Consider the following 57,593-nt stretch of genomic DNA (forward strand, 5'->3'; position numbering starts at 1 on the left):
CCCCCCCAATAGCTAGTAATCCAAAACAGTCCAGTGGAGCCTGAATGGTGGGTTCCAGTGATGTCAGGGGGTGTGGCATATGCAAATGTTATGCTAATGAGTTATGCTAATGAGCTCATGCACCTCTTTTTCTATGAAATACCCCCCCCCCAATAGCTAGTAATCCAAAACAGTCCAGTGGAGCCTGAATGGTGGGTTCCAGTGATGTCAGGGGGTGTGGCATATGCAAATGTTATGCTAATGAGTTATGCTAATGAGCTCATGCACCTCTTTTTCTATGAAATCACCCCTGGTTATAAGTGTGCATGCACATGAAAACTTATACCCAGAACTAAACTTTGCTGGTCTTAAAGGTGCCGCTGGACTCAAACTTTGTTCTGTTGCTTCAGACCAACATGGCTACCCACCTGAATCACCCTCAGAGAGTTATAGCAGTTTCCACAGCTGTCCCACACACACACAGTTTCCAATGTGGGGCTGTACCGGGATAAACCTAAGGCCTCAGAAGTAGCACTAACTAGAAAGTTTGTCACCCCATAATAAAAGCACCATAAAACAAGAGATGAAGCACATACGTGACACAGTGAAACAACTTCACAGTGGCAAAGTCGGACAAATTAAAGCTTAATCAGGGCCTCCCACCTTATGTACTCTCACATGGAACACAGATTAATTATAGATGAAAACAGGAATAAACTTTTCAGCCACCTGTACATCAGCTTTTAAAATGTGTCTTCTTTGTTAGACAATTCTCCCACAAAGACAAAAAGTATGAAATACGTTAGAGGAGAGTGCCCCAACATCCCTGGCCAATCCCTAAACCATGCCAGAAGCTTCAAAGCCTGTTGGAGTTGGTTATGGTGACAAGACAGACATGGTCACAACTGCACACAGATTCAGCACAGAGCTCTCCCAACTAGTCATAGGACTACTGTTTGCTGGCCTGGAAGTTGAATGCAAAGTCTTGGAAGGACGGGGAGGAAGGAAGAGAGGCTAAGGAGGGCAAATAAAGAAAGGTGAGGAGACTAGATAGACTCATAAAAATCAAGTGTCCAGGTTTCCAAAGCAAACAGGACTTTACCAGCACAAAGCATGCCATGCGGCATTCATTTTCCCTACCTTCTGTTCATAACAGTAGCTCAGCGGGTGTACAAGAGCACCCTGTTACAATCTGGTTCATGTATGTATTCCTGTGTCTGACTGTAAGGCCTTGAGGCATTTAAACAGTATTTTGCCCCTGTCATGAGTCTGAAGGTGTATTTTCCATAATCATGCAAGTTAACACTATAAATGTTACACGGACCAGGAACACACAGTCTTTTATTGGTGGGAGTGTGGGGTGGGAGACCACTCACATAAATGTAGTGGTAAATTTAAAAATACTGCATAAGAATCAGACCAGTGGGACATCTAATCTAGCCACCTGTTTCACACAGCAACCAACCAGTTGCCCTGCAGGGCCAATAAACAGGACAGAGAGGCTAACACACACACACACACACCCATATTGCCTCCTAGCCCTAGTAATTCAGAGGTTTGCAGTCTCTGTATACAGAGGTTCCCTTTAGCCACCATGCCTAGTAGCCACTGATGGACCCCTCCTCTACGAATCAGTTTCAGCTCCTTTTAAAGCCACTTATACTTATGGTCATGAGCAATGTTCCCTCTAAGCTATGGAGTCTTGTGAGCAAATATTCTACTTTGTGAGCTACTGGCATTAAAGTTGTGAGCAAGCCATTCGGCTACTGCATAAATTAGTTTGCTCTGGAGCCATCCTTCCTGAGCTAAGAGAAAAATCTGTGAGCCAGTGGCTAAAAAACTGTGAGCTAGCTCACACTAACTCAGCTTAGAAGGAACACTGGTCATGAGCAGTGAATCACACCATTCAAATACACATTGAGTAAAGACGTATTTCCTTTTCCCTGTCCTGAATGTACTGCCCAACAACCTCATTAGGTGTCCCCAAGTGAGAGGAAAGAGAAAAAAAAGTTCTCTCTATCCACTTTCTTTACCCCATGCATAATTACATAAACTTCTAACATGTCCGCTACCAGCTATCTTTTTTTCTAAACTGAAAGTTCCAGCCTTTGTTCATAGGAAAGGTGCTCCGACCCCTTAATTAGATCAGCTAATTCCATCCCAACTTCCTTTCTAGTGATAAACTCTAAGTTTTACACAAGTTATCATGTGATAAAAAGGCTCAAAAACTTTGCCAAGTTTCAGAGTTTTACCAGACTAAAATCTCACATTATTGGCACCCATTCACTCCATTTTCCTGTTTGACCACTCAGAGATCTTTTTAATTACCATCTTACAAACTGTGCCCTTTTATTTCTGTTACCTAAGCAGGCTTAACCTGTTCCCTTCTCTGACATCATCCCCCATAGAAAACAGGATCCTCTCTCAAAATCCAGATCCTCTTAAAGATCAGTCGAAGCGTGCAGAAGGAGTTTTTAAAGAAATGCAGCCCCCCCCTTGCTTCTCCTAGCTTTATCCCCAACCTCTCATGCAAGTCAGCTGAAAGCTCTCTCTCTCTCTCTCTGGCATCATGCTGCCAACTCTAAGCGAACAGAATTAAAATGGAGACAAACATTTAAAGTGATATAGCTGAACATCAGGAGCTGCGGTGGCTCAAGTGGTTAAGGCGCTGAACTGCAGGCTGTGGAAGGCCAGCAGTTCAGCAGTTCGAGACCCGGGTGCCGCATGATGGAGTGAGCTCCCATCTCTAGTTCCAGCTCCTGCCAACCTAGCAGTTCGAAAGCAAGAAATTGCAAGGAGATAAATAGGGACCACTTCGGTGGGAAGGTAACAGCGTTCCGTGCGCCTTGGCGTTTAGTCATGCCGGCCACATGACCATGGAAACGTCTTCGGACAGCGCTGGCTCTTTGGCTTTGAAACAGAGATGAGCACCGCAACCCAAGAGTCAGATTCGACTGGCTTTCGAGCAAGGGAACCTTTACCTTTACTTTAGCTGAACATTTAAAGCTTGGGCACATGCCTAGTCCCCTCAGGGATTGCAGACTTCACATTTTACTACAAATGCAGCACACTGGGGTCACCAGTGACAGCATGGCACCTTTTAAACCCAATAATTCACCTCCACTTTGTTGTTCGGTCGCACAGTCCAGTCCGACTCTTTGCAACCCCATGGGCCACATCACGCCAGGCCACACCACCTCCACTAGGCATAGACCAAAACCTCGAAAATGCCAGAAGAGAGCCTCCTCACTCCTACAGTACAGTTAGGTGACAAATCCAAGTCTTCGGAATTGACAATCTACATTCATTCCATTTCACTGTTGGAAAGGGTATGCTACTAATGTCCCCCCCCCCCATGGCCAAACATTCAAGTTCAGTTCTGCTTCAGAAGGGTGTGAAACACACAGGATTTGATGCTGTCTTTGGTAATACCGTGGTAATAAAACACTATGTACTGTATAAACACTTTTCATTGACATTCTCTCCAGTGGCATAGCTGCTTTTGCTCATATAACTATTCTCACTGTGTACCGCCACAGCTACAATAAATGAAATGTTTGCCTCGGAGCGGTGACTGGATATATAAGCATTCCAGACAGAACCAGAATGGTTATGCCAAGCAGTTCTGACCAGCTTTGCTGCTTCTTTAGCAACAGGCACCACGGTGGGGCTTGCACTCCTGTTTAATTTCAAGACTGTTTCCTTTTCACTGATATTCAGTGCTGGTGGGATGGCTGTTTGAAGTGGCTGTGTGACTGCATATGGGTGGGGAGACTGCACTGGAATGCGGTGTCCATAACAAATGCTCACCGAAGATTTCTCTGCGCAGAGTCTAGGATTCCATTTCTTAGACAGTCCGCAGAAAGAGCTAGATAAACAGTTCAAATGTATCTGTCCTACGCATGTGCATGTAGATCACTTCAAAGATCCACGCCATGAACTCCAAACACTGAACTGTCTTATGAATTCTATACTATTACTACTGTTACTACTAATAATAACAATAATGATGATGATGCCTTCTGCAATCAAGCATATATTCAAAAAGAGAGCAATTGTAACTTTTTTCGAGCATTCTAGTTGTAGAGGTTCTTTGACCCTGAACAGCCACACCAGAATGCAATGTTGTGTCCACTCATGCTGAGCAGTACAATAGAGCCCTTCATCCCCTGCAATCCTCGGAATTTCATTCACGTCATCTAATATCTCACAGGATAAAGTAATCCTGAAAGGGGGGGGGGGGAATATGGTGGCATTCATAATACCGCAGAATAAACTTTCAAGAGTCCAGACATTTAGATTCTCTCGTATACCACACTGAAGTGAATCACCGCCGCTGCATACAGGATTGGGTCCCGCAGGTCTCTTTCACTGACAGCAGCACTCGTCTCTGCAAGGAATCTTCAGCTGACACAAAAGAGCTTTGTGAGAGCCTCCTGCATCAGGTGAAGGCTCCTTGAACCAAGAAAGCACTGCCGGTAGTGCAGTAGCCATCTGTGGGATCCACGACCCAATTTCTAGAACTATGCGGAATATTATTATGCCCTGGAAAGGACGGATAAATAGAACATTTAAAATGAAACTGATTTACAGATGCTCGGGAATTGCTTGGAGCCACAGAATACCCTTCTCAGTGTCAAGTTGGAACGGATTGTGAGGAGAGCAATGGGCCGTTATTCGACGGCAGGCTAGAAATACATCCAGCCAACGAACATGTAAAAATACGAAGGCAAGCCACTTGAGGGGGTAGATTTTTGTGATGATCATTAAAGGCCACCAACATGTCAACTACTGAGTTGTGTGTTGTAATTGTAACTTGCAGAGAGGTGTTATTTCTGGTGGAATGAGCTCCCGGAGGAGATCAGGGCTCTGCGGGACTTTTTACAGTTCTGCAGGGCCTGCAAGACAGAGCTCTTCCGCCAGGCTTTTGAGTAGGAGCCGCCGCCACTACCACCACTGTACGACTGCAGAGCAGTTCCGCTGGCCAGCTGAAATATCATGGCCCATGGCATCCCCCCCTTTTTTTGACCCCATTGGGATATGCAATAGGGAGTAAGTATTGTAAGTATTGTAAAGGGAGCGGTGGCGCAGGGAGTAAAACACCTGCCTTAACATCTAGCGAACAGCCTGTAAGGCTGTTCGAGACCCACCGTGGCCGGGGTGAGCACCCGGCCCTAGTCCTAGCTCCCGCCCACCCAGCGGATCGAAAGCTGTAATAACTAGCGAGTAGAAGGCAGGGAGCACCCCCCTCCATAGGGAGGTAAAGTGGGAACCCCAGCAGCGGTGAGTCGGCGAGCGGCGGAGCGGCATGGAATGGCGGCGGTCAAGGTGGCGAGCGGAAGTAAGGAGACGTAACATCAAGCGGTGGACCAGCGACGGAGGCGGAGCCAGGAGGTGCGAAGACGCAGCGGCGCAGGCAGGGCGGAGCCTGAGGGACGGAGCCAGAGCCGTGCCAATGCCATCTACATGTCGATGGGCCCGCCGACTCCCAAAAGACCACTGAGGAGCCTGAAGAAAGCAGATGGGAGAGGCAGAGCCGAGCTGACGCCGAGAGCCGAGACAAGCTGACGAAACATCAAGCCGAATCCCACTGGGTGCTGGTAGGCAGTCCCCCCCCTAATAATATATGTGCCCATAGATAGGGATGATCTACTATGTAAGCCGTTCAGAGACCCCGTGGGAGGGGTTCGAGTGGGGTAAAAGTCGAATGTTAAATAAATAAAAAAATAAATAGTCATTATGTATCCTGTGAGATGTGCATTTTTGCCTAAACTGTTTTAATTGTTGACTTTTACTGCACTTGTGCCTTAATTGTTTTAACTTCTTGTATTTGTATCGCACTTTTGTGCCTGTGTAAGCCGCCCTGAGCCCGTGTGCGGGGAGGGCCGGGTATAAATGAAATAAAATAAATAAATAAATAAACTCAATCAAGGCTTTGGGGTGAATGAGGGATGCTGTAAAAAGCTTTTTTAAAAAGGCAAGTTGAGCTGCAGAATGAACCGCTATGACAGCCAAACAGAAGCTGGGGGTGAAATGGGCAAACATGACTGACTGAAAAACACAGTTGTGCTATCACATGTCTATCAACATTTTAATTACAAGGAAGAAGAGTTCCAGTAACCCCACCCTCCCGTCATCCATGCCCAACCATGCGGAAAACAAAACCATTTCTTATTGGACTATGGAAGTTGTTTTACTTAACTGTCCTATGCTTATTTATTCCTGTGTCATCAATATATCACTTTCTACCGCATCTTAGTATCAGCTTCTTAAGAGCCAGTTATCGTATCACAAGAGAACTGACAATGGATGCTGGGAGAAAAGGGGGAGTGGGTGGGAGGTATTTTAGGAAAGAAGGAGAAAGAAGCTAGGGAAAAGTTTTTTTATATAGTAGATACCAATATATATTTGTATTTAGTATTTCTGATATATCACCCTGCATGTATGCCCCCAATCACACCACTGGGGGGATGCGCCTTCAATAGCTTCCTGCTAAATTACCCTGAGTTTGACACTTTCAAGGAGGTGTAAGCAGGAAGGCTGAACTATGCAAGTGTACCCTCCTGTAATACATTTACCCAAGAGCCTCAGGTTCACTAGACTCCTGATACTATTTAAAGGACAAGTTAAAGTGGGTAACCTCTGTAGCAGTTAGAAAGCAGAGAGAATCCTGAATGCTCACAACTTCAAAAGAAAACTGAGGAAGTTTCTAAGCTAGTGCCAGAACAAAGATGCTGGAACTCTGCCATGAAAATGCATGTGTGGAGGGGTGTCAATTGGAAGCCTCAACTGGAAAGCAGGGATTTATCCAACTTTCTAAAATACCAGAATGTCATATTGACTGGAGTAGGGCAAGAATTGAGAAATTTAACTCATGTTGTCAAGGGTACATCTAGGATCAGAAACCACTATCACCTGCTTGAATTTGAGCCACAGTTTCAGATACAGGTAGCTGGCCTGCAATGCTCACAGACTGAAGAAGAGTTGTTACCAGATCACTATTTGGCTTTTATATATTCACATTCACCAAAATGGAAAGACTGACGACACGTCTACATAGGCAGCACAATGAAGTGGTAGAATCTTGAAGCAGTTGAGTGGACTATACCACCTCACCAAAAAAACCTCCCTAGCATGGGGGAGAATTGTTGTAACCCACACTGCTTCTTGTCATGCTTTAGTGCTGTGAAGCAAAACTGGTATCCACCTCTTGTAGTATGATGCAGTCCACTCTTCCACTTCAGAAGTCTACTGCCTCTTCTTGCTGCATACGTAGACCAAGCCTGCATGTATTTTTCAGAGCAATGAATATCGGCAAAAACGTAGACATCTCAAACTGTGCCTCAAGAACCAACAGTCCTTATTTCAAACCAGGAACACAAGACAAACACAAGTCAGTCATCAAATGCTTGACTGCATCCTCTACTTGCAAGCTGCATGCAAAAAATATTTATAACTGCATTAACCAAATGGTTAAATTATCTGCAAGCCTCAAGTTTGTATTATTAAATGGAGCCAATATTAATTTAGTTATTACCTACTGCTCTGTAAGACTCTTGGCTCTCTACACATACCTGCAAGGCGGTGCTCTCAGAAAAGTCCCGTTATCGAGCCTTATCAAGTGCACGCACACAAAGCAAATAAAAATTCTGTGGCACAAGGAAACAGCTGAACATTTTAAAAGTCTCTGTTTGCATCCAGCCGATCACTTGAAATCAATCCCAGATTACTGGACTCAAGAAGTATTACAGCAACTGCTTAATGCTCACCACTGTATCTATGGTACTATATCCACTTACCATATCTAACATAGCCAGTAATTTCAAGCATCATTTATTGTGCAGCAGGAATCCCTTGTTGCAGGCTCTGATTTACTTTAATTTTTACTACAGCCAGTCAAGCCATCCACAATGTCTCTTGTACAGTATTATGTATTCTTCCTTCTATTTAGACCTTTCAGTACTAATATGATTCCCCTCTATTCAGACCCTTCTTTCAGTGCTAACAGGACCTTTGGTCTCCAAGGAAGCCGTCTAATGGCAAAGTGGAATACTAAACAGACTCTGAGAGGGCAACCTATTCACTTCTCCCTCCCTCCCCCCAAGTGCTACTTACAAGTAAACCCCTATTAAGCCAGAGGCAGAGTGCCCCTCCTCCTCCTCGACACCACTTCTGTAAAGATCCTACTCCTGTTCAGGCTACTATAGGTCCCCCTGACTTGAGAGGGATTTAGAAGCCACATTACCTGTTGGAAATGTTCTGCAGGTCCAACCACAAGTAGAATGGTGGGTCTCCTTTCAGAGGGGTCAGCCTCTTTGGGTGACTTCCCCAACACCTTTGGCCCCTGTTCCCCAGAGCTGGGAACGGGAGAGTCTTTTGCCTCATTCTCTTTTGCTTCAGGAGGGCCTTGGCATACAGCCCTTGAAAAAAGACAGGAAAGAAAATGCCAAAGGGACTGCAGCATCACTTTCTGCTCAGGTCCTGGAAAGGAAACCCCTGAAAGTCAGTGGTTCAGCGAGATGCGGCTGCAGCAAGAGTTTCAGAGGCAGCAGCGTCAGAATCTCATAATGCTGCAGATGTTTCCTGCCTTTGGAATTGCTGCTAGTGCTGTCGTGTCTGGCCTCACAAGCAGTTCACTCTAATAGCCAATGGCAAAAGCACAAAAGAGTCTCCTAGCATGAAGCCAAGGTGCTGGCGATTTACAGGAACCCTGAAGGGGCGAGGGAGAGGGGAGGCAAAAGGCGCAGCTCTGAGAGAGCTAAGAAGATGGATCCTTTCGGTCTAGGCAGCGGCACTGATTAACCTGTGCTTCCGAGCTCACCCGATGCACATCAAAAGGAATACAAGCCCTGAGCATCCAGCCTGCATTCTCACTGCAGCAGTGCCCAACCAATCACCGCTGCCAACACTAACAGGTTCATTATTCAAACCAGCAATCTTAAGCCAATCAGGAACGTGTGTGACTGGACAATTTCTAGCATGCAGCCAGACGGTGCTGCTGAGGAGTGCCGACTGTAACCTTTATGATGAGGTTGAATCACCTGGCCGTCAATGGAGGAGAGCAGCTTTTAAAGGGCAGGCAGGGAGGGAGGCTGGACCGGACAGCACCAAAAAGATGCTCCAGCAGTCAGAATCTAAGCCATGACCCAGATATGGCTCCACAAAATAAATCGAGGAATACCCTTTCTTTCTTAAGCTGTTACCATGCCGTACAACTTCAGCTGAATCATCATTCTTTATTAATGAAACAGATGGCTTTTGGTGGGCTGAAACACTTGCTTTTCTCAGGCTTAGAGAAGAAATGAGGTGATCTCTAATCACAAGCTGCTAAACATCTGCTTAGTCTACAAGCAAAGCCTCAACTTTGCCACCTGCTGAAAACTGAACACGTAACCTTGTGACAAACTGATTCCCAGACTTTGTGGCTAACCTGCAACATCATCTTGACACGTCAACGACTGAAAAGAAATACTGATAACAAGACTAACTCAGAAGGGTGCAGCATGACCTGTGGGTGTATCTGTTGGGGGGAGGGTTAACCCCAACATGCCCCAGCCTTCCAGGGAAGAAACTGCAATGAGATAAGCTCTTCAAATTAGGCTACCCACCCACTTTCTACGTGCTTTGGGAGAGATCCAGGTATAAACATATGGTTCCAGGGTAGGAGAAACAAGACTTAGTCATCTCTGCATCTTTAGTCACAATTACAGAAGGCAAAAATTACCTCCCTGGACTGCCTTCTAAAAGTCTAAACTCAAGAATGCAATGTTCATAATTGCTTCACATTTCACAGCCATAATACAAGATAAATATTTGGAATTAGTCCCCAGCTGTATTGTCTGGAGTCTGGAACCGGTAAAATAACTTTTTGTTTGGGACTTTTGTTGAGAGTTGCTGGATTAACAACAAACACATACCAGACCTACCCACAAAATCGTCATGCTTAATTTAAGACAATGGTATCTGACACTGAACTGGAAATCTGAGCTGAGATCTTCTTAGGTAATCTATTCATGGATTGGGGCTGGGTGGGGGGGAGACTACTGGCTTTCATTTCAAACCTATGGGTGCAGATGTGTCACATGAAAGTAAACCTTACATAGTGCATGAAAAAGCCAGAACTTTCTGAAGTGACAAATTTTACATGGCAGATTCGGGGGGGGGGGGGGGTGTACACAGCAACAGAAGGGAGCATACAAGGTACTCTGCACTGAATCCCATCAATTGCCCTGAGTCTTTGAAACGGAGACAGGACAAAATCCAAATAAATATATGAGCAAGTTACAAAAGGGGGAAATCACAAAGGACTGAGAAACCAAAACGAAGCTCGATCCTGAGTAGCAAACGCAACACGTTTGTCAATAAGGAAAAGGAGATTTACTGTATCCCCTTATTACTGTCAAAACAGGTTGCCCAATTATAGAAACAAATCGGGAGTATGCTGCCCAAAAAATCCAAACTGACTGTGTCATAATAACTTTAAAAGTTCTGCCTGTTGAACAGTTATTCAGTCAGTCAACAACCATCCTGAGAATTTTCCATTCTTTAATACCATGTGATGCTTACATTTCATTTTACAGAAAAGCAATGAAATTGCATTATAAGATTTTGAACTCATTGCTGGTACTTCACAACAACAAAAATGAAACTCTAAACACTTATAAAGCCTCTATGGTATAATGACAAATGAAGGGACTTTGGGATCACATTTTAACATTTTATGAGATTTTGTTTGAGACACTGTTGAACTGCTAATCCCATGCATACAGACCGAATGTATATGTGCTTCAGGTAAAAAGGAAACCGCAATTATGACTGAAAGCTCTCAACAGGACTGTGCCTTAACACAACACTGAATGCATTAATTGGGCTCACTTAAGATTAAAGTAATCCTCCCTCATGGATCACTGCCTTGATGTGGTGAGGGGGCTTGCGTGGTTTGATGAGGCTGTGGGCTATGCCATGGAGGGCCACCCAAGATGGAAAGGCCACAGTAGAGGACTCAGACAAAATGTGATTCACTGGAGAAGGAAATGGCAACCCACTCCCGTATCTTTGCCAAGAAAACTCCATGGACAGTAACAAAAGGTTAAAAGATATGACACTAGAAGATGAGCCCCTCAGGTCGGAAGGTGTCCAATTTGCTACTGGGAAAGAGCAGAGGGCAAGTACAAGTAATACCGACCGCCTAACGCACCGGCAGATACCCTGTCCGACCTGTTAGATGCTGTATGAGGCTGGGCACTGGAATATCCCAGGCTTCTGATCCTGGGTGACTTCAATGTCCATGTCGATGATGCAGCATCTGTCCGGGCCAGGGACCTAGAGATGTTTTGGATCTAGAAAGTGTGGCTAGGGTTATTCAGGGAACATATGTTCCTGTATAGTGTGTTAGGTGGTATGTTAGTTACTGGAATGGTTAGTTAAATGTTAGTTGTTGTCAGCTAGACAGCAACAAGTTGTGTATATGTTTGGGTGTGGGTACAATTTCAGTATGTTGGACCCCAAAGTGCCTTGTCTTTCTCCCTGTGCTCCAAGTTCTAATTTGAGTGTACACTAAAGTGAGCCAAGGGTGGCTATGGAGAGAAATCTGCCACTGCCACATAATGTACCACTTGCTGCCCCTCTAATATTCTCTTCTTTCAGCTGGTCTAGTGTAGACTATATGCTCCTGAACAGGAATGACGATACTACTGAGTTCAGTTCATTACAGTGTTTTGTGCCAATGATACAACACTCAAGCGGAGGGAACAGTCTCTACCCCTGGACTTCCCCCCTCCCAGTTTCTTATGAGAAAAATTGGGGGAAGCACTGGGGGGAAAACTCCTGTGATTTTTTTTTAAAGTTTAAAATGAGTTAAATGCTTTTACAGACAAAATGTACAGCATGAAAAACTCTGAACATTTTAAAAATAATTTTTCCATCAAAAAAAAGGGGGGATTTGGGGAAGGACAGAAAAATCTCATGGTTTTTTTCTTGTGAAATACACTGAAAGCATAGAGTGCCAGTTTGCAGCTGTTTCACTCAAGTAGTAGGTGCATTTGCTATTGTGCTTACAGAAATCCTAGGTTTTTATACTTTCAAAATCCATAAATATGTCAATACAATTTCATGTGCTAAATTATTATAAATGATGCTTTTTATGTCGTTAAAGCAGCAAAATTCATTTAGGTTTGATAGGAAAATAAGTACTGTGTATATTTTACTTTTCCTGGAAATTCCTGGCAATTTTGCATCTCTGCTTTGCGCACTGTCAATGTTATTAGATAGCTGCAAACAAAAATAGAGACAGATGACTCGTTGAATGCGCTTAGTTAAAAAAAGACATATTTGAAGAAAGCTGAAATTCTTAAGAGCCCATAGCAAAGAAGTGTCAAGGAACTGAGAGACAGTTGCTTATTAGATAGGTCACGTTCATTCTGAATCATCCAAGAGGAGAGCGAGCAAGACTGTTTCCTCAAATGACTTCTGCAGTGACTCATCACGTCTCAGAGCTCTCTTAGAATACTGAGCCAAGAAGAAGAGGAGTTGTCGGCGGCAGATTAAGGCACCACCCAATGCCACGCTATTGCTTCCTGACTCCTTCTGCATAAAGCTGTATCACTTTGGTCACACCAGAGTGCTTGCAAGATTACATGCTAAAGTTTCACATTTCACCAAAAAAAACAACAACAACGGAATTTGCTTGTGGCCGGCATGACTAAACAAAAAAAAAGGCAAGGAAGGGTGGCTCCAGTCCATTTGACATGACTACGGGGGTTACACACACACAAAAAAACCCAACGAAATTTGCTCCTTGCTATGCCTCTAGGAATGCAGGCAAACTAATCATTGCAGCTTAAAAAAAAAAAGTACACAAAGCCTTTCTACCAGTACAGGGAATTCAGTGTAAGACACTCAGTAAGAAATGCTTAAAGGTAAAGGTTTCCCTTGCTCTCTACCAGTACAGGGAATTCAGTGTAAGACACTCAGTACAAAATGCTTAAAGATAAAGGTTTCCCTTGCTCAAAAGCCAGTTGAATCGTACTCTAGGGTTGCAGTGCTCATCTCTGTTTCCAAGCCGAAGAGCCAACGCTGTCCGAAGATGTTTCCGTCTTGTGGCCGGCATGACTAAACAAAAAAAAAGGCAAGGAAGGGTGGCTCCAGTCCATTTGACATGACTACGGGGGTGTTTATTAGCACAATTTTATATTTCATCCTTCCTCAAGGTGCTCAGGGCAACATACATGGATGTCCTCCCCTTCTGTTTTTATCTTCACATCAACCCTATTTGGTAGGTGAGGCTGAGAGAAAATGACTCTCCAGAAGCCACCCAGTAGTTTCGTGACAAGTAGGGGTTTCAAACTGGGTTGTCTCAGTCCTACGGTACATTACAGTACAGTACAATGTACAGTACAGTACAATGTACTACAGTACATTGGCTCTTATAGAAGAGCACAGAGACTACTACTGATTGGGCCGCCATGAAAATACCCAGTTCACTGGCGAGGTTTAGGCACAATGCAACAAAAAAAGCCCCACATGATGTCATCGCACAGGCAAGCACAGAGGATCTATGAGCTTGCATGCACTTTCCAACCCCTCCCTTCACACGCAGTCAGCCAATTAAGGACTACGGCTTTTGCAGAAGTCTGCTGTGTCTGAGTCAAAAACTTTTAAAAAATGGGAAAGCGACTGCTGCATGGAAAGAAGGAGGAAGCACAGAAGCCCAAGGAGGTCCCGGTTCATTCCTGTAATAATCTAAGCCCTGTGTATGAAGGAGGCAGAGGTGTACGTTTAGACAAATTTGGAAAGAGCAAACAAATAGATGGTCTTTAAAATTTTACTCTGCCACCTGTTAAGCAGCATCCCTGCTCAAAATTAGCCCCAGAGTTTGGCTCCTTTCATGGATACATGAAATCAAAAGACCAGAACTTATTGTGTACAATGCACTGAAATTGCTATCATCATTAATATATCTAATTCTCAATGTGGCCCCATCTGTGAATTCTTAAAACCAGAGATTGGGGCCATGGATAGACAAGAAAAATCTTTTTAGGAACCTGACCTGAAAAAAGCCCGGGTTTGTAAAAAAACAACCCTGAAATCTAAAGAAATACATTGGGTGGTAAGAGCACCTGGAGCTTTAAGAAACAGGATTTTCTAAAACTGAATACTGAACTGGCTTTGTTCAGATGTAATAGGATAGTGCAGTCTGTGTACTCATCCCTGTCATCACACACAGCCAAAGAGTTAAGCATATCCAGGCCCATGGCAAGCCACAGTTTGTGGTCTGAATCCTCCCTGCAAACTAAGTATCCCAGCTGGGAATAAACAACTGTTTAGAATGCCGGTTGGCAAGGCAAACCCAAACTACTTTTCTGGTTCAAACATGACTTGCCACCATACCAAAATTATCTAAACAACTGACCATCTGTGAGGGGGAGGCAAGGGAATGTAAGTCCAAAGATCCCTCAGGCTCATTCACATAGACACAAACTACAGTTTGCAGTTTATCATGGAAAGCCAGTGTGGTGCTGTGGTAGAGTATCTGGTTAGGATTTGGGAGAACCAGGTTCAAATTCCCACTCTTGAATCCTTCCACCACCACCCCCTTTTCCCCCCTTCTCCTCCTCCTCAAATGCAAACCCAAGGGCACCAGAAAAAGGAAGTAATTGGTCTCTCATGGGCTACATGATGGAAAAACCCAGGTGCTGAACTGTAGAGTCGCTAGCCAGAAGACCACTCTGTCATGAAAGCCGGCTGGGTGACCTTGGGCCAGTCACACGATTTCCACCGAACCTACCTCACAGGGTTGTGGTGATGATAAAATGGAGGAGAGGAGAATGATATCAGCCACCTTGAGTCCCCATTCAGGAAAACTATAAATGAAATAAAATCCACTAGAGATTTCTGGCACAGTGCCAGTAAGGCCCCTCCCCCCCACACACACATACACAGTATTCAAAATGGTGGTGATACAGTACTTACAGCTTCATAACATAGAGTTCTCCTTTTGACTGCAAACACATTGACCCAGGATCAATGGGCAGTGACAAATTCTTATTTTTGCAAGAGTACTTCTCAAAATGTCATTTTGCCTATGAATAAATAGTGGGATTTGGGAGAAAAATTCTACCCTTTTTATTCCTTTGAATTAATTCTCCACAGAAGTGCTCTCAGCAATAGTAAGAGGGGGTTTATAAAGCTTGTAGATTTGGGCAAGTAACATTCATTAAGGCAATACAAGCGGCCCCAAATCCAACTCACTACTCGTGAGTTTGGTCTGGAAAGAAAATAACTTGGGCACGTCATTAAAAATGCCTTGAGAAGTGGGCAACCACTTGTAAACGTCAAGTGGCTAGCCGCTATACAAGGAACGCCGCTAGCACCAAATTATCATCTGGTTTGTTCGTTATACATCCTCAGGCTTGTTTTGTGTACTGCCTTGTCAATCATCTATTCTAACCATCCTACAATAGTTGGCATTTAAGGAATAAGTGACTAAAAAAAAAGTTTTGGATCCCTTGTGGGAGAAAGGTAGGATAAAGGTATCCAAAACATAAAATGTATGAACTAACATCAATGAAACTAGTGTCGCCAGCTGAATCTGATAGAACATCTGAAGCAGGGAGTCACGCACCTACCCTGTAGTGCAATACCCGAGCTCCAGAAACATGAATCACTCAAGCTTCCTGTGTTACTGCCCAGCTTGTATGAACTACAACAGCGCCACATACTCATCTTGGTTTGAAAATCTAACTGTTTGGTGTAGTGGTTAAGTGCGCGGACTTTAATCTGGGAGAACCGGGTTTGATTCCCCACTCCTCCACTTGCACCTGGCTGGATGACCTTGGGCAAGCCGTAGTTCTGATCAGAGCTGTCCTTGAAAAAGAGCAGCTTCTGTCAGAGCTCTCTCAGCCCCACCTACCTCACAGGGTGTCTGTTGTGGGGAGGGGGAGAGGAAGGGAAAGGAGTTTGTAAGCCGCTCTGAGACACCTTTAGGTAGTGATGGGCGGGGCATAAATCCAATCTCTTCTTCTTCTTCTATATAAATTACGTTCAACAAATGAGTGTAGTCTAATCCTCATTGAGGTAGTCAACATGCTGTTTGGATTATACCACTTCTGACTGCTGCCAGGAGTACTCATGTATAATTATCCTCCATTTAAAAAAAACACCTTCTGTCCACAGACAAATCTAGACATCAGAGACATACTAGCTTTCTATTTTCAAGGAATTATTCATGTACAGAAAAGCTTTTCCGTTCAGCCTTTACATCCCTCCGTTTCCAAACTATGCAAACAGCAGTGCTTGAAGGCCCATATACCAAAACACCCGCAACTGAGCGCCTTTGTATATGTGGCGGCTCAGTTCCTGGAGATCTGTGTCATTACCTGCTGGATTGTCCACTCTATTCATCCCCAAGAAAGAAGTTTCTTGGCACAATCTTAGATAAGCTGGGCCCCTGCTCCACATCCAGAAAAGTTATAACTTTACTCGCAGAAGTAGAGCCAGAGTATTCATACAAGGTTCCACTCTTTGCTCTAGAGGCAAAGAAAATCCAAAGTTGAGTAATTCCTCTCTTGCTAAATAGCCAGGGCTATGTGAAGGTCCTTTTCAGTCATTTTATCCCAAACCTTATATTTATTTTGTATGTTTTACTTTTTATCTTGTATTATTTTGTCTTGTATAATTTTAAGCTTATAACCAGTTTCATGCTACACACACACATATTTTTATTTCTTGTGTTTTGATTCAGATCCTATTCTCTATTTTATAACTTGTATTGTATTTGTAACAGCCATTGGTCATATGCAATAAAACGAACTGAACTGACAGAAAAGCTTTTCAGCATGTAAGCCAGTTTGGTGTAGTGGTTAAGTGCGCGGACTCTAATCTGGGAGAACCGGGTTTGATTCCCCACTCCTCCGCTTGTACCTGGCTGGATGACCTTGAGCAAGCCGTAGTTCTGATAAGAGCTGTTCTTGAAAAAGAGCAGTTTCTGTCAAGAGCTCTCTCAGCCCCACCTACCTCACAGGGTGTCTGTTGTGGGGAGGGGAAGGGAAAGGAGTTTGTAAGCCGCTCTGAGACACCTTTGGGTGGTGAAGGGTGGGGTATAAATCCAATCTCTTCTTCTTCTTCTACTTGCAGTCTGACATCCTGAAGCCCAGACAAAAGATTATTCCCGCTCTGAGAGAGATCCAGATGGGTGGCCATGTTCGTCTGTCTGTAGCAGTAGAAAAGAGCAAGAATCCAGTAACACCTTAAAGACTAACAAAAATTGTGGCAGGGTAGGAGGCTTTTGTGAGTCACTGCTCACTTCTTTATACCAGGAATCTGAAGAAGTGAACAGTGACTCACAAAGGCTCATACCCAGGCACAAATGTTGTTAGTCTTTAAAGTGCTACTGGACTCTTGCTCTTTTCTGCTTTGAGACAGGATGCTGAAGAGGACAGCACTCAGTGACTAACTTACTTGTTTTCTAGGTTGATGACAGGCTTTGTTTCCTGTTCTACAGGAAGCCATCTGTGAAACTGGGTTGCATTTCAGGTTAAATCAGTGATGCCACGCGTGAGAAATACTATTAAAGCTGCCAGTTCATATTTAGTTTTGAGATGTCTCATGAAAGCTACAGGAGACCAATAACAAGTACATACCCGTTAGGAAGAGTGGGCCCGAGAAGTCCACAGGCTGCACACTTCACCAGATCACTGATGACATCCGATAAGCCAGGCAGTTGTGGCGGGGGGCAGCCCACAGGTAAGGCAGAAAGGCTGCTGAGCGTAATGGGAGCAGATGGCAATAGTGAACACCTGAATGCAGTAAGGGGTGGGTGCATGGTACCTCGCCAAGCGTAATGACAGGCATGTGCTGTGCAGCAGTCAATCAGCACGAGTATCCTACCTCACGTAATCGGGTTTACTGGGGCAAAATCTCAGCTGTGCTTGGGACTTCATCTACACGCAGCACTATCCCCATCTGGGATCTGAACCAGGAGTCTGGGGTATGCTGTATTTGTACTCTTCCAGTTTCCACGGTGCTTTGCACTTCTCAGCAGTCTTCCCTAACCTCCTGTATACGGCGGGCATCAACTACATGGCTGCTGGGTTATCTCTAGTGCCCCTGTCATGCCTTGATCCTGTGACCCCAGTTGAGTGAAAGGTTACAAGACTACTCCTGAGCATGTATGGTGTGGGCTCTAGTCTGGCTTCTCCTTCCTGTTTTAAGGCTAGCCACAAGGTGAGCTTTGACTTCTTGACAGAATCTTTTCACAGCAAACCCACGTTTCACAATTGCCACAATGGTGCCCATTCCTAAGCAAGCTATTGTGGGGAGGGGCAGACAGGAAAACCATGTAGTTGTACAGTCTGCATTTCTCTTACCTGGCAAAAGCCTGGCACAAGATCTGAACTCGTGTGTCTGAAATACCTGGGCAGCTCTATCAGTTTGACCCCTCTGCGTGAGCAACAGAAGCGTGTGAATGCTGTGCCTGGAGTGGTCATGTTGCTTCCCATTTGTGCACTCAGCAAAAAGGAGCTTTGTTGCAGGACTGGACTTCAACCCACATCTGAAGAGCACCCTGGAGCTTATTCACCCCAGAGCTTCTTTCAGTCACAACTATCTGCTTCCAGTAGGGCAGCGTGTTCCCTTTCTTTTTTCTTGGTATCTTCTGTGTCAGGGCATCAGAAGCACAGGATAAGGGGGCGCAGAGGCAGGCAATGGCTAACCACCTCTGAACGTCTCTTGCCTTGAAAACCCCATGGGGTCAGCACAAATCAGCTGTGAGTTGACAACAACAAGAAAAAAAACAAGGGGAAGCATGGGCACATCAATCAACATAAGGCTGGTGGTTTGCAGCAGAGCTATGAATTCTAGTGCTATCAGTATGCTCTCTGCCCCATGCTGCCGGGGTGTTTGTCACACACTTCCCCACTTGGGAGGGGCCATGGCTCAGTGGTAGAGGATTTGCTTGTCATGCAGAAGGTCCTAGTTTCCATCCCCGGCATCTCTGGCTAAAAAGGGGCCAGGCAGTAGGTGATGTGAAAGACCTCCGCTTGAGACCCAGGAGAGCCACTGCCAGTCTGACCGGACAGTACTGACTTCAATGGACCAAGGGTCTGATTCAGGATCAGGCAAGCTTCATGTGGTGCACGTTACAGAGCATGCATAAGGTATCCTGCTGGCAGTGCTGCCACCATGCTAGCAATAATGTGGGTCAAAGAAGACTAACCCGTGCAGACAGCAAGTTTACTAAAAACTGCTCTGATATGTCTCAATTTTTATTCTGGCATTTTTATACTGATTTTCTCCCCAAAGGGGACTCAAAGCAGCCTACAAAAATACAGTTTAAATAATCAGAAGTAAACCAAGCCCAACTAAGATAATTTAAAAAGTACAATAGTCCCCACTTTGCAGGATGGCCCAGCCCAATTCCTTAGCAGCCAGCACTGTACCTTCTACATTAGATGTGACCTTGTGATCTGTACAGTCTTGCTTGCTTTCTCTTTTTATAGCTGGTTTTTATATGGCTATGTACTTTTAAACTCTATTGTTTATATTGTGCTGCAGTGTAACCTCATGAGCTGGCCACTTCTGAGCTAAACAGCAGAATATGAATTCCGAAAAGCTGAATGTATGAAGAAGCTTGGTAAATCAGATACGCAGGTCACCAGTTCAATCTCTGACATCTCAATTTAAAAGGATGTAAGGCTTGGGAAAAGTCCTCCATCTGATACTCTGGACAGTCACTGCTAGTCACTTTCAACAAGAGTGGAATGCATAAGGCATTCAAAACAATAGCCGAAGCATCACATTAACATGGCTCAAGCCATATAAGCAGTAGACAATGCCAGAAAAAATGGCAGAAGAACGACGGGGAATATGAGACAGAGTAGTGTCCTCATCTATCCCCTATTCTCCCTCTCAAATGGGTACTAGACGTTCTGGGCCAGGTGCCACTATGCTTTTCTTAGCTCTATGGCAACGCCTCCCATCAGCTGGCAAGATGACGAAGTATAACCGAGGAAGTGGCATTCTACATATCTGAGTTATAGTGAAAAATGAGGGAACTGTCCAACTCTGCCCAGTTGGCTTGCAGATTTTCTAAGTTCCCTAGGAGAGATCTGACAAGCACAAAGCTCTGCAGTCACCTGTACAGCCCTGCTTTTCCTAGTATTTATAATTCAACTGTCTTCTCCACTGCCCTGACCTCCAAAGTCTTTTGCACATGGCAGCAGCAGCTCCTTAGCCATTGGGGCAGAACCAAGCAACTGTGTAGGAACAGAAGATGAGAGAGCAGAGGATGCTGGAACATCAGCATTCAGGCCTTGTGCCACTAAGCAGTGTTTTCCAAGAAATGCTTTCAGAGTATGCTCATATTGGTAAAGTAGTGGTAACCATTTAAAAAAAAAAGACAGAAGGAACATAAGTAGAAGATTTGTTTTATTACAAACTCTTAGAAGATTTAAAATTTACAGTGAAACTGAAAAATATCAGACTGGTGCAGTATAAGATGTAGCAAATTCCACACAACGTAGTGATCCAGAGGAAAAGAGGCTCCCGAGCTCATTAGGAGGCCACCTTGGGAGGAGTTCAGGCAGCTGCCCGGGAAGCCTGCCCCCATGAAAGAACAGCCGCAACAACTGAATAGTGGTGGCGCCCATGGCCGGCCACCTGCCTCCCACAGGGATCCCCACAAGACCTGTCAGGTAGCCAGTGAGGAAGGTTCTCAGCCTCCACAGGATATAAAAGGGGAAAACTGCTGAGGGGAGGAGGGGCAAGGTGCTAGGAACCCTCTCTCCTCCCGATTCCAGTGGGTGGCAGCCACAGGTGATGTCAGAGAATCGGTCAGGATGGTCCTCTGGCACCCTCTTCACTACACTGCTTATTATGTTGTTGTGTTTCACGGTTAACATAATACTAGAGCAGGGGTGTTTCCCTTCATGCTGGGCCGAAGAAAAGGACTGCCCCTCCCGAGTTCACTGTGCACCAAAATGACAGGAAGATCCCTTTAACCTCTGGAGCAGCAATAACTTCCCTTGCTGTTCCTATGTGTCCTGACAAAGTCAGACTGACCTGGCCCCTCCCTAAATCCTTCTGCATGAGGCACAGGCAGCATCTGTGGCAACCAGAAATAACGCCTGGCTACCATCAACCAAAATATGTGGCCTTCAAAGTAGCTAATTAAATAAATCAAAGCAGAGAGGTAAGCCTCAGCGTTCACGAAATCTTTGGCTGTTTCTTACCTGTTCTGTGGATGAGGCTCACCCGCAACTTTCAACTACCCACACACATAAGTGGAAGTTTATTATAAGGCAATCCAAAACTGCAGTCCAAATATGGCACAGAAAGACACACAATACTCAAAGAAAAAGAAATCAAAGGCTGTGTTTAAAAATATAACAAAGCTGTGATATGGCTCACCAGGCAACTCATCTGACACGACCATTAGCTGGCACTACACAACTGTGACATACGAGACAGATGGACGTCAAAATTCTGTGGAAAATTAACACAACTGCCAAATTTTGAACCATTTCAGCAAACATACACTCGCCCCTGTAGTTTACGGTGAGAGAGCTGGCCGTACTTCTTTATGCGCACGAGAAGGCAAGTGGCGCAGCTCACATGCTGGAGTCTAGACAGTCGAGACACATGAGAAGACAGGAGAGTTTCCAGAGTCTACAAGAGAAGAGATTAAAGTCTAGATGAGGATTCAGCACAAGTGTAGATGGAAGAAATGTCATACTGAGGAAGTACTGAGGTAAAGGAAACAGGGAGAGTCATGCTATGACAAGTTTAGTAACAGTCAACAGGTTCAAGGCAGACAAGGTTACAGACAGCAGAAACACGCAAAGTTTTCATGAGAGGCTACCTTTGAGCCCCTTTTTACATCACTTTTGATCTTTCTACATCAGCATTTTGTCTTTGAAAAAAATTATTTGTAATGCAAAGGAGTTTTCTGGCCAAAGTAAATAAGACTTATCTGATCTTGAACTGCATTTTAAATCATTTTAATGGACTACAATCCAAATGCGGGCATTTATAGCTTTTTACAAATTCTGCACTTATCCCTACAGTGTATGCTCAATAGCAAATGCGTGCACATATTCAGAATGCAATTCCAGCTTTATAATCTGTCTGGGTTGCAGCCTGAAGTTTTAGATGCCAGCCAAAGCAGAAGGCCAGAATGTTTGGCAAAACCAAATTTAATCCAGCACTCCATACCAGTCTTTTGTTTATTGTTTCTGAGGCTGAAACATTTCTTTTCTATCATCTCACTGCAATAAAAGCCAAAACAAACCAGTTTTAGAATAGAAACAGTAAACATCACTGTTCAGGTCTTGATCATGCTTTTCCACCTAGCACTGCCTGCAGCTGCTCCCCCTTTTCTTCTCTCCAACCTACCTAGCCACTAGTTGTTACAGATTTTCCAGGCTGTATGGCCATGGTCTTGGCATTGTAGGACCTGACGTTTCACCAGCAGCTATGACTGGCATCTTCAGAGGAATAATACAGAAAGATTCTCTGTGTCAAGGTGAGAAGAAAAATGATAGGCAGGTAATTTATACCTACTCAGGAAGGTGGGGTAGGGGCTGAGTCATTATCTTGTAGGAGTTCCCTAGGCTGTGACATGCTAATGGAGAAGCTTTCATGAGGAGTTTCTTTTGCATATGGACTGGCTGTTGAAATTCTAATCTTATCTGTAGTGCTATTGTAAGATGGCTACCTAGACACCTTTTACTATTTCTTTCCCTCCGTCTCTCACCCACTCCCCTTTTTCAAGATGGGTAGCCGTGTTAAGTCTGTCTGTAGCAGCAGAAAAGGGCAAGAATCCAGGAGCACCTTAAAGACTAACAAAATATGTGGCAGGGTATGAGCTTTTGTGAGCCACTGCTCACTTCTTCCTTTTTCAGTTCTCTTCCCATCTGCAGTTTTTTCCCTTTTACTTTTTTTGTTCCTCCCCCTATCAGCTTTACCTTCCCTCCTATCTTTCCTCTTTTTTAGTCTCTCTTCCTTCCCCCAAACCCCAAATGAAACTTGGTATTCTCAGCAATGTTGGTTCCAGGTTGCTTAACAAACCTAAAATCTCAGTGTCATCTTGCTAGATCTTAGTGGCATTTTTTAAAAAAGAAGCAGATACTGTTTCTATGACTTGGGGAATTTTCTAACCACTAACATATTTTTTACATGTCATGTTTCTTCTGCAAAACTGGGGCTTCTACCAGTTTTGCAGAACAATACCCACTGTCAGTGGCCTTACTGTGTGCATTTCTGATCCACACCCTATCACCTAGTTCAGAATAAGTTAACGATATGTCAATATAGCATCTGCACATAGGATTTCAACAATCAAAGTTAATCATACAAGGATAATAGTATTCAAGGATGCTAGAGAATAATGGGCTCAAAATGTTTCTAATAAAGATTATGCAATTACAGCACCCAACAGAGCACAAAGATTTGTTTTATCATCTGCATTAAAGTGAAGAGAACATAACTTGTTCGGCAGTTGGACTATTTATGGTAGAAAAAATAATTTCGTGGAAAATGACATATTATACAAGCCTTATTGGGCAGGAATGACATTTCAAACCTGAATGTAATTTTCTTATTAAAAAAGATGTTATGTATTCCTCACACACACAAAAATCCTAGGCAATAGTTGATGCATATAATTCACCCACCACAGAAATTACTTAAGCACTCCTTTTGCCAAAATCAATCAATCCTTTACACTATGCTACGGGACTCTTGTTCTTTTCTACTTTACACTACAGTTTATCTACAGAAAACATGAAGTACGGTCTAGTGCAGTAGTCAAGAGAAGAATTTTACAAGTGTCAGCTTCCAGCCAGCCACACCACCACACAATGAGGGGACCATGCCCAACTACTGCCTCAAAGAGGATTCATTCCTGAATTGGTTCTTGGCAAGCCTCCACAGAACAAGCAACAAGCAATGCTGGAAGCTGATGGCAAAATATGAACATGGTGCCTTTGCCATGGACTGACATACCCCAGGAGTCCCATAAAGTGATTGCGAGAGTCTTCTGCAAACAAATAAGGATGCTATGACTGGACTCTCCCTGTTTAAGAATCCTTTGGTGTAGGGTTTGACCTAACAACATCAACTACACCATCTCAGGCTCATTCACTTGCTCATCTTCTAACATTGTATATATCATTAAATGCCAACAATGCCCTTCAGTTCTCTACACAGGGCAGATAGGTCAAACCCTACACCAGAGGATAAATGGACACAAATCTGACACCAAGAATCACAAAACTGAGAAACCTGTAGCGGAACACCTCAACCTTCCAGGACATTCCATGGGGGACCTCAAAGTAGTTTTTCATTGCAAAAGAATTTCAGAAAAAGACTAGAACAGGAGATGGCTGGGTTACAAGTTGTTACAACACTTAGGACAATGGAACCCACAGGGCTTAACAGAGATATCAGTTTCTTATCTTACTACACATGCTAATGTCATTCAGTCCTTGCATCTGCTTTGAAACTCTTATTATGCTGTATGCTAATTTGCTGCTATTCACAGGTCTTACCAAATGCCTTAATCCAATCTTAACTATATTTACTGCTCAGCTACTTATGCATCTTGACTCTACTTAGCCCTTCCTGGCAACACCCTCCCCACCCTCTACCTATATGTAATGTCTGGTGACTTCTGTTTCAATGTATCCAAAGAAGTGTGCATGCACATGAAAGCTTATACCTAGAATAAAACTGTTGGCCTTAAAGGTGCCACTGGAATCAAACTTTGTTCTGCTGCTTCAGACCAACACAGCTACCCACCTGATACTATATCAAATAATTGTACAGCTTTGTTCATTAAGAAAAAAGACACAGTCCCACCTCTACCAATTCAATGACATGCTTAAACCTACTGTCCTGTTCTCCCATGCAGCAAAGAACAATCTCTAAAATAACATCCCTTATGAGCTTTTACCGTTCTCCCTGTTAGCTTTTCTGAAGCTTACTCCAGACATTTCTTACACCAATACTTCATGTGAACCTTCCTGTCAATAACTGCACACTCAGGACGCCACCGACTACCGCCACAAGAACAGAACAACAACCGAAGATCCGCCGCAACAAGGTTGCCTGGTAGGGTTGTCACCACCCCTGTATATCTGTGGCCCTAGGTTAGATTCGGTAATGTGATTAGCACTCCCTGTAAGCCGCCCAGAGACCCTTAGGGGTTAGGGCGGGATAACAAATCGAATAAATAAATAAATAATGTACCCCCAACCAATGTTCCCTCCAAGCTGTGGAGTCTTGTGTGCAAAAATGCTACTTTGTGAGCTACTGGCATTAAAGTTGTGAGCGAGCGATTTGGCTACTGCATAACTTAGTTTGCTCCAGAGCCATCCTTCCTGAGCGGAGACAAAAATGTGTGAGCCGAAGGCTAAAATACAGCGAGCTAGCTCACACTAGCTCAGCTTAGTGGGAACACTGCCCCCAACACTTTTCTTTCTAGAGGAAGAATGCCAGTGGCTCCATTCAGGCATCACAAACAATGGATAAACACACTATGGTTTGGCATAATGCCTGAATCAACAAGTCATGGCTTGCAACTTGCTAGCAAACCAGAGTCAGAAAAGTGTATTTGGAGCAGTTTTGCAAACCACGCTTGTCTTATTGTTTGGCATGACACAGTACAATATATTTAGGCTATAATGTACATGATACCTTAAAGTAGCAAGCAAAAAGAAAAAGAAAAAAGCTCCCTCCCCCAAACTGTGGAGCAACTACATGTTCTTGGGGTTTATTTTAGCTGGGATGAAAAGTAAGGGAGGCCCCGGTCACACAGTAAAGTTGCGGGAGAGGCACGGATGGTGGGCGGATTATCCGGGCGCAGTCACACCCCAACATCTGGGAAGTGGAGCGCACCCATGGCTTACCGCTGACAATGCGAGTTAAAAAACTAGTACTTCCAAGGTACTAGTAAAAGTTTGCCACGGGCTGCCTCTAGACGCCCGTGGTGTGATCGCGCCGGCACGCAGCATTCCCCTCTGGTCCCTCATTTACTCGCCAGCGCCGAAGGAAGGACTGGTGGTGTGCCACCGGCACGCCTGATCGCATAATCGTGGATCAAACTGTGCCGGGGCAATTAGCCACGCCTCCCCTCCCCCGCGATATCCAGCCCGTGTGACTGGGGCTGGACCAAGTAAAAGAGGCCAGAGCAGAAATGGCTTTTGAGAAAGGAGGAGGCAGCTCCACACAGACCTTCAGGTAAAGCAGTTACTTCAGAAAGAAGAAGAATTTGGAATTACTGAAAGTGGATGAGCAACAGTCAGAGGTCAGAAATATAGTACGGACCAAGACCATAAAGAGCTTTACTGTTCAGGACAACCTTGTGTTAAATGTTGAACAGGATGGGGGAGGGCAGATGGCCTGAAAAATAACTACTCCTATAGGTGATAGAATTCAGGATAGTGGTTACATGACCAACATGTAACAAAGGAAGGCTAGAGGGAATAAAGTTGCTGTAGCCAAGGCCAGTCCGAGAATGAAACATTTTAACCAAGGGAGGATTTCCACAATTTGTACAGAAAGAAACTGCGTGACCGATGAGACTGAAAATGGGGAACAAAGGAAAGTTTAGACTTTGTCTGCTAAACAGTGACTGTGGTCACACACACTAAATAAGCCACTTTCAATGCACCTTCCAAGTGGATTTTTACTGTGTGAACTGGCAAAATCCAATTTGAAAGTGCATTGAAAGTAGATTATTTAGTGTGTGTGACCACAGCCAGTGTAGATAAGAATGTCAAATGCAGAAAATAATTGAGGATACGAAAGCTTCCAGGGGTTAAGTTGGAAGATAATAATGTCAACTGCAGAAAATAATTGATACGAAAGCTTCCAGGGGTTAAGTTGGAGTTTAATATTGTGTTCTAGATAGCAACAGAACAGAAAAGAAATGGGTAACTGAAGATACAGGGACAAAGAATACATCTCTCTACTGGAAAAGCAGGTAAATCAAGGGTCAAAGAGAGCCATCTACCAACTTCATTTTGCCTAAGTAATGTCCTCTTTTTTGGACTCAGCCAACCTAGCCACACTAATCCATGTACAGTAATCTCAAGACTGGATTACTGTAACACACTTTACCCTGAAGTCTTTGAGAAAAGACACGTAGTTACAAATTGAAGAAGTCTCCTGTGTACTCAGACACAAATCTGAAAACATCATAAACACGATTTTCCAGATGTCCTGTCCAGACATTGAGGGGATGCAGATCCACTTTGCTTCAGCAAGGTGGCTACATCACCTACCTTGCAACCATATCCTGGGAGCCACATAAGAATCTGACTGCGGTGGTCTGCCCATTTACTTATAAGTCTCATGGTAAGCTCAGAAGAGTTTTCTCCCAAGAAAGCCCACTCAGAATAACTGTGACTCTTTGAAGCAAGCCCCACTGAATCCCTTGAGACTAACATCCCAAGTAAACTAGCCTAGCTCAGTCTCTTAATACCAGTTTACCTTACAGCAAGCCACAATAGAATCAGGAAGAATTTCATTTCCAAAGGAAGAAGCTTGAGCATCTCATGACCTACTTATCAGCACCACGCATTCCAGGAAGATCTTTCTCCCTAACATGATCTGTTTCTGATTCAATCGTGAGTCATTCAGTCATGTGCACCCCACCTGCAGCCTATACCCTTCAGCCAAGACACAGGTTGACTACCAGGGCAAGAACGAGACCTGAGTCGCATATGTTCCAGCGCAAAGAGCCAGGGATCAGTAACTTGGCTCCAAATTACTGCCTGGATTGGGAACTCTCTGGATAGTCTTGAACAAGCCACAGCCTGTCAGGCTGAGAGCCTCATCATGCACTTGAGGGGCAAGTGCCATCTACTGTCATCACAAGGCGCCAGAATGGCTCAAAAAGTGCTTAAAAGCTATAACTATTGCTACATTTTCCATATCCTTCTATCATGAAGCACAAATAGCTCCCTCCCCTCCATAGCTAAGGTTTCCCTTGGTCAAAAGCCATGAAGCACAAATAGCTCCCCCCTCCCTTCCATAGCTAAGGTTTCCCTTGGTCAAAAGCCAGCCGTATCCAACTCTAGGGATGCGGTGCTCATCTCCGTTTCCAAGCTGAAGAGCCAGCGCTGTCCGAAGACATTTCTGTGGTCATGTGGCCGGCATGACTAGATGCCGAGGCACACGTAACGCTGTTACCTTCCCACCGAAGTGGTACCTATTTATCTACTTGCAATTTCTTGCTTTCGAACAGCTAGGTTGGCAGATGCTGGGGCCAGAGTCGGGAGCTCACTCCATCATATGGCACGCAGGTCTCGAACTGATGAACTAGTGACCTTCCACAGCCTGCAGTTCAGCGTCTTGACCACTGAGCCACCTGTTCCATAGCTACTGGGGGGCTACTGGGGGCTCTGTCTCCTTCTTTAAAGGGTCACCCCCTTCCTCCCAAAAGCATTTAAAGGATCCCTTTAAATGCTTTTCGGAAGACGTCGGGTGGCCGCGTACACTCCTCTCCCTCCCCTTCTGCAAGATTTAAAGGGCCCTTTAGCTGATCCATGGGAGCACGTGGCCATAAAATCAGGTAGAGGAACCTTTAAATCTTGCAGGAGAGGGAGAGGGGCGCGCCGCCACCCCCACCCCCCATGGCAATTAATGGCGTCCCCACCAGGAAAAATATTTGACCCACAAGCCACAAAATCCTGGCTACAGGCTCTGCCTCTTTTCACCCTCACAACAACCCTGCGAGGTGGGTAGGGCTGAGAGTGAGAGAGACTGGCCTGAGACCACCCAGTGAGCTCCGCAGCTTAAAGGTACGAAGACGGGTCATTCCCCGTCCTGCCTCCGCGGCCCCCTACGGCCAGGCTCCCCCGTCCTTCCCCGCCCGCCACCGGCCGACTCACCCACAGGTCCCTCTCCGAGCGGTAGAGTCCGAGCCGGCCCAGCCCCACGGCCAAGTCGTGGACGCAAAGGGCGCCGTCGCGGTTCACGTCGAGCAGGCGGAAAAGGCTGTGGAAGCGCCGCTCCTGCTCCAGGAGGCACGGGGGGGAAGAGCTCGCCTCGCTGGCCGGCAGCTGCCCGGAGGCCGCGGGCGATGTCGACGTGGCCGCGGCGGCACCACCGCCGCACTGACAGAGGACGCCGCTCACCACCGGGGAAGCCAGCGACCGCCGTGCGCCAGCCGGCATAGCCGCCTCGCAGAGCCGCTCGCCGGTAAATGGCGCCCTGGCCCAACGGAAGCGGCCTGAGTGAGCGTCCCCCTCACGCAGAGGAGCAGCAGCAGCCGCCCGCCCCGAGCCTGCGCGCGCCGCTCGCCGATTGGCTAAGCCGGGCGGCTCGCGCCGGGGACGGTGCCACCCACAGGCCAAAGCCCAGCACGTGACTCGCGGCGGCCCGCCCAATCGGAAGAAGGGATGGGGCAGACAAAACGCTCTTGTCTAGACAGGATGGGAGAAGCTTTAAAAGGCGGCCGGGGGGGCGGGGGAGGAAAGCAGCGATTATGTCATGGGCACGTGACGGTATCTTTTCGCCCACTTCTGTATCCACAAGCGGGGTTTTACGCTGTGACGTAAAGACGGAAGGGAAGCTGGTACCTCAACTCCCGTCAGGTTTCCCCAGGCCAATAAGATTAAGGGAAAGGCAGACGCCGTGAAGCGATTGGCAAAAGATTTGCCTTTGTCAGTGAAAAGGTGACCTATTGGATGGCGGAACGGCAACGCGGAGAGCCAATAGCACACGTCAAAACGAGTTGAAAGGCGGAACTTGGAAAAAATGTCATTGATGGGGCGGGTTTTCGGTTTTGAAGCTTGACGGACATACTCGGCACCCAATGCGTGGCAGAATAACGCGATGCTTCGCAAGGCGGGTGGAAAATAGAGGCAGGAGGCCGGGCCAACCGGCTCGCGCTCTCAAAACAACGCAAGGGGGGCTATTTCCGCGTCCAGCTCGCAACCAATGGCAGCGGCGTAGGGGAAGGGCGGAAACCCGGATCCTTGATAGGCAGGACCGTTGCCCAATGCGAGGACAGAGACGTGAAAGGCCGATTCTAGAAGCCATTACGCCACTGCCGCAAACTAGAAGCTCTCTTTGGCGCGGGTTCCGCCGGGTGGCCGCGGTACGCAATTTGCGTAACTGGATCCGTCTTAAGGGGAGGGAGCGGGAGGAAGCAGGCCCCTGAGAGACCCCTTCGGGGGGGACACGGTGGTCCCTTGGGCCTGGAAGGCTCGAGCCCCACTTGAGGCGGGTTGTCTCCCGAGGAGGAAGAACACCTTCCCTGCGTGGGCCTCAGGGCTTTGGGCCCTGCCTGAATTTCCTTTCAGCTTCTCATCTAGGCCTCCTGAGCCCCCCTCTCAGCCTTCTCTGATTCCAGAAAAAAAAACCCTCCCCGATTTTCTTTTCTATTAGGCTCCTTTCAACATCCCCCCCCCATTCCAAACCCACTGAGTTTCCTTCTTTGCATCCTCTTCTATTTTTCTGCCTTTTATATGGCCTGCGCACCCCCCTACTTCCTATTGTTCTCTTTCTTCATCGTCCCCCTTCACTGTATGGATTCCCTTTTATGTTCAAGAGCCTCCCCCCCCCCTTTTCTTGATTTTCTTTTTTCTTCCCCCATGTCCCCCTCCCCTTCAGTTACTCTTTTGAAAATGTGGACCTGTTTGCCTGCCTCGTGCCGCGATCCTGTTCAGTGGAGCTTATTGCGTGTAAAGTTGGTCTCCTGTGCAAGTGTGCGCTTTTGTGTTGGTCCTGGCATGGCATGGCACGTCTCTTTCCTGATCCGCTCCTGCCCCGCTCCCCCTCATTCATCTGAGACTTCATACTCACCTTTCCTGCATCTTCTGTGGTTAACAAGTGCCCTCTCCCCTATGTGTCCTCCTGGGTTTCCTGTCTTCATCTCTCCCCCCCTCCTATATGTACTCAATTTTTTCTCTCTCTCTCTCTCTCTCCACCCCAACCAACTACAAAACTTCCACAAAGTAGCCATGTTAAAGTTTACACCTGATACCTGCTTGCCACCAACCAAGATGGTTGCCTTTGACCAAACTGGCCTGTGTATTCTGTGGTTTCCTTCTACCGCTTTGAGCATACAGATCTCTATAAATACATATCTAAACTTACGTTTCCTGTTTTTTACCAGGACCCTGTTGAACTTAGATCTTGCCAGTGTTACCCCTCATAAAGCATCCCTGCCTTGGTCAACAGGCCTAACTTTTTCCATCCTTTTCCAGCGTTCTTCAGCTTGTTCTGCCCCATTGTCACTTGGCTCCCTGCTATTTCCCTAGGCTTCGTCATCCTGGTGTGTCTCCGGACGTGACCTTGAGCTCACAGCTTGCCTGGGCAATGTCCTCTCCCCCAGCGCCGCCGGCTAAAAAGCGGAAGATGAACTTCTCGGAGCGGGAGGTGGAGATCATAGTGGAGGAGCTAGAACGGAGCAAGCACCTGCTAATCAACCACTTCAACGCAGGCGTGTCACTGGCTGCCAAGGCGGCTGCTTGGCACAACATCCAGCGGCGTGTGAATGCCGTGGCCACCTGCCGCCGGGAGCTGCATGAGGTCAAGAAGAAATGGTCAGACCTCAAGACTGAGGTCCGCCGTAAGGTGGCCCAGGTCCGAGCTGCGATGGAAGGAGGTGGCGATGGCCAAGATGGAACTGGGGAGGGCCAAGATGTGGAGGAGCCAACTGGCGCGACTGCGGCTCCGGTTATACTCACCCCCATGCAGCAACGCATTTGTAACCTGCTGGGAGAAGCCACCATTATAAGCCTGCCTGCTGGAGACTGCACTGCTGCAGATGGGTCTGAAATTCCAATCACAGCCGCAGCCACAACTGTCACTCTAACCCAAAGTAAGTGAGTCGTTTATACAGCCGCAGCCCTTTTGGCTAGTTCAGAAGGGTTCAGCTTGAGGGGGAGCAATCACTGTGCGTTAATTCGCTGTAAGCTGCCAGCGAGATTAGCACAGTTGACATTTTTTATCTGAAACTAGTACACGCTCACATGGAGTCTCGTGACAGCCCAGGTGAGTAGATTTATCGTGACGTACGTGTGGGCTGGCACGTACTTCGTCGGACGCACTAAGAGTTGCGTAGGTTTTTCAAAGTAAGCTCAGAGTCCCTGAAAACTGATAAGTCTGTAAGTACCACAAGACTCTCTCTCGGTTTTGTGGCCACAGATGCTCGCACCTGCCCTTCTGCAATTTAGCTGACAACAGTGAGGGAGAGAATTTTGTTTGTGTTATTTCTATCCCACTTTTCCGAAAGTTGATTTCCTCAACATGATTTATGGTTGGGAAAAGATGCAGAAAGAAACTGGATGGGGTCCGTGTGGGAGGTGTGGAATCTTCTGCCTCCGCATACAGTTCCCTTCAGGAAATCTTGGAGGGGAAGTTCTCTTCTGTTTAGGGATTAGGTGATCAGTGGTTCTGGAAACAGAAGAGTTCTTCATCACGTATCAGCTTCTGGTGACCAGCCTGTCTTTTGTCAGCTTTCTTCATCAGTTCCTATTGCCTCACACATTGTCTGCAGCTGGCACTCCGTGGTGTGGTGTGGTGTGTGCCGGTGGAGTTGTGGGTATCTGGTCTTGCTGTTTGGGTAGTGAAGGGCAGGGTATAAATCCAATCTCTTCTTCTTCTGTTTGGCTCCTGGTATCCAAACCTGGGGGAGGGGGGATGTCCATGTAGAAATGCATATATAAACACCCTCACTTCCAAGTATAGGGCAAGGGTGGGTTGGAGGAGACCACAGAAGAAGACTGCTGAATTTTCTCCAATGGAAAAACAAGCCTGATAAGAAGTTGCGTATCTGTACGATTCTTTGTTAGCTTTCTTACTCTAGCCCAGTGATACTCAATGGTAGGGATGCCAGGTAGTGACCCAGCATCCTTGGGATCTTTGGGGACAGAAAAAAGGGCAGAAATGACGTCTAGCTATATGCTGACTGGATGTGATGTCAGCACGTCAATTGATTCTCTAGAAACTCTATGGTATTGCCATAGAGTTTTTAGAGCAGTTGCTGACATTAGCAAGTAGCCCAATGTCATTTCTACCCCCCCCCCCCACTGTTTCTTTGCCGGTGCAAGAGGGGGGGGTTTCCCTAGGAGTGCAAGTTTGTTTGGGAACCACATGTGGCTCTTTAACATGCCACTTGTGAGCTGTCCCCAGCATGGCACCTCTTCCATGTTTCAGGAAAGTGGCTATGGCCAATGTCTGATGGGGCTTGTGGTTGGCTGGTGGTTCCCACTCAGCACAGAGAGTGGTTCTAACCACGCTGTCTCTTGCAACACTAGAGTTCAGCTTTTAGCAAAAGGAAGCATAGGGGCCGTGGCTCAATGGCAGAGCATCTGCTTGGCACACAGAAGGTCCCAGCCAATGTTCCCTCTAAGCTGTGGAGTCTTGTGAGCAAAAATTCTACTTTGTGAGCTACGGGCCTTAAAGTTGTGAGCGAGCGATTTGGTGACTGCATAAATCAGTTAGCTCTGGAGCCGGCCTTCCTGAGCTAAGACAAAAGTCTGTGAGCTGGAGGCTAAAAAACTGTGAGCTAGCTCACACTAACTCAGCTTAGAGGGAACACTGGTCCCAGCTATATGGTCAGAGGTAGTCTGGCAATTTAAAAGGTTATAGTTGTGGTTCTTCAAGCTGACAGTGATTGCAAATGTGACTGTGAGCGGTGGAGTGAATACCACTGCTCTATACTAAGCCTGCTCATTTCACTAGGCTTAGACTGATGAAACTACATATGCTATTTGTCTGCCAACTGACTACTTGAAGCACTCTGTTCAAAATCCAACAAGGTAGGAAACTGCAAAGTAGTAGCCCCCTGAATCCTGATGCTTAGTTCCTTGGTGATGATGAGTCATGTAGCTGTCTGAATGTCTATGTCATTGCCAAAACAACACACAACTGTTTGATCTAATTGTGGAAGGCACCCAGTTTCATCTTACTAAAAAAAATTCTTGCTAAGTTAGTTTCTCCCTTTCTTGTCCACTCATAAGAACATAAGAGAAACCATGTTGGATTACAGAGCATCACTGCCCCAGAAACAGGGTTCCATCTATACCTTGTGGCTAAGAGCCACTGATGGACCTCTGCTCCGTGTTGTTGTTCAGTCGCACAGTCGAGTCCGACTGTTTGCGACCCCATGGACCACATCACACCAGGCCCTCCTGTCTTCCATCGTGCTCCAGAGTTTGCTTAATTTCATGTTTGTTGCCTCGTTAACACTGTCTAACCATCTCATCCTTTGCCATCCCCTTCTTCTTTGACCTTCAGTCTTTCCCAGCATCAGGGTCTTCTCCAGTGAGTGCTCCCTTCCCATTTGGTGGCCAAGGTATTTGAGCTTCAGCTTCAGTATTTGGCCTTCCAGGGAACAGTCAGGGTTGCTTTCTTTAAGATTGACTGATTTGATCTTCTTGCAGTCTAGGGGACTCTCAAGAGTCTTCTCCAGCACCATAGTTCAAAAGAATCTATTCTTCAGCGCTTGACCTTCCTTATAGTCCAACTCTTGCAGCCATACAGTACTACTGGGAATACCATTGCTTTGACCATACAGACTTTTGTTGGCAGGGTGATATCTCTACTTTTTATTTTGCTGTCAAGGTTTGCCATCACTTTCCTCCCAAGGAGCAGGCGTCTTTTAATTTCATGACTGCAATCACCATCTGCAGTGATCTTGGATCCCAGGAACGTGAAGTCTATCACTGCTTCCACAACTTCTCCTTCTATTTGCCAAGGAGTGATGGGGCCGGATGCCATGATCTTATTTTTTTTGATGTTGAGTTTCAAGCCAACCTTTGCACTCTCCACAGGTTTATCTAATCCCCTCTTGAAGCTCTGTATGCTTGTAGCTGTCAACACTTCCTACATGAATTCCACGTGTTAATTACTCTTTGAGTGAAGAAGTACTTCCTTTTATCTGTTCTGAACCTACTGCTCATTAATTTATGTGTGTGTGTTTTAAAAAACAAAATAATAGTACAGAGGGGATACAAAAAGAAGTGGGATTATATAACATAATTGTATATATCAAGGATAATTATATATTAGAGTGTATTACGCAGAAAATATTTCTCCCCAATATCTACTTCATTTTAATTTTTAAGACACTGTCTATAAATTACAATGGTCCTTACTTCTGTTGGCGTACTTTTATATTCAATATTTTTAATTTCAAGTTTCATAACTCATCTATTTTACAACTACATTACTAGTTTTATCATTACTACATATTCAATATTACATATTTCACCATTTCTAGATAGTATAAATTTTATACTACTCATTAATTTCCACAAGTTCTTGTATTGTGAAAAGGGAAGTACTTTTTTCTCTACCTTTTCTATTCCATACATAATTTTGTAAACCTCTTTTATGTCTCCAAGCTAAAAAGCTCTAACCTTTCTTCATAGGGAAGGTGTTTGATCGCCTTAATTGTTTTAGTTCCGCTTTTATGTATCTTTTCCAATGCTATACTATCTTTATGAGGTCTGGTGACCAGAATTGTACCTAGTATTCCAAATGATTTATACAGGGGCATTATGATACTGGCTGATTTGTTTTCCATTCTCTTCCTAATAATCCCTAGCATAGCATTTGCCTTTTTTACTACAATTGCAAACTGAGTCGACATCTTCAGTGAGTTATCTACCACAACTCCAAGATCTCTCTCCTCATCAGTTACTGTCAGTTCGGACTCCATCAACATATATTTCTAGAAAGCATTTTTGGCTCCAGTGTGCATTACTTTGCACTTGCCCACGCTGAACCTCATTTGCCATGTCGATGCCCAGTCTCTCAGCCTCAACAGATCCCTCTGGAGTGCCTCTCAATCTTCCCTGTTTCTCACCATCCTGAACACCTTAGCATCATCCACACACTTGGCCACTTCACTGCTTACTTTCAACTCCAAAGTGTTAATGAACAAGTTAAAAAGCACCAGACCTAGTACAGAGCCCTGCGGTACCCCACTGCTTACCACCTTCCACTGTGAAAACTGCCCATTTATACCTGCTCTCTGTTTCCTGTTAACCCGTTTTTAATCCACAAAAGGACTTGTCCTCTTATTTCATGACTGCTGAGTTTACTTAGGATGATGAAGGAAGGTCTTCATCGTTATGTCCCTTTCCTCACTTCTGTCTTTTAGAGCACTCTAAGCTCAAGTGATTAAGATGCTGAACTGCAGGCTGCGGAAGGTCGGTAGTTCAGCAGTTTGAGACCCGAGTGTGCCGCATGACGGAATGAGCTCCCGTCTCTAGTTCCAGCTCCTGCCAACCTAGCAGTTTGAAAGCAGGAAATTGCAAGTAGATAAATAGGTACCACTTCAGTTGGGAGGTAACAACGTTCTGTGCGCCTTGGTGTTTAGTCATGCCGGCCACATGACCACGGAAACGTCTTCGGACAGCGCTGGCTCTTCGGCTTTGAAACGGAGATGAGCACCGCAACCCTAGAGTCGGATTCGACTGGCTTTCGAGCAAGGAAACCTTTACCTTTAAGCTCTGGAAAGAACATAAGGAAGGCCGTGCTAACACGTCTTGCCTAACGACCATTGATGATTTACCGTTTCTGCAACTGTTAGGTATTTCCCTGTTTAGAAACACCCCCATTGGTCTTGCAGCAGCGTTGATTTGATACTTAGTTTGCAGAAGATGTGTGCCACCCACACTGTTCAAAGTGGCTGTTTCAGAATAAATCCACTTGCTCAGGGCAAATAGGTCTCTTTTGGGTGAGTAGCTTGACAGAAGACTACCCAAAGACACACGGATATGGGCAGGAGGACAGCTGTAATTTTGTAAGTTGTAGGGTGTTGTGGTGGTAGTGTTCCCAACCTCCAGGTAGCACCTGGAGATCTGTTTTACAGTTGATCTCCAGATGACTAAGTTCAGTTCTCCTGGAGAAAATGGCTGCTTTGGAGGGTGGACTTGATGGCATAATACCCTGCTGAGGCCCCTCCCCTCTCCAAACCCCGCCCTTCCCAGGCTCCACCCTCCAGGTGTTTCACAACCCAGAGCTGGCAACCCTCAGTGGTGGTACTAGACGAGGATCAGGGAGACGCAGGTTCATATATCCATCCAATCATGAAGCTCACTGAATGGCCTTGGGCCAATCACAGACACACACACACACTCCCTGTCCTGCAGTTTAGCTTATGTTATGGTGTTACTGTCAGTATAAAATTGGTGGGGGTGATGATCCTTGAATGCTGGAACAGCAGCTTGAAGACTCCCTCTGTTTTCGGTCATTTGTCCTACCGCCCTGTGTATATATTTTTTGTTTTACTCAGTTTATAGTCCACCTCTCTTGCTAAGACTCAAGGCAGATTACAGGAGAGAAAGCGATACAGTTGGATGGCATAAGACAACCAGTAGAAAAGAACGAGAGTCCAGCAGCACCTTAAAGACTAACAAAAATTTGTGGCAGGGTATGAGCTTTCGTGAGTCACGCCACTGGACTCTTGCTCTTTTCCACTGCTGAAAACAGACTAACACGGCTACCCATCTTGATAAGACAGCCAGTGAACAATGCCATAAGACTAGCTTTACAAAATCAGAGAACAATGTGAACCACAAACTAAGACCAAGGTGTACCGTCTAACAATACAGAAAGTGGAATACCAGTATAAGACAGCACAGTAAAAGATGACCAAATACTTCAGGGCGCCAGCATCAGATTTCTGACCACTTGGGCAACCAACCGCCCAGTTCGGCTCAGAGCCAACCAGTTTGAAGACTCTGGCCTCTTTGCCTGACCCCCCCCTCTCTTTCTAGTTCCAGCAGAGACCACCTACCACAGTTTGGAGGACGGCGTCGTGGAGTACTGCACGTCGGAGCCCCCTGCCTCCGTCGCCACCGAAACGCCCTTGGAGATGATGGCCCAGCAAGCTGAGGTCTCCATGAAGCCTCAGGAGCTGAAGAGCAGGATTGCCCTCAACTCAGCCAAGCTCTTGCAGGAGCAGCGGGTGACCAACCTGCACGTGAAGGAGATCGCCCAGCATCTCGAACAGCAGAATGACCTGCTGCAGATGATCCGCCGCTCCCAGGAAGTGCAAGCATGTGCGCAGGAGCGCCAGGCCCAGGCCATGGAAGGGACGCAGGCTGCTCTGAGCGCCCTCATCCAGATCCTTCGCCCCATGATTAAGGACTTCCGGCGGTTCCTGCAGAGCAACACTCCTTCTCCTTCTGTGGCCGCAGACCCCGGCCAGGCAGCCCAAAACGGACAGCAGGACAGTATCATTCAGTGAAGGCGAGCGGTACCAGTTGGACTTCGTAGAGAGAAGCAGCCCGCCATCCTTGCTGGTGTGGGTGAATGGGTTCAGAAACTGAAAGCATCTTCTGGATTATTCTTCGTCTTGCATTTTTTTAAAACCAAGAACCATTTGCATGGTTGATTGATACGGCCTTTGTTGGAAAACACAGGAGAACTCTGCCTTTTTTTTAAAAAAGGAAAGGTTTGGAAAGCAGTTTTTATATAAAAGGAGGAAGAAATATAGCCTTTGGGGGTTTTATTAAAAAAAAACTGTGGTAGGAATGATCACTGTGGGGATTTTTCAGCTGAGGGTTAGCACCTGTGAGTAACAGCGAGAGTCCTGGGTCAATAAAGGAACTGACAGATGCAATTCTAGGGAGTCCTTTATCCAGGCCTTACTCTGTAGCTGAATTAGGTTGCCATAAATCAATTCCTCACAGGTATTAAACTGTACTGGTGCCATAGCTGCTACATGTTGGAAGGTAAGTTTCAAAAAGGTGTTGCCGGGAGACTTCTTGGTCCCTTGGCCATTGGCCTACAAGGTCCCACCATGTTCCTGGTTCTCCTCTGTTCTTTTTAACATCTACGTGAAACTGCTGGCAGAGGTTAGCTGGGGATTTGAGGTACGGTGTCACGAGTATGCGGGTGACACGGCACTCTGTTTCTCCTCAAGATCCAGGGAAGCTGCAGGCAAGCTTAACTGACATATGTGGGCTGTAAGGGACTGGATGAAGACAAGAGGAAATTAAACCCAGATAAAAGGGGGGTTCTACGGGTCACAGGTAAAGCTTCCCTTAGAATAGGTGTTCATTATAAACCTCCCTTTTATAAAGGTGCTCATTATAAACCTCCCCGGCCCCCGAAGGAGCAAGTCTGTAGTTTGGGTGTGCCCCTGGATACCTCATTGAATCTGGGCAGACAGGAGTGCATTTTTCTACCGTGTTGGTTCACTAGCTGCAGCCTTTCCTGGAACAGGCAGACTTGGCCATGGTCACATATGCCTTGGTAGCATCCAGGCTGGTCTACTGTAGTACCCTGTACGTGGGGCTGCCTTTGAAGATAGCTCACAGTAACTAACCAGGCAGGCACACAACAGAAAAACGTACCGTAAGGCAGACTCCAGACAGTAATAAAAAGCAATATATATATATATATTCCAGCAATTCACTGGAAATTCAATAAAGGAGTATACAGTGTTGTTCAAAAAAATTACTAGTATTCAACTGTGTGGTAATAGTCTACAATTCTGATACATCTAACATCCCACAAGAAAGGGAAAAGTGTATAGCATTCACAGGAAGAAATTTCCAACCTCAAAAAATGTACACAAATTAAAGGAAAAAGTCCTTATAACAGTCCTTTTTCATCAGAGAGTGTGTACACGAAGCAAAATCCTCTTTTGAAGGTAGCTCAAGCAGCTTCAACTGGTTTGGAACCAGGGAGCTTACAGAGGCTGGACGCAGCAAGCACATCACTCCCGTCTTGTGTCAATTACATTGCGTGAGTCTGGGCCTAATACGAAGTGGCAGTACATACTTTTAAGGCTATAAATGGCTTGGGTCCAAGGTATCTGGTGGACGGCCTCCAGCCCCACACACCAGTCTGTGCTCTGAAGTAGGCTGAGAATTATTGCAGGCACGAAGAAATCTGATCACAGAGGACCCACATGAGGGCTTTTTCAACAGGAATTCAGTCCTCTTGCTTTGCAAACAGTGCATTCTTTATAGGGCTTCTGCCTTCAGCTTTCTTTATTCCAAAAGGCCCTTTGTAGTGAAATATGTCCCTCATGGTTTTAAGTTTTAAATAGCTATTAACTATTTTAGCTATTTTATATGGCTTTTGTTACAGTTATGCTGCTGTGAGTATGGTTAGAAATGCAGCATATAAATATTCTAATGAATGCAAATCCTCCTTTCTAATTAAATCACTCTGCCAGTATCCAAGGCCATCTTATTCATTGCAAGCTTTTTGTTCTGGCAATCACAACCAAAAAGCCGAGGGACGTTCCAGAATAAGGTTTACAAAAACAAGCACCACCATAAAATTTAGGAAAAGAACACCATCAAATGTCAGTACTAAATCTACGTTAGATAATAACTGGGAGCCATCGGACCAGAGCCCTAAAACAATCATACACCAAGAATGAAAGTTAAGTAAAAAAAACAGGAACAGTAACTAAATGACAACCCTCCCTGGGCACCTAACTTTCCTACAAACAGGCACCAGGCAAAAGGGTGCAGGAGAGAATTCCACAGACAAGGTGCCACTACCAAGGAGGCCCCGTCACTGGTAACTACCCAGCTTGCCCGGAAGGGGTGCTCAGAGGCGCAGACCCTCCAGAGATCATGGCCACCGTGCAGGTTTAAATGGAATCAGCTGATCTGCAAGATACCCTGTTCCCAGACAACATACAATTCTGAAGGTCAGGAACCAGCACTTTGAACAGTCAGCAAACCAAGTCAGTCAAATTCTTTCAGTACTGGCAAACTGTGTTCCCAGTGTCGACTGCCACACCAGCAACTGGAACCAGATGAAGTTTCCAGGCAGTCTTAAGCCTGTTCAGAATGAGGACTTGTCTACAGATGCAGTGGAATGGAGCAGACTGCACCCCTTCAGATTGTGGGCTGAGATGCCCATTTGTTTCAGCGCTTCCATACTTAAAACCTTTAGGGGTGGAAACAGAGGAAATCAAGAAGAAAGGTTTAAGCTGAGCCAATTTCTGTCTTTTTCTCCTATGCAGGGGACCTTTAACAAATGTAATATATCTGCAGATGGGTTTGGCACAATCCAGCCTACCTCCTCACTCTGCTGCATGCTCAGAGCGAGGTGAAGAAACACCCTTACATCCGTTCACCGTTAACAAAGGCTGCCTCATCCAGGGTATTAGAAAGGGGCTCCGGCACTCCACAGCTCATGGAGAACCACAGGCACCCAAAGAGCCGCATGACTACAGCGTGGCCTGTGCACCAAATGCAGACATACACGGCATGACTCTTTAATATTCAGTATATACCTGGAAGCTTTTTTAACTGACAGATTAATTCGGAGCATGTAGGTTTGTCTCCCCCTCACACACCCCATTGCATCTTAGCTAGCGCCTGCACCTCTGGAGCAAAGGGGAGGGCTTCCCCCCTCCCTTCACCCTCCATCCTCACCATGGGGGAAAACGGCTCAAGGGGACCAGAGTAAGACTGCCGGGGGCACCTGGTGGAGAGCAAGCCGGTTGCAGAGAGAGGAGAGTAGAACAGCTTCAAGAGGGAATTGGATAAACACGGGTCATTTCCTGCAGGAGCGCACAGGAGCGGAGCTCCGGCAGTAAAGAGCCCAGGGGGCAGGCACATGCAACAAGCCCCACCCCCTGCTCCCAGCAGCCCTCAGTCAGAGCAAGAAGCAGCCAGGTAAGTTACAGAACACCCCCCCCAGCCCCCCGGTCCCAAACAGTCCAGTGGCACCTTTAAGACCACGTTTTATTCAGGTACAAGCTCTCCCTCCTCTGTGAGGACAGATCTGCACATCCCCCCCCCACTACCAATAGCTAGCAATCCAAAACAGTCCAGTGGCGCCTGAGCGGTGGGTGTTGCCTTCTGACACACTTCCGGTGATGTCAGGGGGTGTGGCATATGCAAATAAGTTATGCTAATGAGGTATGCTAATAAGCTCCTGCACCTCTTTTTCTACAAAATGACCCCTGGATAAACATATGGAGCCAAGGTCCATCAGTGGCTGTTAGCCAAGAGGTATAGATAGGAACTCTCAGTCTGGGGCAAGTGATGCTCGGTATTCTTGGTGCTGGGGGGGACAACAGTGGGAGGGCTTCTAGTGTCCTGGCCCCACTGCTGGACCTCCTGATGTCACCTGGTATTTTTGGCCCCGCCCTCCCCTGGCTCCACCCCCAGAATCTCCAGGAATTTCCCAACTCGGAGCTGGCCACCTTAGCTCCATATGAGGCTGTACTTGCTTCCAGTGTGGTCTTTTAAGTTTGGCTTCCCTTCCTGTCATGTGACTGTAACTGACTGCATCACGTGCTTGCAACTCCATGGATCTGGAAAGCTTCAAGACCCATTTCTAGCTGGTTAAAGTACAAAAGAAAATGCCTCCTGGGACAGCGCATGCGTTGCTGGGGGGCCTCTTTATGCACACCTTCTTCCACGCATTTCCAAATGCTGTGCACGTGCTTCAGTGTTGGTAGCTACAGAGCATTACTTAGGGATCAGATATAGGTGGGGACCTTATAATACAATTTAAAATGGTGCTGCCATTAGCCATTCCTGGCACAGAAAGGTGAAGAGTTTCAAAGGCACTGTGGCACCTAGCTGGGTCATGAGCAACCTTTACAAAACGAGAAGCCCGTAGTCCAATCTGGACATGGTGCTTTACAATGTCCCATTACAGCACTGCCCGCAGCCCCCATGCCCTTGAGCAGTTGCCCCCTGTGTTTGTATCTTCCGCATGCAGGCGCACAGAGAGCATTTAAAGGATGTTTCTGTGTGGGAATTTGCCTCAGCTTTAATGCTGATAGGAAGCATGGTTTTTCCCCTGCTTCTCCACAGCATTTGGTTCATTCATACATCTCCCAGGGTTTCCATGGCTTTTCTCAAAGTTGCTTTGCTGTTGTTTTGGGAAGGATCTCTGCAATGCCTGGATTGCTGCTGCGCAGGCTGGACAGAAGATATTTTCCCTGCCCACACTGACCACTTCTCCCCAACACCACTGGGGGGTGCCTTTAAAAATCGACAATTTAATTTTGTGATAACAATCTGTGCATCAATTTCTCTGAATTCCCAGATTTCTTTTTTTTATTAAGTCTCTTGCCGTTTTCATTGTAGAGATAGAAGGGAAAAGGCACAACTCCACAATGAAACAGGGTAGAGACTTTATTTTAATGAAAGCTAGAAATTCAGAGAACCTGAGATACACTGAGCATTACAACAATACGAGCAGGGGACATGCAAAAATTTCCAGGGGGAGATCTAATTTTCCTGCACTATTTTTTCTTTCCCTTCCCTGATCCTCTTTTCCTGCTTTCTTATCACCAAACAGCCAACCAACCTTTATATGCCCCATCCTGTATTCAGCTCCCCCTCCCTAGGCAGCCTGTACCTGGTGATGGAGGAAAAAAAATTCAGCTTGATGAAAGTGGTCCAAAGGAAGCAAGTAACAGCAAAGTCCTTCTTAGAACCTTAGGCCTTTATTTGGTTGAGCTTGATCACAAAAAGCGTTTATTCCTACATGACCTCAAGACGCTGACACTTGAACAAAGAAAAACATGCCTTATATTGGCAAAATTACATCATTTCAGAAAAGTAAGGAAGGATTATTTGGATAGCAGAGTGCTCAAGGCACATAAAGCAGCAGAGTGTACTTGGTTAGTGAGTTGCTGTTAAGAAGCAAAGTTACACATGGAGCCTCTCTATTTTTGAAAACTCAAATGAGTCTTTTATTGTAAGAAACTTTATTCTAGACAGAACAGAGTAGAGACGGGATTCTAATAGTCTAACTAGCTTGTTTGGATAGAGATACAGGCAGTATGTCCAGCCCTCACGGTCCCAATATGGAGAAGACTAGCACAGTGTGGAGAGAAGGTGGCAGGCCGGAAAGAAGGGAGATTCCCTGAGAGTAGCAATTTACACATCAAAGGGATAGCATCAGAGCAGTAGAAAGGAAGGATGATCATTGTCCATCTCTCTCTCTCTCTCATATAGACCCCCTCTGAAGTCTGAGGCTAAGAGACAGCACAAAGTCCTTCACTTCCAACAAGTAAAGCTTGTCCAGTTATCGATGAGTTCTCATTTGGTGCAGTACTGAGTTGTCAATCAGGCAATGCTGTCCACTTCCTCTTCTAGGGTTGCCAGCCTCCAGGTGGGGCCTGGGGATCTCCCGCTTTTACAACGGATCTCCAGCTGACGGAGATCAGCTCCCCTGGAGAAAAATGGCTGCTTTGAAGGCCCCTCCCCTCCCCAAACCCCGCCCTCTCCCGGATCCACCCCCAAAGTCTCCAGGTATTTTCCAACCCAGACCTGGCAACCCTATTGTTAGATACGAGACTCGAGGCAGCAGGTGAACAGTGATAACAGCTTTATTGAAGTTAGAAGAACCAGAACGAGACAAACAATGAAGCAACAGGCTCCTATTTAAACAGCCTGGGCTTGGTTCTAAAAACACTGCACCACACTGACGTTGATACTGCTGTTGAACAGTACTCAGCAGCCAGGTCTAGGTGAGTCATGCAAGTCAGGTGTAAGGCGGTAGCAAGTTGGTTAGTGGTTGCTGCCAGGCCTGGCCGTGGCAAGTCCTTGCTCCGAGGCTAGAACAGTCCTGGAAAGAGCTCTGCCCCTTTCGCCTGCCTTTTACTGACAGCAACCAGACTGGAATGTTGTATGTACACACACACACAAACACACACACAGAGGAAGCTGCCAGATACCGAGTCAGACCCTTGGTTCATCAAAGTCAGTATTGTCTACTCGGATGGGCAAGAGGCTCTGCAGGGACTCAGGCAGAGGTCCTTCCCATCACTGGCTGCCAGATCCTTCAATTGGAGATGCCGGGGACTGAACCTGGGACCTTCTGCATGCCAAGCAGATGCTCTGTCACTAAGCCACGGCCCCTCCCCTACACAGGTAAATCTGTTGTGATTGCCTAGCAATGGCCACTGAAGGCATCCATTTCGTAAACTTACAGGCTTTCCTTTTTTTTATTTGGGACTGTGACGTTCTTGCTTATTGGGGAGACGGTTTTACCTTTAAACACACTTTGTGTACCTAAACTTGGTAGATTTCTGCTGCCACCAGGAATTTAAAAATCCAGATCTCTTTCTCTGCTAGTGGGATGACCTAGGGTCTGGGCACTTCAGAGGACTATGTGGCCCTGAGGAAGAACTGTACTGATTGCTGGGATAAGCTTAAATAAAAATTGATTTATTTAATAAAGAACAAAATAGGTTTCTGGTTATTTTGGACTGTTACTGGGGGGAAAAGAACTTGTAAATATAACTGGCAAAACTTGGTGTTACAGTCACTCAGACTTCAGTCTGACAGGCATAGAGTCTCAGTATAATTTTTCTCTCTCTCTCATTTATGTATCTATAGCAAAACAGGCTAATCTCCTTGTCTTATTCACCCAGAACAGGATCAGCTCTTATAGTCCCTCAGACTAAACTGTTTGCCTTATTCACACAGAATAGAAGCAAAATTCCATAGTCACACAGACCATGCTGTCTCTTCAAGCTTCACACACAGAACTCTGTCAAACAAAAAACCAAAACATCTCTCCTCTCACACTCTCAGTCATCAGCCAATCACAGCACACTTATCTCCCCCTATCGCTCTCCTTACATTACTGCAGTCAAACTCAAGATTTAAAGACACACACACACCAAGACATGGAATCATTACAGAGACTTTAACAAAACACACATATATTTATAAGATTTCAGATTTTTCTGCAAGCCTAGGGTGTTTTTCAGGTTTGAAGAAAGATCTGTCTTGTCAGGTAACAGCTCCAGTCGCATGATTTATGTATTCTCAGATTTGGCCAAGTTGACTTCTTAGAGTATAAAAGTCGGTAATCATGAGAATTGGCTCCAAGCCCACCCTGTGACCAATGCTCCCTCTAAGCTGTGGAGTCTTGTGAGCAAAAATTCTACTTTGTGAGCTGCTGGCATTAAAGTTGTGAGCGAGCAGTTTGGCTACTGCATACACTAGTTTGCTCTGGAGCCATCCTTCCTGAGCTGAGACAAAACTGTGAGCCGGAGGCTAAAAAACTGTGAACTAGCTCGCACTAACTCAGCTTAGAGGGAACACTGCCTGTGACCACTGCCAGGCCTGGCGTGACTCTTGGCCTCTACTACTGGGCCTGACCTGGCACAGCTATCAGGCTCCACTGCCAAGCACAGGTTCCAGTGCACTCCCAGCCACCGCAGTGTCAATGACGGAGGGAGCAGGTGGCCATCCCAGGACTGGAGACCATGCCCTGGCTGGGGGGTAGGTGGCAGGAAGCCGTGGCATGCCTGGACTCTGGAGGTTCTAATTCCCAACTCTAGCCACCCCACCCCACTGAACGGAGAAGCATCTTTTGCAAATGCAGAGACAACGCTCCTCTGTTTGGGGGGGATTTACGCAGACACAGCCAATCCCCTCCCCCCCCGTTTTGATTTTTCTGACATAAATGTCACTCTGTCGGGCCAGGCCACATGTGCCATAAAACATAATGCCAGGTACCAGATACATAAACTTTACAGAGGACAGCAACTGGTAAGCTCCGAGTTGGCGTGTCCTCACTGAAAGGCTCCATGGGCTGGGAGGGGGGTGCAGGAAAGCCCACACGGGCGGACTGGAGAGACAGCAGTGCAGTGCTGGGCAGTTGCTCCCATGCCCCAAAAGAGAATTGTCTGCACCCCCCCCCACATGCAAACGCTGATCCCTGCAGCCATCCAGGATGGCACCCATGGAGCTGCAGGCTGAGTGGAGAGGTATGAATGCGGCTGCAGTGGCTCCCAGTTTACCAATCCCTGAAGTGAAGGGGTTCTGCTTGACTGCTACAGACGAGGTTGTTCTACCATGCTGAAGCCACAGTTGGTGTGACTCTGCCCACCCCCCCCCCCCAGGCAGCCTCCTGTTCCCTCCCTTGCACCAGTTGCTCATGGGCCAGCCCTGGACGGGCCGGTTCTGGCCCCCGGGCCTTATGTTTGACACCACCGTTCTATTGGCCATTTTAGAAAAACCTAAAATAGCCACCCTAGGGCTGGGGGAACGCCTGCTGCTGGAGGACTGGGGCTGGGAAACAGGGGAAACCTACCATGTGGAAGCTGTGTTGCTGCTTCCCTGTATCAGCAGCAGCGTCAGCAGTGGGGAAACTACGCAATTCTAGCCCTGTATGGAAAACACCTAACTTAATGGCAGCTTGGTAGACTGCAGTCACGGAAAAGAGCTTTCTGGTACCTAACAATATCCTTTATTTATATAGCCTTTTGGTCAGGGGCTCTACATATATTGACCTGTAAGCATGACAGCAACCCTGTGAGGTAGGTCAGTATTATCTCCATATTGCAAATTGGAGGTTTAAACTCCGGGGGCTTCCTGATCTGCAGCACATTGTCTTCGCTAGCGGTCCCTAGATATAGGGAATCAAAATGTAATTCAAATTACAAAATGTTCCTTTCAAAGGAAGGGGATTCATAGGATCATAGAATGTTAGAGTTGGAAGGGACCTTGCAGGTCATCTAGTCCAACCCCCTGCACTCTGCAGGCACATCGCCGAAAGATAGCCCGACGACATACCCGAAGATGGTTGTCCGATTCATGGCTGAGTTGGATCCATGCAGTGTAGAGAAGTGCTTGGCTCTCTTCTGCCCTTGTTCTGGTGTCCGTATCGATGCAGTGGGGAGCTGCAGTGCCAGCTGTCATCTCCCATCCGTGCCATGTGCAAACTCCCCTCTTTAAAAATGCTTCCTCCCCCACTTCTCAGGCCGTGCCCCAAAACAGGGGGTCATTTCCTGCAGGAGCTCCGGCAGTAAAGAGCCCAGGGGGCGGGCACATGCAACAAGCCCCACCCCCTGCTCCCAGCAGCCCTCAGTCAGAGCAAGCAGCAGCCAGGTAAGTTGCAGAGCCCCCCCCCCGCCCCCCCAGTCCAAAACAGTCCAGTGGCACCTTTAAGACCAAGTTTTATTCAGGTACAAGCTCTCCCTCCTCTGCGAGGACAGATCTGCACGTTCCTCCCCCCTCCCAATAGCTAGCAATCCAAAACAGTCCAGTGGAGCCTGAGCAGTGGGTGTTGCCTTCTGACACACTTTCGGTGATGTCAGGGGTGTGTGGCATATGCAAATAAGTCATGCTAATGAGTTATGCGAATGAGCGCCTGCACCTCTTTTTCTATGAAATGACCCCTGCCCAAAACTCATGTATAACTGTATTCTGAATGAACAATCAAATCTAAAAGAAACAAAATAAACCATCAATCAAAACAACCAGAGCTACTTTAGTGTAATCTCCAGGTGTGGATTTCATATAAATAGTGTAGGAAAGAGGCTGGCCTCTCACAAGGAATCTGAGAGGATACACAACGAACCGCAGCTCACACAGCTTACTGCAGCAAGAAGTGGTGGTGGCTACAAGTACAGCTGGCTTCCAGAGGGGATTAGATAAACATATGGAGCAGAATGTCAGAGTCCCGCAGCAATCAGTTCTCAACAACGTTCCTTCAGCAGGCTCAAGTTTATTGAGTACAGTAAAGGCAGGTCATCTGTGCAAACATGCAGTGTCAGAACTGATTGTGAAAAGTACTGGTTTCGCCACATGGAGGACTCGGACGACGACATACTGTAGCACATGTTTATTGTACTTAACACAGACAAAGACTAACTCTAACGGCCCACAGGGCCAACTATATACATATCCACCAGCAACCCCCCCACTCCCATTGGAGGGTCTGAATGTCCTGCCAAGGTGGCTATTGGTTGGGGCTGGGGAATCCGGGATCCGAAGTTTCTTTTGTTCTCAGATCCAAGCTCTGGCCTTTCCGCGGACCCCTGGAGGTGGTCCACGTACATAACAGATTGCAAACGTGCGGAATGGAAAGATATACAAACCGGGGTCCCCTAATGGGTCTGAGCCAATCAGGAATTAGGCTGAAGCCCGCCTAAGCTAACGGGTCTACGTTCCCAGCAGAAGCATCACTAGCATGGTACCAAGGTCACAGGCCTGAGCTAGCAGATAAGATGAGGCGAGGACAAACGAAAGTTAAGATTCCAACAGAGTACAGACTATTCATCAACCCTTCCCCCACTACCACCTGCAATGGCAGCAGCATACCTGACACAGAGGTCTATCTGTGGCTCTTAGCCACTAGGTATAGATGGGACACTATGTCTGGGGCAAGTGATGCTCTGTATCCAGGGTGCTTGGGGGGGGGGCAACAGCAGGAGGGCTTCTGGAGTTCTGGCCATGCTGGTGGACCTCCTGATGGCACCTGGGTTTTGGCCATTGTGTGACACAGAGTGTCAGACTGGGTGGGCCATTGGCCTGAACCAACATGGCTTCTTTTATGTGTTTGACCATCGGGAATCCCCTCTCTCCCTCCTGCAGGATAACTGGGCCTGTTTCCTTTCTCTCCGGCAGGTGGTGCTGCATAACCAGCAAGGGGCAAGGAAAGAGCTCACTTGCGGCCATGTGGCTGATGTAGCCTGCCTGGTAAGGATCACGATTGTAGATGGGAGGGGAGAACCCATGGACTGATCTCCTGCTTTAAAAAACAAACTCTGTCCATTGCAGCACAGCAGGACCAATTATGAATCTGAAGGGGGTAGAATTTAACTCTAGCCTTGCCCGGGGGATGGGGTGGGGATTCAGATAGCAAATATCATAGGGGCTGGATGTGGTGTATTTATTGCATACGTTACAATGGAACAGTCAGCTTCTCCCCATCTTTGCTTGAGTCTGTGTAGTCTCATTGCTTAGTGCTGTTTGTTGGCTGAAGCATAGGCTGCCTGAGCTCTAGTGTTCTGAAACCAGTTGCTTAGGTCCCTGTATGCGGTGGCGCAGGTGGTAAAACGCCTGCCTTAACAACAACACTTGAGCAGCCACTATGGCTGTTCAAGAACCACCGCGGTCAGGGTGAGCTCCCGACCCTAGTCCCAGCTCCCGCCCACCCAGCGGCTCGAAAGCAAGTAAATAAATGCGAGTAGACAAATGGGTACCTACCCTTAGAAGGGTAGGGGGCACCCTCCTCTGGTGAGGTGTGTGGTGAAGGCACCAGCAACGGCAACAGCAATGGCGGCGAGACATCGGCTGCAGCAGAGTACCGGCAGTGGAGACAGCGTGGCGACGTGATGGCAGCAGCGGCAGGGCCAGAGGAGCGATCCCTGGTGGCCAGCAGCAGAACACCGTGCGGCTGCCGTCGGCGGAGGTGGAGACCAGGAGGCGCGCGATGACGTCGAATGCGGGCGTGGCGGAGCCTGAAGGACGCAGCCGAGGCCGGAGATAGACGTGGATCGTGTGCCGAACGGTCCCACCGAAAAAGAAGCTAACCCATCTTGAGCGCCAGGATGAACATCTCGCCCCGAAGACTGCCTGGGAAGAAACTGGAAAGAGCCGAGCCGAAGAAACAACAGCCACCACCTGGGTGCCGGTAGGCAGCTCCGTCCCTGCACAATGTGGAACTGCCTGTGTAAACCACCCAGAGACCCCCAAGGGGGTTAGGGCAGTATAAGAAATCGAATATATTAATTAATAGATATTCTTTTGAGCAAACCTATCTCTGTTGTAGGGGTAGCAGTGGCTCAAGTGGTTAAGATGTTGAAACTGCCGACCGGAAGGTCGGTAGTTCAGCAGTTTGAGACCCGAGTGCCGCATGACGGAGTGAGCTCCCGTCTCTGGCCCCACCTCCTGCCAACCTAGCCATTTGAAAGCAAGAAATTGCAAGTAGATAAATAAGTTCTGCTTTGGTGGGAAGGTAACAGCGTTCCATGCGCCTCGGCGTATAGTCATGCCGGCCACATGACCACGGAAACGTCTTCGGACAGTGCTGGCTCTTCGGCTTGGAAACGGAGATGAGCACCCCATCCCTAGAGTCAGATTCGACTGGCTTTCGAGCAAGGGAAACCTTTACCTTTACTTTGTCTCTGTTGTATGAACCTAAGAGCAGGAACCTGAGTAACTATCCTAACCCTCACTTGTAATTCAAGGGAACGTCACAGAGAAAGGTTTTAAAACCCTCTCTCAATAGCCCCAGTCTTAATTAAAAGTTGAAAAGTGGAGCACTGGGAGATCCATTGATGGCTGGTCTCCTGCTGGATGAGCTGCAAATCCAGAATAAGTAGGGTTGCCAGCTCTGGGTTGAGACATATCTGGAGGTTTTAGGGTAGATCCCAGGGAGGGCAGGGTTTGGGGAGGGGAGGGAGTAACCTCAGCCGGGTATGATGCCATAGAGTCCATCCTCCAACACAGCCATTTTCTCCAGGGAAACTGATCTCGATCTTCTGTATATCGACTATAAGAGCAGGAAATCTCCAGGTGCCACTTGGACGTTGCTGCCCTTAAGAATCCCTGCCTGCCTTTAATTCACTAGACGACTTTTAGGCACGTTTCTCTTAGTATCAATTCACCCCCCCGTTCAACCTTATAAGGTTGTTGTCAGGGCTTTTTCTGTAGAAAAAGCCCAACAGGAAATCATTAACATAAAAGGCCACACCCCAACAGCAGAAACTCATTAGCATATTAGGCCACACCCCTGAAAGCACATCACATTAGCCTATTAGGCCACACCCCCGTGCCTTCCCTTGGCTTGCCCCGGCGCCCCCCCCCCCCGCTGCCGGAGCCCAGGCATCCCTTGGAGGGGAGACAGTTTAAACTGCCTTCCCTTGGCTTGCCTGTGGGGTGCCCGGGCAAGCCGACCCTTAGACAGGCCAGGGAAGGCATGGGGAGGCATTTAAATGCCTCCCTGATCCTTCCAGGGGCCCCCCTGGCCCACCCGCCTCAGAGTCACTGGGGGGGGTTGCTCTCCAGGCCTTCCCTCTTTAGCCACGCACACAGAGGTTTTGGCTGTAGTGGGCGTGACCAACTCTGAAGCCAGCCGGAACTCCGTTCCTGTGCGTTCCAGCCCCAAAATAGCCCTGGTTGTTGTAAGGTTTATAAGCTGATGCACATGAAACACTCTGAAAGATTTGAAACCACTAAATACTTGCTAGGTGTGTTTAGCTGAATCAAAGGCATATGAAGATATGCTCTGAAGGGCAGACATCTACCAAAAGCAGAGCTTTATGGGGGGAGAAAAGAACTCCCCCCCCCCACTGGCAGGTGGTGACATGCCTCCGCAGAGACAAAAAAAGTACAATCTTGAGCTTCCTGTAAAAACTGAAAGCGGCCACTGGCTATGGTTCTTGACACTGTTCTATCCCTGGGCATCTGTATGGAAACCCCAGATACTCAGCCTCGGAAGCTAGACTGGAGAACCAGTTCAGTGTGTGGATTCTAGTCTGTTTCTATCTATATAGCTTTGGCATGCTGGGGTTGGGAAAGAGACCCTTTCCGCATTTTCCTGCCACTCCGGATTTTCTCAGTGTTCGAACCAAGGCCATTTAAGTCCACAAATAACCCTGGGCAACAGCAGGCTGAAACCGGGGTGGCCACTGATGGGAGGTAATGCAATGCAGAATGGGGGGAAAACCCGGAATAAAAAGAAGGCTGGACTTGATTTTAGTGCAGAATGGGGGGGGGTGTCTGAATTTAAAAAAAGGTTGAATTCGGTTTTATTGCAGAATTGCTTGGAGGACACCACGGTGAACGTGGATTTAAAAGACAGGAGGGTGCAGAAAGGGCCACTAACAGAGGACGAACCAGCACAGCAATGCGAGCATTGGCCCAAGGATGGAGCTCCTGCTTTCAGCATCACACAAAGTTGCAATGATGGGAGGCCTCAGGAGCCAGACAAAACACACCGCTCACAGCTGTAAATACCACGGTATTTCTCCATATGAACTGTGGAGACCCTGCAGACTCCGGCTGTTAGCTAGAGGCAGCCATGTTTCACAATCAAGACCGATGCCGATGCGAATCTCAAAGCATCAACCCAGCAACTTCAGTATAGTTCCCATCACGCAGAATTTCAAGACATGCGACGTGACATAGTCCAGGGCTCTTTTTGTAGAAAAAGCCCAGCAGGAACTCATTAGCATAATAGGCCACACCCAACACCAGGAACTCATTAGCATATTAGGCCACATCCCTGCCAGCACAGCTCATTAGCACATTAGGACGCACCCCCATGTTACCAGAAGTGTGGTTATCCAGCCACACCCACCTTTTGCTTCTTATTCCGTTTACCTTGTTTGTGGTCAAAACCCAGGGCTTTTTTTGTAGTAGGAACTCCTTTGCATGTTAGGCCGCACACCCCTAATGAAGCCAATCCTAATGGATTTCTGCTGTTGGGTGTGGCCTGCTAATGAGTTCCTGCTGGGCGTGGCCAACTTGGGAGCCAGCCGGAACTCCGTTCCTGTGTGTTCCTGCCAAAAAATAGCCCTGGACATATCCCTTCTAGATTATGAGGCAGACTGTAATGGTGCCAATCCTGGATGGTTGCTGCATGGAACAAGGCTGCATGGAACTGCAGGACAATGGCCAAAGCTTTCAATTTCAGGGGTGCTTCATATATCACAGGGGTGTTTTGTTGGTACACAGAAAACATTTACCATCAACCAATGAAACAGTAGCATGTACATGCAGTCAACCTATGTCCAGTCTGGTGTAGTGGTTAAGAGCGGCAGACTCTAACCTGGGAGAACCGGGTTTGATTCCCCACTCCTCCACTTGCAGCTGCTAGATGACCTTGAGCAAGCCATAGTTCTGTCAGAGCTGTCCTTGAAAGAGCTGTTTTCTCAGAGCTCTCTCAGCCCGACCTACCTCACAGGGTGTCTGTTGTGAGGAGGGGATGAGAAAGGAGATTGTAAGCCGCTCTGAGAACATAAGAACATAAGGGACGCCAGTGTTGGGCCAAAGGCCCATCCAGTCCAACACTTTGTCACACAGTGGCCAAAAATACTAGGTGCCATCAGGAGGTCCAGCAGTGGGGCCAGGACATTAGAAGCCCTCCCACTGTTGACCCCCCCAAGCACCAAGAATACATAGCATCCCTTGCCCCAGACTGCGAGTTCCTACCTGTACCTTGTGGCTAATAGCCATAGATGGACCTCTGCTCCATGCTTATCTAATTCCCTTTTGAAGCCGTCCATTCTTGTAGCCACCACCAGTGTTTCCTCTAAGCTGAGTTGGTGTGAGCTAACTCACTGTTTTTTAGCCTCCAGCTCACACATTTTTGTCTCAAATCGCTCACTCACAACTTTTAGTGCCAGCAGCTCACAAAGTATAATTTTTGCTCACAAGACTCCACAGCTTAGAGGGAGCATTGGCAGCCGCCACTTCCTCTGGCCGTGAATTCCATATGTTAATCATTCTTTGGGTGAAGAAGTGAAGTGAAGGGCGGGGTATAAATCCAGTTTCTTCTTCTCTCTCCTTCTAACCACATGGATACAGAAATAGGCATCCAGGAGCATAGGACGGGTCCCTCGATGGCTCTTAACTACAGCTGCTTAAAGGAACCTACATACCGAGAGGTGGTATACTTCTGAATGCCAGTTTGCTGGACGACAGCAGCTAGCCGTACCGCCTCCAGGTTGGGAAATTCCTGGAGGTTTGGGGGTGGAGCCTGGAATGAAGAGAGAGACCTCAGCAGGGTAAATAAAGCCATAGCTCACCTTCCAAAGCATCCATTTTCTCCAGAGGAACTGACCTGTGCCATCTGGAGATCGGTTGTAATACCAGGAGATCTCAAGGAACTCCTTGGAGGTTAGCAGCCCTGGCATCAACAGGGGAAAGCTTTGGCCTCTGTGCCTCTGTTTGTAGGCCTTCTGGAGCATCAAGTGGGCCACTGTGAGAAATAGGATGCTGGACGAGAGAGGCCTTTGTCCAGCAGGACTTCTCATACAGCCATAAGGAGCCGAGATAGCGACGAGATCCACGCTAGTCAGTAGGGTTGCCAGCCCACAGGTGGGGCCTGGAGATCTCCCCCTTTTACAACTGATCCCCCGCTGGCAGAGTTCAGCTCCCCTGGAGAAAATGGCTGCTTTGAAGGGCGGACTCTATGGCATTGTACCATGCTGAGGCCCCTCCCCTCCCCAAACCCCGCCCTCTCCTGGATCCACCCCCAAAGTCTCCAGGTATTTTTCCAACCCAGACCTGGGAACCCTACTAGTCAGCAGCTTGAGTCCCTAAAATTTTCCTCTGCTAAGTCTTCTTATGAAATATGTGACAGAAGTGGAAGAACAAGAGGAAGAGGGAGGAAGAGAGGAAGAAGAGGAGGAGGAGATTGGATTAATACCCCACCCTTCACTCGGAGTCTCAGAGCGGCCTACAATCTCCCTTCCCTCCCCCTCCCTGCAACAGACACCCTGTGAGGTAGGTGGGGCTGAGAGAGCTCTTTCAAGGACTGCTCTTGAGAGAACAGATCTGATGGAACTTGTGACTGACCCAAGGTCACCCAGCAGCTGCATGTGGAGAAGCGGGGAATCAAACCCACTTCTCCTAGATTAGAGTCCGCGCTCCTAACCCCTACACCTAAGTGGCTCTCTTGGTCCCTGCTGGCTCCTGTTATGATGGAAGGTAAGATCTGATCTCAGAAGAACATCAAGCATGCATGCTTGAGTTGGAACAGTTACTGTGAGTCAGTCTTTACACTTGTTGCTTAGTCAGTCTTCAGTTCTACCAGGTGAGGAGAACTGATCTTTAAAGCAATGGCAGCCAGGTGAACCTGTTTGAATTCCTTGGAGACCAGTTTAAACCAGCTTGGATGAAAACTAAACCAGTTTGTTTATAACTGTGTCTTCCTCTGCCACCTCTCCTGAAACTAGGGAAACATTTTTCTACTGGGTGTTTAGCATGCTAAAAATAAAAAAACCAAAAAAACCCCAAAAGGAAGTACTGAGATTTGAAAAGTGAGCTGAGGACCATCTGGTTTTTCAACATATTTTCGTAAAAGAATTCATTGACAACAGGACAGCCGTTGCTTCCTTTCATCCGTAAGCCATGACCCAGCAAAAGAATTGCTTTCTGCCTCTGGCCTCTTCAGGTTGGTGCTCACTTGAACTCCCTTCACATAGAAAAGCAGTATCTTAGGGAGAAGGTGATGTTTGTAGCTTTCTCCCTGATGTGCTAGATTTCTATATGTGTGGAATTTTGTGTGCAGAAGATCCATCAAAGCATCCCTCATCTCTAGCCTTTACGTCTGGTAGAGCCCAGGCATAAAATTAGCACCTTGGTGAAGAGACTAACTGTGGCATCCTTGGAACAGTTCCCTGGGATAAAATCTGATTGAGTAGAGTTTAGCAAGGAGCTGCGGTGGCTAAAGTGGTTAAGACGCTGAACTGTAGGCTCTGGAAGGTTGGTAGTTCAGCAGTTCGAGACCCGAGTGTGCCGCATGACGGAATGAGCTCCCGTCTCTAGTTCCAGCTCCTGCCAACCTAGCAGTTGGAAAGCAAGAAATTGCAAGGAGATAAATAGGGACCACTACAGTGGGAAGGTAACAGTGTTCCGTGCGCCTTGGTGTTTAGTCATGCCGGCCACATGACCACGGAAACGTCTTCGGACAGCGCTGGCTCTTCGGCTTTGAAACGGAGATGAGCACCGCAACCCTAGAGTCGGATTCGACTGGCTTTCGAGCAAGGGAACCTTTACCTTTTTTAGAGTTTAGCAGGATTTTCAGGAGACCTGATTAGAATAAGCCTCTGTTCACAAGATACAAATTTAGCCATCCCGATAAGGGGAAACTGAAGTAATGCAGCCCTTTATTACCACAGTATGTTACTAACAGATAAGCTAATGCAAAAATACAAGCAGATCAAAGAAGAGCTCATGGCCTGTTATTAGCTTAAACTGAGAAGATACACACTTAAGAGACACTGGCCGTCACCTAATGGAGCAATAGCTGCACGTAGCGTTTCATGGGTCTCCAGCACGTGCGTTCCAAAAGGCAGGGTTTTGTCTGGTTTCTTTTAACCTAAGGCACTCATTCCTAAGGCCCCAAAAATAGCTACTGGAGACAGTTATTGGACAATGAAGCAGCAAGAAATCTGTGAGACGTTATCATCATGTTGAATTCCTGACCTTTGGCAGGACTTAAAAAAGCTTTGTTCCAGAGCAGTCACCAAGTAGTGCAACATTTTCAACTTGGGTTTAAAAAACAGCAGCATAATTCTTTTCGTTGACCTTGTAACTATTTCTGAAAACTGTTCTAATTCATTTTCTGTAGTAAAAAACCCCAAAATGATTTAATTGAAACCAATATGCTCTACTGGCTTCCTGCTATGGAGCCTTAATGGACAAAAAAAAGTTAACACAGAGATGTAGCTTCCAGAGGACCCTGGAAAGGGAGCTGAGCTCCAAAGAATGGGAACGCTGCAAAGGCTCACAACTTGTCTTCAGTTGTTGCCAGCGCTGGAAAACTCACAAGCAGGACACTGTGGAAGCAGCCATTCTCCTCGTTCCTGGTTGACACCATTCGGTAATCAAAGACATACTGCCCCTGCCTCTGGAGGTTCTGAGCTGGTATGGCCAATAGCTGCCCAAATCATTGTCGAAAAAGCATATAAAGCCATTGGCCATTGCCACATCATTTCAGTCCAACACAAACCTGAGAATCCCCAGATTAAATGAGCCATGACGGGTTTCTTTCAGATTCTAATGGAAACACACTCCTTCCCATTACTTAATAGGAAAACGAATCCTGTCACTTAAAACAAGCTCAGCATTACTGTGATTTGTGTGAACACACTGTTCTATTCATGGATGCTTGAGCACATCCTTGGGTAGTTATGAACACTGTCACAAGGTCATCTCCTGTCGAGCAGGAAT

General features: G+C 46.8%; 2 protein-coding genes across 3 annotated transcripts; one reads left to right on the forward strand and one right to left on the reverse strand.

Moving 5' to 3' along the window:
- Nucleotides 1-20,464: 20,464 nt before the first annotated feature.
- LOC107117976 (calcium-binding mitochondrial carrier protein SCaMC-2-like) lies at nt 20,465-29,239 on the reverse strand. 2 transcript variants are annotated; one of them, XM_015420178.1, is made up of 3 exons: nt 28,872-29,239; nt 22,189-22,241; nt 21,605-21,642 (listed from the first exon to the last, which is right to left on the reverse strand). In XM_015420178.1, the coding sequence occupies exons 1-2, from the start codon at nt 29,154-29,156 to the stop codon at nt 22,239-22,241; spliced, it is 288 nt and encodes a 95-aa protein (XP_015275664.1). In that variant the 5' UTR covers nt 29,157-29,239; the 3' UTR covers nt 21,605-21,642; nt 22,189-22,238. The 2 variants fall into 2 exon arrangements, with proteins under 2 accessions (XP_015275663.1, XP_015275664.1); XM_015420177.1 differs by lacking the exon at nt 22,189-22,241 and having other exon boundaries at nt 20,465-21,642.
- A 778-nt stretch (nt 29,240-30,017) lies between these two features.
- NAIF1 (nuclear apoptosis inducing factor 1) lies at nt 30,018-38,269 on the forward strand. Its single transcript, XM_015420175.1, has 3 exons — nt 30,018-30,082; nt 31,248-31,810; nt 37,722-38,269. The coding sequence occupies exons 2-3, from the start codon at nt 31,306-31,308 to the stop codon at nt 38,192-38,194; spliced, it is 978 nt and encodes a 325-aa protein (XP_015275661.1). The 5' UTR covers nt 30,018-30,082; nt 31,248-31,305; the 3' UTR covers nt 38,195-38,269.
- Nucleotides 38,270-57,593: the final 19,324 nt, after the last annotated feature.

The sequence above is a fragment of the Gekko japonicus genome, unplaced genomic scaffold, assembly GCF_001447785.1.
Source record: "Gekko japonicus isolate JY-2015 unplaced genomic scaffold, Gekko_japonicus_V1.1 scaffold102, whole genome shotgun sequence".
Taxonomy (NCBI): Eukaryota; Metazoa; Chordata; class Lepidosauria; order Squamata; family Gekkonidae; genus Gekko; species Gekko japonicus.

What these genes read in the sequence shown, in the direction of transcription:
- NAIF1 (XM_015420175.1), top strand. Translation starts at nt 31,306, where the DNA reads ATGTCCTCTCCCCCAGCGCCGCCGGCTAAAAAGCGGAAGATGAACTTC. An exon ending in AACTGTCACTCTAACCCAAA is followed by an intron (nt 31,811 to 37,721) that starts GTAAGTGAGTCG and finishes CTCTCTTTCTAG; the next exon opens with TTCCAGCAGAGACCACCTAC.
- LOC107117976 (XM_015420177.1), bottom strand. Translation starts at nt 29,156, where the DNA reads ATGCCGGCTGGCGCACGGCGGTCGCTGGCTTCCCCGGTGGTGAGCGGC. An exon ending in GCTCGGAGAGGGACCTGTGG is followed by an intron (nt 21,643 to 28,871) that starts GTGAGTCGGCCG and finishes CTTCTCTTGTAG; the next exon opens with ACTCTGGAAACTCTCCTGTC.